The following is a 72,089-nucleotide window of genomic DNA, read 5'->3' as shown; positions in this document are numbered from 1 at the left end:
ATATAGCCTTGATCACCGTCACAAATGTCGCCATTGAAGGATGCGGGGTTGGGAAACGTGTATTAAGCTCCCTGTTAAACCTCTCCAGGGGATTATTCGTTCGTGCGACCAACTCGTTGTTCATGCCGAATACGTTCCAGACATCGAGGGTATACTGCTCCAGCCAAGTGCGGTTGAAATACCCCCAAAAATCGGCCCATTTTTCAGTAGAGTAGGTCACGCCAGCTTGAGCATAGCGCAACTTGATCTCACGCTTTACCCACTTAATACCTCGCTCGATGTGAGCAGGATCAATCACCGTCAGGGTGTCTAGGACACCACGTGTCATTGCAATCAGACACTCTTCCTCCGGAATAGCATAGCGCTTCATAGCCCGTCGGAGTGCTTGTTTCAGATGAAACAAGCACCCCAACACAATTGCGTTCGGAAACTGTGTTTGTAGTGCGTCCAACAGTGGTGCTTCGAAGTCACAAACAATTTCGGCCGGTTCGAGTTGCTGGTCCGTTGATTGTACGATCAAATGAATCATATCCCCGTAGGCGTCGTTAGTACGCGAGGTGCTCAGAATGTAGAACACCGGCACGAACACTCCAGAGGCTCGGTCGTGGACCATGAACACAACGCACTGTGCGTAACCCTGTGGGACACACCGAAAAGTGCCATCCACAAACAACGTGGTACCATGATAGCGTAGTAGCGCGACCAGAGATGGATGCGCCCACCCAAGCAAGCGGGAAGGCTTGTTCAAATCGTTGCGGTTAATGGTGACGTAGTGAAACTGGAAAAAGGAAAGCTCCTCGTCTAGTGCCAATGAAAGCGGTGGAATTTCAATAGAGCCGTGAACATTGCTAGAGTAATGCGCGCTTCTTGCTCGGTGTACTCGTCGGACAACTTGTTGCTCTGACAACCCACGAACAACGTTGGGATTGTCAGCTGAGTAGAACTGGCGTCGCAGTTCTTCCCACACTTGGCGCACAGGCCAAGCGACGTGCTCAATCGCAAGAAGGTCGGCTTGAGCTTTCATCTGGTCCTCAACGTTGATGACGACGTTGGCAATGGCTTCAGTGCGGCATGTGTGCAGCTTTACAGCAGCATACGCCATCGATGCAATAGTAAACTCCAGCTTTCCTCTGCAACCTTGGTAGAGCATCTGTACACAATTTTCCTTGAGGACGACCATGCCTTTCAGTACTTATAGCCCTTGTAGAAGCATGTCGTCCGCTCACCACGTCGTGGCACAGACCCCACATCATTTGCGAGTTGCTGTCGAGCTTGCTCGAACAGCAACTCAGTGCTAACGACGTCCTCGACCGGCTCAGCTGGCTCCACTTTGCCATCCTCCGGCGCGCCCGCAGCCGGCTCAGCAGGCTCCACCTCGGCATCCACCGACGCGCCCTCGTTTGCCTCTCGATTCATCTTCTCCACTGACCAACGCACGAGCAGCCTCGAGGCTGAAGAAGTGCGTGAACTTACCAATCATTTTCAGATCCCATGTCAGATCTCCAGTAAGATAAATATCTGATCTAGAATCTGATCAGTTCCGTATACGTACCTTTTCGGAGCTAACCGTATGGTTTCGGTTACTGCTCCGTAGAGATGTTTGCAGCCCACCGCCGTTTATCATATAATAAATGCACGAGGGAGATATCCCTAGTCCTGCCGCAACAGCTTTTGCTTACGCAAGCAAAGTGATATTAACCATTTAAATCTTGGCGTCATGGAGTACGAGCATATTTATCCTGGTAGTGCTACATGAGTAGTACGTAAGGGATGAAAAATATCAAAACTTATTGGGCTGTACGTACTACTGATTAGTATTATTAATCCTTATTGGGCTGGACGTACTACTCATGTAGCACTAGGGTCCACAGAGAAGCAGGTACTGGCAATTCAAGTTTAAAATGAAGTGCTCTCATATTCTCCAGTTTCTCGTAAGTAAAAAAGTTTTTTACGGCCTTGCGCCGTACACTCAACACGTGAAATAAAGTGAAAGTTTTTTTTTCCTTAACAGCTTAGAAAGGTATATGAAGCAAATCCAAGCTGTTTTGTTTTAAGTAATAGCGACGAAGTTTTCAAATTGTTGCAGGTTTCGCATTATTCCCAGCTACAAGTGCTGCTGCGAGTAAGACGCCATAGCAAAGGGGTATGACTGAGCTTGTTGGTATTGCTGCCGGTGTCTATGTGTTGCTGAGCGTAAATTAGGAAGTGTGGACCAAGCCAAACAGGCCGTTGGTGATGATAGAGCTTCAGATAAAGTTGGCACTGTACAGTACTTCGAAGAATTTCAACCTGGTTCGTAACCAGATTGGCACACAGGGAATATCAAATTCAAGGATGACCTAAAAACTAAAAAACGTTTTGCGTCAAAATCAAAAATCAAATCTACGCCATTTTATGCCTTTATTTATGCGCAATAATGCGAAGTACTCTGTAACGTGCAGAGGCTGTATGAACGCCTTATCGCTGCAGAAGCATTGATTTTAAAGGATAACCTGACATGAATAAGTGCTCGGCTTCGAACCTCAGTGCGATGTACTGTAGTGGCTGGCCAGGGCTTTTTCGACTTTTAGACTCATTTACATTAAATGCTGGATCGTAATCGAAGCCCTACAACAAATTCAGGACCTCAGGGCCCGGTTTTTGAATACGAACCAGTGATTTGAAAATGTTTCGGATTACAAAGCCCCATACAGTACTGCACCCCGTTTTTGCCGGGGGGGGGGGTCCATATAGGATTTGAAAATAAATCATATCTTGGCGTACAAACAACAGATCATTTGGATTCAGGATCATTACATCCGAAAGCTTATCAAAGGTTCAAGGGCGCGAAAACGGGGAGCAGTACTGTACTTGCCAACTCCTCCACATACACTGGCGAACCCTGCTCTGTTGGCTTAAGTCTGGAGCCTCCAGACTCTGGACCAGACTCTGGACCTGGTCAAGAGGTGGTGGGTTTCGGATTTGCAAAATGAAATGGTACTCGGGTTGCACATCTCAAGTCGTTGATTTTGAAACCCCAACCATTATATTGTTATGAAGGCTGTGCCAAATTTCACATTACACAATTCGCATTACTATTTCCTTTAATAAGATGTACCGTACTAGCCGGCCGCCGCCGCTACGCGGCGGAGTGGCATGGTGTATTGGAGATGAGGTGACCGCAAATTTAAGTGCTTCTTGGTGTCGCGGTTTTCTGCGCATCGTCCACCCAGATCTTGGCTTCGTGTACTTAATTACTTACATTTCCGTAGTCTCATGTGGACCCGTATAATATCGTGGTTTGGAACGTTTTCGTTGCCCCGTCCTACAGGTTGGATGTTGTGTTCTTCAATGGTCCGTGCTCTTCCGTGCTCTTCCTGGCTTCGTGGCTCCCTGCTCATCCGTGGCCCACCCTGCTTAGTGGCTAAGCGCTCTCTCTTTTGGATTTATGCTCTTGCGTACACCCTTGTTTCGCAGCTTCTAGCTTTTTCTTGTTCTCAAACGATTTCTTAGGCTGCACCGGGTTCGTTGTACATAGTCTTTTGTGGCCGTTGACCTCCCATCGCAGGTACTCTAGCTAAAGGGCGCTATCCCGTGGTTTGGAGCCTTTACGCAGTCGTCTCACTACGTCGCCCGTGTATCGTGCTCTCCTGGTGAGGTTCCATCGACCGCATTATCATGCTATCGTGCAATCCCGGTGTGGTAATGCAGTCTGAGGTATTGTGCTCGCGCAGTGCATCTGCGTTGCCCGTGCTATCATGATCTCCAATGGATTTGTGCTCCACAGTGTGCAATCGTGGTCACCACAAGCGCTTCCCCAATGTACGTCGTGGCTGGCCCGCCGTCCGTGCAATCCAGTTCTAATGTACTACTGTCCTATATGGCTCGATAACCTCAGGTTCTACAATGGAATCGTTCTCTGCGACGCAATGATTTCCCGTCTATAGCTACGCGGCTGCGTTCTCCCATGTTTAGTGACATATTCTATGCTGTCGTGCTAACTTGTGGTGTTGTGGTTGGTCTGTCGACAGTACGATCGCTAGCTACCGTAGTATCGTGCTGTCGGACTCGGTGAGCTCCGGTTCTAATCTAATATCGTACTCCAATACTCGGTGATCTTCCGTTTGTGGTCTACCGCGGTTTCATGTTTGGTCGGTCGACTGTGCTCCGTGTTCTACCGTGGTGCTGCGAAGAATTGGTGTCCGTGCACTCTCATCGCTACGTGCTCTACCGTGGCTTCGAACGTGCGTGCTCTTCCGTAGCTGTGCTTTTCTGCACGCTGGGGTGTCTATTTAGTTAAAGCATTACCGTGGTCCGTACGCTCCCGTCATATTCCTGTCCTTCTGGCCTTTTTATGGCTGCGTGCTCTTCTAGCTTTCACGCTACGCATAAACATTCGTGGCTTGCATCGGCTAAGTCTTCAACCATCGTCCATGGCCTTCCGTGCTTCGTGTTGCTCTTCTATACCACCGTCTACGTAGTGTGGGTCGGTGTTTCTTCGTGTTTCGTGTTCTTGCTTAGTCACGTGCCTCCGCGTTAGCTTAATCACAAACGCTGTTCCGATTTTTTTGTACGCTACAAATCTTAAGGTCTCGCACTACGCGCGCAAATACAAAAGAAGAATATACTTTTTCCCGGAAGCAGTGTGGGGTGCAGGGGTGTGTGGAGTGGGAAGCCATAATACTCATATCTTAAAGTTTTCACATTATTCTGATATAATAACTATGCGCACTACTACTACAATAGTGGTGGTCAGACTTGCACACAGACGTCGAATTCAAAAGCATATTTCTACCAATAAAATAAACGGATCTTTGACACCCTTTGCCGACTCGAGCTCAGACGACGACGTGCCATTTGAAAGAAGGATCTCGCTGACAAGATGCCAAGAAAAGGCAAGAGAAGCAGTGTCCTCGTCGCAGTCGAGCCTTTGCTGCAATGTGCATTTGAAGCCCCCCTGGACAGTGATGGAGACTCCAGCGATGACGAGGAGGTGATGGAAGTATTGACTTTATATCGGGACCTGCACTCCAGGCGATATATTACGCCACGAACCCGTGTTCCCCGGCCGCCCTCACGCATCAGCTACTACTTAACCGGCATGAATGAAGCTGAGTTCCGCTTACACTTTCGAATGGCACCACAATTTTCTTTGCTGTCCGCGATTTCATACAAGATCGTGCTGAAATTCAATGTGTCCCAGGTAAGCAGAAAAAAATGAGTGTTGGGCTGCATTTACTTAGCTTGCTCGGAGTACTTGGGTCAACAGGCGGTCAAAGTCGATCTGCGAATTTCTTGATGGTCGGTAGCCACACCCCAGAAACCCTACTCGCTAAACGAACGATAGAAGTACTGAGCAGCTACGGATCCAGGGTAATAGCTGGGCGAGCGCTGAAGAGAGACGAGAACTTTCAGCTCGACTGGAACGCGTATCGAGCTTTCCAGGCTGTGTTGGTCTAATAGATGTAACGCTCTTTCCTTTGCTAACGCGTCCACAGCTACATGGTGAAGACTACTACTCTCGTAAGGGCTCTTATGCTACCAACGGCTTGGTAATATGTGACGACCTGAGACGAATCCGCTATGAAAATGTCGGGTGGCCTGGGTCTAGCCTCGTCAACCGCGTCTGGCGGAACTGCAGGGTGAATTTGGAGAAGCCTAGTTTTTTTTGAGTGGATGAGTACTTGCTGGACGACTCGGCGTATCAAAGCTCGAATATTATGGTCCCGGCGTACAAGGCGTCTAGTGGTGGGCTGCTTGATAAAAAATATGAGTATTTTAACAAGCGCCTTGTCCGTATTCACATACGTGTTGAGCACTGTATCGGAATGCAAAAGGGTCGATTCCCATTGCTCAAACGACTTCGATCATCACTTCGAAACACAAAGGAATTGACAACTACTATTCGACTTATACGTGCGAGTATGATATTGCACAACTTAGCAATTCATGACCCAATTCCAGAAGAATGGATCAATACCGAAACATACTGCAACACCGACGAAAATGAATTACCTGCTAGCGAACAGAGCGGTAGTGATCGCAGAGATTATATATGAGACTACATTTTTGACCTAAGCGTTTAATAAGTTAAGCAGAACGAGGTGCCGTTTGCGTGTGAGTTGGCAGAGGTAGCAATAAGTCGATCTCAGCATCTGGAATGCTGTTATCAGCTAGCCTTTTACGAGCCAGTAGTAGCTGCACAATTGAATCTCGCATCGCAGCTTCCAGTTGAACTTGCTGAATTACAAGAGCTATGCTGGCTTGTTCGGCTTCGCGCTTGTTTTTTCTCCTCCTTCAGCTCAACCTCACGCTTTTTAAGGCGGAGCTCCTTCTTCTTCGCATCCTCCAGCGCTTGTCTCTTTTCCATGCGCTGACGAGTTCAGCTGAGTAATGCCTCGACAGCATCGAGCTTTTGGCGTTTACCTTGGCCGTTCAGAGTGCCCTCGGCAAGTACAAACGGCCGTTTTTCCCAATTTTGAACGATTCTCGGAGAGTCTGTCCCCCTACTACATCTAGCGTGTCCGATGTCACACTGCGGCGGACAGAGGGTCTGTCAGTCATGACATCTTGGAGGCGGTAGAAATAAGGACAACGCTTCCCTATTTCACCTTGTATCGTAGCTTGGTCGACAATACCCGCTCCTGTTCGAGTCAGGCAATCCTGGGCCGCACGGTATTTTTCTTTCAGCTTACTCACTTTTTCACGAACTTGTCCCGGCGTCCTGTGCGAGACGTTGGTGGTCTTACGTGCCGCTATGATCTCTTGCACTAAGGACTCCTTAGTGTTGCCACTGGTCCTATCCGCGATTGTAGTGTCTCAACCGTCATTCAGTCCAGCCGCACGCCTAGAGAGGACTTTCCTCCGTCTACGCCGTCTTTGTCCTAGTACACGTTGGATTGTTTCCGCTGCTCTTCGCAGTCGCCATGATGGCTCGAGGCGAAGCAGATTCTGTTTAAGGATGTATGCCACACTGTCTGCATTTCAGAACCTCTTCTGGAAGGAGAAAGCTCCCCCAAGTTTGTCTGAATTGCAGACGAGTATAAACCATAGGTCAATTTTTTCTTCTGAATTCGCCGTCTGTCTGCAAGTCTGACTACCCCTAGTAACTGCAAGAAAAATTATGAAATGTATTTTGAAGAATACTTCGCAAAACATGATACGAAGTTACATTAATACAAATTACAACGAAGCCTAAAACAGCATTCTTAAACCAATATGTACTAAAGATTCGATTGAGGACAAAATATGAGTCACCAAAGACTACATTTTTTTTCAAAAATTGACAGCTCCTACGACCATATAGTACGTGTGTGCTCATCAGCGCCTTATACTAATGCTAACTAACGCGCAGACAGACAGCGCCCTTCGCGTGAGGTGGCGATCCACAGTTGAAAATGGGGCAAACTTTAATTTGAATGGTGCAGTTAAGTACGATGTGTAGACCACATCCAGTTTGTACATACATAATGTCAATTTTAGCGAATCGACGCCGCCTACGTTGCGCTCGGATGCGTAATTTCAACCAATATTAACGAATAGTCGCTTCAGTGTCCTGACTTCCCCTATAAATAAGAACACCCCCTAAAAGGCAAATTGACTTTAAAATTTGCAATACGTTCATTTTTTAAGAGATGCTTAACGCTAGCTATTAGGCACTAAGCAAGTGTTTCTTGGACCGAGCGGCACAATGTAGCTCCTCGTATTGTGAGAACAGCTTGAAAAAATCTAGTGTCCCTATAATTAATAGCAGCACTGTATTGGCGTGAGTTTTATTAGCACTAGCCGCGGACGGACTGACAGACAACACACTCCAGAAGAGGGGGTAGATAAACAATGCGTAATCCCAAATCTTTTACGCCATACGTTATAATATTTGTGATACTATCATGTAAAACATAATCAATAATAATAAGTATTTTTTTATCAATCAATGATTAGTTCTTGAGAGATGCAATGATGGACTCTTGAAAATAAGGAGATTCGTCGGCTGCAGCAACGAGAATTAAAACGGAAGTCTAAGTACGGGCTAAGCGAAGTGGTCTAGCTTCTCGCAGATACGGCGGACAGATCGCCCGAAGTCATCAGAACGAGGGAGAAAAGTGCAATGATCAAGAAAAAAAGAAAATTGTTCATCGACGACCACAAATCGCTCTTTTTTTAAGGGTGAACTCGTGATCGGTTGGATTTGGTGATTAGTTGTGAGCCTTAAAAGGTTCCTTTAACCAGTAACTGAGACTCTTTTTCCAGAAACCTTATGAAGCGTACCAGTAGATCAAAAAAAAATCTACTATCGTTGATTCGTTGGCGGACTAAAATTTGAGTAAAACGATACAGGCAATCGGGGGGGGCACAGGTAATAAAGAATATTTTACTGAAAAGAGTTAGGGGGAATCAAAAATTAGATTTGCGAACTACCAAGTTGAGAGTAATTTTTAATACTTAAGTAGGACATTTAAGGCCTTGTTTAGGACTCTATACTACTCACAAACCGTCTATCTTCGTTTTTTACTAGTTTGGAAAATTCATCGATAGCTACAAACTATTCCTTCATTGACTTTTGTTTTAATCTTTTCATGTGCACCACGTCTCCGAAATACCAGAGCTTCTTCGGGCGAAACACGACTTCGTTTGTTAGATATACTGTTAGTGAGATCAACACGTTTTCTTAGAAAACGGTACCGGTAAATATGAATATAAAGCGGTCATGCCTTAACCCTCCCGACTCAAGCATAGAGCGCAGATAATACTGTCAAGTATGTGTGCACATAACTTTGACGATCGTTTTGTCCTTAGAGTTTCTCACCTATCTATCTCAAGTTTTTCTAGCCACGCAGCGTGTGCACCCACTTCCTTGGCAGTCTTTTGTATCTTTTCAGCTTGTTACTTGGCCTCCTTCGCTGCGTATATATGATTCAACTTTTTTCAGCATCATTCAGGGAATCTCAAAAGGCGCGATATTATCTTCATCATAATCGATAAAATCACTATTCTCAACCGTTGCCTTCGCACCCGTGGCCAGTTATACCGCGTTGTTGGTGTGAAATACAGTCAGAAGCACCACCGCAGAAATGTTGTTAAAACGCATGTGTGTTGGAAGGCTTGATGTACGACGTTTTGGCTGCTTAATTTTTTTCGGAATAAATGAAACTCCGTAACCGTACACGTACGATACGAAGCTGTGCAGATGGGTTCGTGTACATGCACGCAGGTGCTGTGCCATTATTTGAAAGCGTCCTTATATGTTGTGAGTCGGAATTGCCTACGATTGGTTGTGAAAGCTGCAAGTACGGTGTCAGCGAAAGCCACAAAAATGCATTGTTGTACGGATAGAAAACTGATTCGAATCTGGTGAAGGGAGCAGTACTACTGGTGAGTCTTTGCATCTGTTGTTGTACCCGATGAATATTTGTAAGACTCTACTTTAGAGTAGGTATTTTACAAATGCTAACGACTGTTTCCACACAGCACTGTCAAATTGATGAAGTGGAGAGACAACGTTGCCGTTCTACAATTAGTGTAAGTACTCCTAATATGCGATTCGTACTACTTTCCTGGTCTATCATGAGAATCTTTGTCTATGGACACGTACCGGAATGTCAAACATCTCATTAGCCCTATCAAAATGTTGGTGCCTTTGTTTCACCTCTGACATCAGTATCGACACTTTGAGGATGAAGGTTCGTGATATACTGTCTACACGTATCATAATTCACCCAGGTATCATGTTAAGGATAAAAACAAAGGCACATGTTTGTCGGTCATTAAAAGAGGAGGTGACTTTTTGTTTGTAGTAACGAGGTAATTTACGAAGACCGGCTCGAATGAAGTGTCCAGGGCCGATTAGAAGCTTATATATTTTGGTGCTTCTGAAAGCTTTATTGAGATCACGCGTGCATCCATTGTTGTCGAGCAATACGATAAAAGTATATCCATTGAGGACTACAAGAAGCGCTATATGGACAGCCTCAATTTGCTCGCAAAAAAGGTTGCTTGGTGAAATGCACAGCAGCATACGCCGTGTAGAGGCTACGCGAAACTTCAATGGCACCTTCTAGAGCGATTTCTAGTAGCAGGAAAATTTGGCATTGAAACGCCGTGAGTTTAGTTTCCTGGCTTATCTAGAGCTAATAAGCTACCGGACGAAAAAGATCGACTACACTGCTCCGCATGACCTTTTTTTGGCCTTCCAAATTATTTGAAGTTTTTTTTCTTCTTCTGGGAATTCAAATGATATAGCGTTCTTTTTATTCTTAAAGGTCTTTAACGAATCAAAGCAATGTAAACAATCATAGGAAACAAACTAAAACCACCTAGGAACCATTTTCAATGTAGTCGCTAGGTGATTACAAAAGGGCGGGGGGGGGAGGATCGATAGACCATGTTTTTTTAAATACGATTATAATTATATGGCAGGGCAGGGCGTCTACGAGACATATACGAAGAAATGCTCTGAAAAGTCAGGAGCTAAATGATAGTGTTTTCAGATCTGATAGCTATTTAAACATGTCAATTCTGCTTGTCCGGAGTTTCAACCGTCCCGACCTTCCAATAGCGCTGACCCCTCTCGAGTAACAGACTATTTTCCACTTGAGCTGGCACATCTCTTGTTTCAGAGAACAAAATAATTATAACCCGGGAAAAAACACTCACTTTTTGAGGCTGGAGAGTTTCAATTTACATCCGAAAAATAATGAATTATTAAGAACATCGACATCCCCTATTATTGTTCCTTGCCTACCAAGCATATCCAGAAATTCGTATCTGCTGAAGAGTCCCCTGTTAGACGGGAACATTAAATGCTCCGATAGCAGAACGCATCTTTTTGTGTTTTCCCTTAAGTTTTGTAGTCAGAACAACCATCAATCATTCTTCATATAGCCCAAAACCCTTGAGAAAAATGAAATATTTCGTTATAGGTTTAAGTGGCTACTACTAATACATTTTGGTGTTGGCAGAACTGATCATATCTAAAATTTGAAGGCAGAAAACGATCGTTATAACTTAGGTCTACGCGGCAGTTATTACTGTAAAATGCTCTGTGATGAATTGATAAAATCAGACATCAATCGTATTTATTGTACAAGGTGACTCGGATCAGTGTGCGTGTAGGTTTCATTCCTCCTACTTGGTTTGATACTGAAGAAGCGGCTACAGCGCTATAACAGTCTGATAAGTCTCAGAGAGTACAATACCTACTAGTTTACCGACCGGCAAACAAGGCTGTTCTGCGTGGAGATCCACCTTGTTCTGGAAGTTTTCTCACTCTTAGACCATACTAAAAATAGGCAAACCCACATCATTTCGCCAGAAATATCATTTACTATTCTCCTCTTCACTTAAGTTCAAATATGACCAAAATATGGGGGTCTGTCAAGCCAAAAAACCATGCTCGACCAGAAGTGGCGGATTTGCGGTTGACCCTCAAAGTGCATTTACTTGTCATTTTGTGCTGTATATTTCTTACAAGAATATAAGTTTCCATGTGTGAGATGGCAGTCCCTCATTTTGTGCTGTATAATTCCTACCATGAAATTAGTTTCCATGTGTGAGCTGGCAGTCCCTGTGTGAAGAGGCCAGCCCCAGCGGGGCATGCTAGTGGTCTGTCAGAGCCCGGTATTAACACTGACACTCGATCGTGAATCCAATATTACGGCTGCGCACTTGCCGACGTGCGGACACGCGCGGTTATACCAAGCTTACTATGATCGCTGGCCAAGAGCGACCGTGTCGTCGTGCTTCTCACGACGACATCGACTTAGGTAAAGTATGCTTTGGATTATCTTATGTATCGAATAGAACTTGCGGAGATGCGTACTGACTTGCGTGCGGCTTTCTCTCTCTCTCACTCACAACTCAATTTATGGCTCAGCGAACCTAAGAGAAGAGCAAGCCCTGCAGTCCTGTCGTGGCATTTTCCCCGACACTCATGTGTTTACGTACCGCTTTTTATTGCTCGATTTGCTAGTGCTTCTTAAGTGTAAGTTTAATATAATGGCACCTACTCTAAGAAGCGACCTACGTTTGGTGAGCAGTCCGGTGACGGGCCCTGCGTATCCGGTTATGAGCCCAATAGGGGTATATGGCTCGATAGCGGACGCGCAGTGTGTAGAAACCCCAAGTCATAATGGAATCGAGGGGCGCGTCGATTGGATGATAATGTGGCTGACATTGCGACAGGTCGTGATGATGATGTGCTGTCACACGAAGAAGCCAAGCATCTTATCCGGGTTGTTATCCGGAACACAGGGTAGCCGCCTGCTCCGTGTGTATTCTGCGAGCTCTGCGTCATCATAGCGCCCGTCTGGGTTCTGGTTTTCCAGCATGCTTGGTAGGGGACTCTGGGATTTGCCGTGCCCTGCTTTGGAGTCGCCGCCGTCGCTGGCGGCGGGGCTGGCTAATTTCTAACTGGAAAGCTGCGAGCGAAGTCGCTGCGCGACACGGCCGGCATTAGGATGCCCCCGTTGGCGAAGAAGGAAGGGTACACGACGTGGTGCCGTTGCACTTCGAGAGCCGCCTGTTTGGCAATATTATATACGGTGTGGAGCGATATGTCTACGTCGAGGGCTACACGAGGCCCAAGTATGCTGAGTGGTATAATGCATGAAAGGTGAAGGCTTTCCCAGCCTTTGCATTGTCGCTCTCGGTAGATCTACGTACGACATTCAAGAGCAACTATATCCGTGATGCGACGGATGCCCCATGATTACTTTGGCGACGAATTACTGAGTATTTTGACGCGGGTAGCGGCGTCAACCCTGATTACCTACGTCGTGATCTGATGATCCGTCAGTCACAGCCCAAGGAAGCTGTGACGAAGTACGTGCAAGACATTGTCACTATGGTACGCCGACTGCGACCGGCGAGGGATGGGTTTGAAGAGTGGGAACATGCAAGTCGACTCATTTCGAACACGCTATTAGTGTTTCCTGATCCGGCATGAGAACACTCACTTTGGATTAGCAACATGACTATCGGACCTTGACACTTGCTGATGCGTTGCAGTGCTTGCGCACTGCGGAACATTCAACCAACCGGTTGCAGCAGCAGATGTGGCTGGCAGCACCAAGCACGACGTAGTCGAGTGCGAACCAAGTGAACAACGTGAGTCAACATGCAATACAAGGACATGCAGGCAAGCGCCAGAGGCAACGCAGGGGCAACAGCGCCGACATTTACCAGCGCTATACCCGTGCTAGCTGTGCCAAGCATGAGCATTGGTACGCCGTGTGTACTGCGAACGCTGGTGTGGGCCGGAAGCCTGAGTCGGTGCTGCGCCGGAAGCAGAAGAAGGCCAAGAAACAGGCAGTGTCGCCGATTAATTCAGTCCATCGCGTGCATACGCCGCCGACGACTGGCGAGTCGCGTCACCTGTTCATGACCTTGGTTCTGCGCCCGTCGCATACAAGTGAAGGTGCGACTGAAGCAAGCTGTGAGAGACGTTCAGCGTCGCCCAAATACTCTCCGACGTCAGCTGCGAGTGAAGCCGAGGGGACGGAAGAACGCATGGTGAGACCCGTGGATGATGGGATCGTGCCGATGAAGCCGCAACAATTGCTGCTACGACCGAGGCGGAGTGTGCGATCTACGCAAGTTGTGCAAGATATTTAAAGCAGCTGGAGTATGCAATCCGCTCTAGTTGTGCAAACTACTCAATCTGTGCATGGCATTCAACCCAAACAGAGCATGCAACCTGCTAAAAACATGCAAGCCATGTAACCGACGCAACTAGTACTACCTACGGTGTGTACTCAACGTGAAGTTGAAGTGCCGTATGGATGGCAAACACCTGGTACGGGCGTTGTGCAGCGCCAGTGGGAGGGCGGACATGTGCAAAGACCACCTCCTGCTTGGAATTCGGTGCTCTACTATTTGGGTCAATACCTTTCGAGTGGATCGCAGAATCCTATGTTCGAGTCAGGCCATAAAGGTGCACCACAAGTGGGTTCATCTGTGCCAAAGGATAACTACCAAGGTCGCTACACCAAATCACGAAGATAGCAAGGATGTTAAGGACGGCGGTACGCCGGAGGATCATATGGTGGATAGAGAGGACCTGACATACCATTCGACGGAGGGAAGTATCGAGAAGAGTGGTCAGGCATACGTGGTAGCCAATCTGTAGACAATAGGCGTGGCTTTACATCTCCCTTTGGAGGCGGCGACCGGAGACTGCCATCTCGGGAGAGTGCTGGGTCCTCAAGGCCGCCATTGCATGGTTACTCACCGCCAAGAGATCCGCCGGGTCCTCGTTTGCAAGAAGATTTTCCAAATCGTGGAAGCTCGCCGCCTCGCGGATGTTCGTCACGTCGTGGATCGGCTGTCCCACCATAGTCGCCACCTCGCGAGCGCTAGCCGCCTCGAGGGCGTGCTGGACCGCGTTACTCGCCACCAAGAGAACGATCGCCACTGCGTGGCCCTCAGAGTCGAGGAAGATCGTCTCCTCGTGGACAATAAAGATGTGGCGGACCGGCGCAACGCAGGTGTGAAGAACGCAGCCGGTCGCCACGTCAGAATCAGACGATTCACTTTGGACTTCAGCCTGAAGAAGAACGCCGAGGAGGTGGAGATGCCCGAAATAGTGAATACGGCCCCAGTGGTGGATAGACGCAGGGTGTTGCTCAGGGCACTGCGACTGGTCAGAATGGTGGTACCGCTTGCAGCGAGACTGGTCAAGGGCAAGACGCTGCAAATAAAGGTTATACGCTGTCGCAAATGCAGTCGGATGTGATGAGAGCATGCAACCTGTTAAGGGAAACATTACTGAGTGGACGCCCGACTCGCGTGACAACATCTACCGCCTACGAAGTGAAAAGGCAACCGGCGTGATGGTCATGATTATGATTAAGTAAGTTGTTGAAGACAAGAAGAATATGGAGCGATTTGATCAGCCCTTTGGCTACTTGCAGATGACTTTGCTCCAGATGATGGCAGATAATATGGATTTGGGGGTAAAGCTCGACACGGAAGATCTGAACACATACGAAAGAATTGCCTGTGGTGTGAGCAATGCGAAATCAATGATTCATAAACGACTCCCTGCTCGCTAGTCTAAAGCACTTAAGACGCTGGCTATGGATATAGGTACGATTAATGTGGAGATAGCACTATGCTGTTCATTGTGGATGCTGTTACGAGCAATAAGTGACGCTATCTACTCGAAAAGAAGCGTCAAGCTACTTCGTTTATTCTGAGGTTACTAAAGCGATTGGAGGCGCACCACAAAGACTACAAGGTGTTGCATCGTCGGTCGGTCCAAGGCGGTGACTTCGCTGGGACCGACCTGCATGCGTACTGCGTTGAACATGGAATCGTACAGCAGTTCACAAACGCGTATTCCCCCCAAGAGAACGGGATTGCAGAAAGGGCGAGCGGCATTGTGTTGTCTTGCGTGCGAGGGCTTAGTATCCTGCGGACCTGGGGTTGCATTGCTCACGTCCGAGTACCATATGAGCCAAGCCAAAGCAAGGCAAAGCTTAAGCCACGGGCACAAATGTGTATAATGCTCGGTTACAGCGACTTTACGAAGGTCTACAAGGTTCAAGGCCTAAAGACCTGTAAGGTCAAGACTGCATAGAGCGAGAATTGCCGCTTTCACGAGAAGTTCACAGTGGATAGAGTCTACGTGAAGCAACTACCGGAGAACGCATACCCGGACACGCTGCACGTGTCGCGCCAGCTGTGGTAATTAAGACGAGCATAGATACCGACACTGCAGAGAGCAACGGCCCCGTGCCGATTAGCAAAGACAAATGAACTTCTGGAAGTTGAATGAGCTATGGAGGAAGAGCAAAAATTCGGAGGGGGTGTAGACGATTAGGACTTGTCTAGCGTCGAGCAGCAGGACGTGAAGAAGTCCGCTGACGCTCATGTTGCACCGGAGGAGGGGCCGGAGACGATGCTTGGGTGTACTTTCGTGCGCTTGTATGGTTATTGACGTAATTTCTATCAGGAGACCGTGGGGAGTTCAGTTTGTGGGCGACATCTCGAGTAGCTACAGCCACGACCAGGTCTTGATGACGATACCCATGCAGCAAATTGTCGAGCCAACCTGGATCGAGCACCTTGTTCTGTCGGGGATCGGCTGGTGTTTCGTCGCGCCATAGTGCGATCGTGGCAGCGAGCGACAAAGACGTTTTCTCCACTAACGTGGAGAGGGAACTGCATAATTCTTCGTCGATGGCATAGGCAGGTTGGGTTGGGCCAGTTGTGGACAGAATGAACTTCGGTGGTCGGATACCGGCCTGAATAAAGGCTGAAGCCAGACGATTGCAGCGGGTGAGATCATGCTCGTGCAGTCGGTGGTGAAGAGTATACTGTAACTGGCGGACAGTCCCCGGTGTGACACGAAGCGGGAAGCCACTCGGTCGGGGGCTACGGATCAGCTTCTTTGACGCCTATAGGGTTTTCGGCGACCTAGAAAACCTCGAATAGGAGCTGAGCATGGACTTGTTGAACATTGACGACACTGAACGAACAGGAAACCGTGACGACGGACAAGACGCTTGGACAAATAATCGATGGACGGGATGTGCTGGCCATCATTGGCGCAGCTCTTCGCGCAGTCCTCCCATCTGCGCTGAGATTTACTTGCGAGCCACAGGTGGTAGGTCGTCCGGAATGAAGTGGGCGTGGTTTGGAAGTGCACATCGGTCATCACGCTTGGACGTGCAGCCTCGTGACGATAGATACTTCATGCAGACTGAGAGACGACCTTGTTTCGGTAACGCATCGAGGACGTCTTGGGGTGTTTTCCTGGCTGTATGGGTTATTTCCGTTCGACGTGCTCCAATCGAAAGGGAAGACGATACCGTTCTCGGCGCCGCTATAGTATAGACAGCTGACAATGATGCTAACGTTCTGTCTGTATAACGCACAGCACACTTGGTAAGTCCGGGTCTTGGAATGAGAGCCTCCTGCGAATCTCCGTTCTTGAATTCGTTCCATGACGGGCGTCCGTCTCGGTGGCAGCTCTGTAGTCTTCGAACAAGCGGTTGAACCAAAAGGTTAGTGTGTCCACATCCTCTGAGCTCCACTGGCAGAGCCTCCGCAGTTCTTCGACAAACTTCCTTGAGCCACTGATTTTCCGGCAGGTGTGATGGTCGAGGAATTCCTCCGCAAAGACTATTAGGACCATTAGTGCATTTGGGATATCGCCATAGGACTCGGCTTTTCGTACTGTCGGCATGGCCACTGAGGTAGAAAAATTGCTGAGGCTTACAAATCCATCTGCATACCACGCCCTTCGAGCAGAGAAATTGAATCGCCAGAAATGCATGATTGAGATACCTCGGGCTCCAAACTGGACGTCGTACACACGGGTGATGATGGCCGGATGTGGCTTGAGCTTTGTGGACCGGGATAAAATAATCATGGAATCAACAACATCTCAGGGATCCTTACCTGCGTAGTCCGGTCCCGTGATGGTACCGTTTATCAATTGCTGTGTCCGGGTCGGATTGAAATCGTATTTTATCGTCGTTCGCTGGGTTTTGAGACATCGAGCATGGAAGGAGAGGATAAAATTCGTTGTCGTCCAGATTCCCAATGATCTGATGGCGGTGCAGATCGTTTTTGTTTTCTTGTTGACTAAGTCCCAGACAGAAGCGAAGGAGGTTGGGGTCATCTGCAATGGCAGATAGGATTTTGGTGTGACAATCCTGCGGGACACGTGTCTCCGTGGTTGTCAGCACTGGAGCGGCTGGATACGTCGCATTTGGAGTCGGGGTGGTTTCGGGCGCTTCGGTAGCACCTTCTATCGACTGTAGCAGTGTCTCGAGATCGTCCCGCTCGGTTTCTTCGTCGCTAGGCAACTCCATCATCTCGTTTGCATGGCGGGGATCAGCATCAAATACGTCGCCAATGTTGGCACGTGCACTGGCGGGTATACGACGGTTTCCGTCAACGAAGAAGGCATAGTCAACGGCATGACGTACGCTCACCGTAGACTCGACCCCGGTCAAGTTGCTGGTCCACCGGAGCGTATCCATCACTTGAGGCGGTTCATGAACCGTTTGGAACCCCGCGAGCAGGTGCGAAATTGAGCGCGTTCCTCGTTGGTTGGTACCGAGAATCCTGTCCAAAATCTCAGCGTTCCGTTCGGCTAACTCCTCCGCGGTGACGTCCTCAGCTTTTGGCCGGGATTTACTGGTCAGGAAGCGTAATACCGGTGCGACCTTTTCTAAGTCCACGGGACGAGGGTTAAACTCGCCAAGTAAGTCCGGATGGTGACACAGTTTCTGTTGTAGCTCACAACCTGGCCGGTCACGTAGTTTCCGTTGGAGATACCGACAACTGCTTTACGAAGCCATTCACCTGGAGCCCCCGTGTCGTATTCATTGTGACCAACCTGGCGACGACGGGCTATTGAGGCTGAATGCGGAGGTGTGGATAGCCGGACAGTAGCGTAACCGCCAACGATGACCTCAAATGTTCCGTACGTAGGAACCGACACTCCGGCTTGGTCCTGGACGTCTTCAGGCATCAGAAGTACGGAGTGGGGTGGCGTGGCCATTGCGACAAGTGGGCCGAAGTAGTCTGAGGCGGTAGAAAGGCTTGTTTTCGATGAAGTAGAATAGGAAATGACTACTTTGCTTAGCTACAGTAGGTCCGGAGAAGCCCGCGTCGACTTCGGTAACGAGGACGTCTGTCCGTTGCGGTTGGTTGGTGGCAGAGCTCCCTTTCCTCTGGATAGTGTACATCTGAATGAAGCCCCACTCCTCGTGCTCCGAAAACCAGCTCTTCGGCTGTAGCCGACAGATGCCCATGTTTGCACCGCCAGTATTGAGCCACGACATTCGCTACTAAGTACCAAATGGGACACACTGAAGCATTTATAGCCCGAAAACCCCAAACGGAAAGTCCTTAAGGTGAAATATAATTACTGGATTGGGTTGGAACAGGAGAAGACAACGGTTTCAGCAAAAAGGGAAGGGACCTTACCTCGATGTTCTGGAGCGGTGATTCCTTCGTGAGATGCGACCTGAGCAAACGTCAGGATTAGCGCGTACTTAACCGTTTGGCGAGCTGACCCGACGTCGGGGATTTGTACCATAGATCGCCCAGTAGTGATGGATTGAGTAAACCGCGCGAGTAAGTCCAGCTGGCGTGGGAGTAGCTTCAATACGAGCGTCGACGGATGGGATATCTTGGTAGCCACAGCAGCCATCAGCCACCGTCGCCGCTGGCAAACCGGTGCCAAGCTTGGGCTCGAGTGGGGATGGGCGGAAGATAGTTGGGGGGGGTCGTGTTGAGAGCTCAGATACCAACTGGCACCCATCGGGTTGGTCATTGCGGTTCTGCTGGAACAAACAGCGAAAATTTGATGTTAGCCTGTGCTAATGAGGATGTTCCAGGAGAAGGTGACGGCTCACGTTCTTGTGGGCGTTCTGCCGTCGCATCTAAGCAGGGAGCCATGGCAAAACGATGGCTTGACCGACAGACGAAGCGTAGGTAGCGCAGGTTGCCGTCGAAGTTGAGCCGGTAGCTTACAGTAGGTTAAAGCCAAAGTGTGCACTTAATGCCGATGCGGGGTCGGACCCATGTTTGTCTTGACGGACCCTCAGGCATCTGCGACGGCTCCGCCAACCCGGTCGAAATGGCCGAAATGACATTGGTGGCTGGTGGCTGGTGGCTTGTGGCCCCTATCCGCCGTTTAAAACTCAAGTAAGAATTGCTGTTTTCATGTCCATAAGTGCGTCACGAGTCTTGGCAAGAGGAAGAGGTGGGCTTAGAGAAGCAGAAGCACCACAACTGAGGCTAGTGGTGATCCAGAAGGCTCGACAAAAATTACTCGGTCTTCTAGCTGAGCCTCGCTTCTGTTTTGACACATTATCGTTATAGCAATACCACTAGTAGCGGGGTCGTCGAGATCGAGCGGGCGAATGGTCGCGGTGTCTAGGCGGTGACCTTCTCGTAGAACCGGTAATTCGTAATTCAGTCGACATGTTCAGGGAGATCGAACGCATAGCGGTTTGGTTGGAGTGATGCGCGGCGAAACATGATAAAGGGTAGACAGATAATCGTTGCAAAGCTGTTCTAGACTGGTGGAGCCGAAAGAAAATTGAAGAGTGATGGAGTTGCTCGGATAACCGCGCTCGATGCCTTACACTCTCTGGCAGCCAGCCGATCGAACAAATGTTTCTGTTACGAAGGATGGCATTAGTCAACAGAGGTTAAACTCTTTCTTAACGCCGTAAATTGTTACTTTGACCGGACTATTCCCGTAAAGGTTCAAATTATGCCTGCAGCGACTGAGCACTCTACTTGCTGAAACTGGCAAATTAATGTTAGGCTAACACGCTTCATTTTTTATCCTACTTCTCTCATTAGACTATAAATATTCATATTTATTAAAATTATGGAAATCATCCGATTGTGTTATTCCAGACGTGTTTCAGGGAGAAAAGGAGTTTTATTGGTAATATCGTCAACACTTATGAGAACAAGAGTATCTTGTCCCATAACCAAAGATATCGAACCAGTGTTCGCTGCAAGATGATACTGGTTTAGAGCCGTAAAGTTGCTGGCAAAACGGAAAAAGCGTATCTACCAAATATTTGCGATAATTGCGTTTGATTAACACTTTTAGGTAAACCAAAGATTTTAGCAGCTCCAAAGAGAGTTGCGGGGCTTGACTTCCGATACATACCCTCGTGGCACTTTTTTAAGGTATACATTAAGACAAGTTCCTCGATTCAAATTAAGGTTAAAAGGAAGACAACTATAGAAGCTTCGACAAACATGGAATAAGAACTAGATTATTTCAGTTATCGCCCATGAACTTAATACAGTATTCAGTCTCCTGCAGCATTTGGTTCTGGAATGTGAGTGTCCACCTCGCACTATCATGAAGAAAAAAATGTTTTGCACAGCTTCATATGCTTTTTGACCACGTTCTGCATCAACTGAAAGTGTAATAGTTAAGCAGTCGATTCAGCTAGCCTGGTATTTTTTCTTGTTCGTTGTACATTCGGCAAATACGGAAAAATGTGACGTGTGTCGAGAGCAATACTACACAGGGGAAAGGTGAAAGTGTGCTACAAGAAATAACCTCCTCTATAAAATGGTGTGCTGAAATCCTGTTTTCTTAAATGTACTTATGTTGAGTATTATATTAATATGGAAATTGTTTTGTTTGATTTTTTTAAATTGAGAAATGCTGTGACCATCATCAACGATATAATTGGCCAGAACATCTCTTTTCAGCGATTTGATTGGCCAGAATAACACATCGTTCGATAAATTGCATGACTTCTACAAGTACAAGTATATCGGTACAGGAAGGTTGGCAATACCTTTAACCATTGCCAGCCCGGAACCTCCGGGTTGATTTTTATATAGTTACTGACCGGTACCCGAATGGTCCATGTGGTATCGTGCCGCTTTGTACGACTGGGCTGTAGCGTTGGCCACCCGCGGGAGAACACAGCGACCTCCAGGTACTGTAAGGCAGAAGAGACTTCCACGTACAGACCAAGCAAAGCTTGCTTATCGAGATGTTATTACAGTAGCAGCCAGGTTCCACCAGACCCACGGAGCCAATGCGGCCGCGGGATTCACGTATTTGTGACGTTCTCGGAGGACGTTAGCGCGGCCCCTCTGGACGATCTGGTGCTGTGCACCCGCTTCGAGTCAGCTTTCGATACGTGTAATGAGCAGCAAGTGGACGCACGACTAGCAGAGGACAAAGGGGGACACGTATTTCACACCGGCGATATCGTTATCCTCCCCGATAATGTACTGGAGGGTGGGGATGGAGACGCTGTCTGGTCACGAGCCAGAAGAGTCAGCGATGCGAATATGCAGCACCTTTCAATGGTAAGAATAATGCGGAGTGATAGCTCGAAGTGACGTGTCACTAGAAATTTTTAACCACGTCGCTCATCATTACCACTCTGGTGTATCCCTGCAGTCGGCACAGAGGAAAACTGTATTGTTTATGGTTGACATGGACAAGAACTTCAGTGAGTCGTTGAGGGCTAACAGCTGCGTCACACGCCTACAACAAGGTCGCCTCGTCGCCACCATCTTCTTACTTCGAGGTGTTCCGCACAACCACACCAACAAAACTTGGCAAACACACGCAGATATTTTGGGTCGCACGGCAGAATTGCTGTGGCGGCAAGTGTCCCCCAACTTCTCGCTCGATTGTTGCATTGAGCATTGCAACAACAGTGGAACAAAATCCGTTACTCCGCTTTCACACATTCGACCCCAAGAGGCTGGTACTCGACGTATTCCACGCCGTTCTGAAGACGTACAGTGTCCTACCAATGCCTTTGCCGTTGCTGATGCTGATTCTTCGTATGATAAGATTTCGACCGGTGCAGGAGCGTGGCAGCAAACGACGTTCGCGAACAGGATGGAATTCCGTGTTAAAAGTCAGCATCTGCTCATTCTATGGAAGTTTTTCACGGGTATCAAACTGAGGGACGTGATCTTCAGTGCAAACACTATCAGTATGTATCTGAGTGCACGCTTACAGCAAGCTGAAAGTGCCTCGAGAAGCCAATCAAGTTCACAGGTGGAGGACATAGCAGCTCTCTTCTTCCAAGACATTTTTGGTCACACATTTAACCCTCCACCCTGTGCAACGTCATCGTTTTACATGGGCCACGCTTTCCAGAGTACGACAATCCGAGTGACGGTCCATTTGTTCCTGCGCGTAATGTCGTCTCGAGCCGTTGTCAAACTCCTCCATGCTGCGCTTCAAGCGGGCAGAGATGCGACCAGTAAGCAGAAGCTCCAGGAGCTGTTTATCTCGCTAGTGGTGGATGTGTACGATGCGCTTAGCGTCATATTTAGCGAAGTGGTACCGACGTCTGATTTGGATGTTGAAGCAGGTCCGTCGATGTCATTGGCCACATTAGTAGATGACGCTATCTCGCTTCTTTACGGCCACAAACGCTTCGCTGGTTTGCAGCCAGAAATCTTGGGGCTGTTCAAGTGCCAACAAGATCCGCAACTTTTGACCGACGCTGTGAATGAAGTTTTCCATTTTTTTACAGCTCAAGTGCGAGAGACAATAATAGCGTCCGAGACAAAACAGTCCTGTATCGTACAGAGCCTACGTCCTGTTGGCTGTAATACAACACGCAGTAGTCAAAATCTACTGCAAAGTGGACATAAACTCCGTTGGCTGCTCGAGCCTGGGTCCGTACAAGTCCGTGATGTCTCTGGCCGAGACGTGCTCGGCGACATTAGAATTGCTGAAGTCGCTCAATTTGTCCGCGAGTTTGGGTGTTTTGACGCGGAAATTGGACAGAGTAACGAGACTTTGTCGATGGTTTCTGTGTTTTCTTTCTCGAACGATACACTTGTATCACCCATGAAGCTGGTGCTGGATGGACGCCTTCGGGTCTTCCGTGTCCTCCCCACTGGAGTGTCGTCTATGATCGCGACAGTGGGAGGATGGTCAATCGGCGACTACATGGGATCGTTGGAACACGATAAACAGGAAGTGGACGTCGACTTCTTCGCGTACAGAGAAGTGAGCACTAGGCCCCGAGTGCGTGGACAGTTGGCTGGTGATGGAGAAACAATGTTGCGGCGAATAAGTTTGGAGTTTTCTTTCGAAAATATTCAAGACAGCAGTACTACGTTCCTTGATGAAGCTTACTACCCGAGCAACGTTTGTGCGCACGTCAATGTAATGGTGTTCGGGTCGACGTACATGCAACCGGGGGCCCAGAAACTTTGTGAAGCTACAAGCGCTGAGCGTGGGAACATATGGCGCAGCATTGAGTGGAAACCGCTGATGAAGATACGAGCTGATATTTCGGGCTTCGATTGCTGATCAAACTTCACAGAAAAGACACTCGTTATTATGCGGCAACGTTCCTTCGAACTGTAGTGATGTGAGTCTAGGTGATAGTGCTCGTTGCCCACTCTTGGTTTTACGTACTTGTCAATATGTCAATATTATGCTATTCTACAATTCTTTAGGTGGACAATCTTTTTTTATCCATAATGCGTGGCGCTAGAAGGTTTTACATAACAAGCCAGTGTCTTATCGCTAGAGCAGATCGCTTCTATATTTCAAGTGCTACATTCGAACTGCTACCAATAGATTCATCGCAAAGATCACCGGTACGGATGTCTTACTAGTCCCTTTTTGCAGGAAATGTCATCTTTGCACTACCGGACAAATATAAAAAGAAGTTTAAGTTTCGCAGGATATTTGAGAGGGTTTTAAAGTTTTTTTGCAGCTTGTACGTAAAATTCTGCACACGACATACCTTCTCGGGCTGCTCTGCTACAGTTGCATCCCAACAAATGGAGAAACGCCTGTTTCGGCAAGTGAAATGGCTTGTAAATTGCAGGCCATTTATATTTTTTGCTTGGACATCATCTGTGATCGAAGGAAATCCCGATACATTCTCAGTCGCGGAGCACCGGAAAGAGATATGAAATGTGAGCAAGAGTCCCCATCTTTTCTTAGTTGTTATAAAATTAAGGTGGTGCGTAAAACATAGCGTAACTTAGGTTGATATGTTTCTTTTTGAGCACTTGCACCTTCTGAATTGCGTAGCACTTTTTAGCTCTGCCATTGAGTTTTTACGAGCATTTTTCAGCTACGGGCGGGCAAGTTGTAGAGCGTAAGTGACCTAAGTGACACCTATATTTGTAAGAGTAGGCCACCAACGAGTGTATTCGTGCTGTATCGGCTCGCGCCTCTGTATTAACAGAAAAAAAACCATTTGGGCGTATCTCGTGGCAATATTGTCGATCACATCATCTCAAAAGTGATTCCATTTGAAAGTATATGTACTGAAGGACAGATACCACCTCGCGGCTCACTAATCATCCTTGGAAACACCTTCACATATCCATTTCGTTAGGATCCAATGGATCTGAACTCGTCAAATGGAAATAAATTTGACAAAATGATGAGGTGGACAATAATCCATGGGCCAGCAAGAACTGAGCAAAAAAATAAAAATATTTCTGAGCCGTTCAGCCGCGTAATTCTGATTTTACATGTAGTCAATACTGTCAAGACATGTGTAAAATTTTGTTATGGAATGTGTTTCAAATTTTGCATATGATACCTCTTTTCTATTTCAAAGTATTAATGCAAATAAAATACCCGACTGATGAGGGCGGCAGGTGATTTATAGTAGATTACCTGCAGCCCTTGACACTAAATAATTTTAGATTCGCTACCGCCTTTTGTATACAACAAATCACTCGGAGGTCCAGTCAAGGAGCGGTTTAGTCGGAAGGCACTAAGCTTTACTCAAAATAAAGGACAGCTTAGATAATTCTAGTTGCTAAATTCGACATCGATGCTCTAGGATTGATGACCTGTGCCAACACAACAGCGACGGGAACTTCTTTATCGATTGCTCTTCATGCCACACCATAAAGCACTCGCACCTTTTGAATTACGCAGCTCTTTTAACACTACCATTGAGTTTTTACGAGCACTGTCCAGATATGGATAGGAAATATCATATACGCTTGTAGAGCTTTAGTGATCTAAGTAGCACCTATCCTCGGAAGAGTAGGCCGTCAACGAGTCTATTCGTGACTGCATTGGTTCGTGCCACTGAAAAAAAAATTAAAATAAAATTGTTGCTGCCGATTTCACATGTGACAATTTGGTCGCAGTATTGTCGACATACCCTGCTCAGTTTTAGGACTACTAAGAAAAGTGAGAGGGTTACTTCGGAGATAACAGCGACTTAATGATGATTGCCGGATTGTATGTCTGTGGAGAATGCTCGTAAGATCAAATTAAAGAGTAAAAAACTGCATGTAAATAACGGAGTCAGATATCAGCAATCACCCTTCCTATGTTGCTATACAGAGAAATGATCTTGGACGCAGGTTTAAAAATTTACTTTTGCTGGGATCGAGTGAGTCTATTCCTTTAGGATTCTTCAAATGGTCATAAATCGAGGTGGACAATAGCACAATGGAAGCAAGAATTGAACAAGGAACATAAATTACCTGAGACGTGTCCAATGGACAAAATTCCAAATAAAGTCAGAATAAATTGCTCAGCTACGCTTTTTGTTTTTATCTGCAAGCTCTCAATCGAGTTAATCTTTAATCTTTTTCGCAATTTATCTTTTGGCAGAATAAGAGCCTCAAGGGGACGAAAAGAATTATGATAGTAAACAGACCAGGGTGAGTGATTAAGAAACGTTAAGACGAAGTCGATTTGGCGACACCCTTGTCAGCAATAACGGATAATGCTCCGCAATAAACGTGTACGTGTGAGACATTCGAGTCCTAAACAAGCTTAAAACGCAAGAGCGCAGACTTCAGGAGGCTTGTAAACCAAAGTGTCTCCCTCGACCACCGGTTTCTTCCTATTTATTTTGCGGACTGCAATACTTAATTCCGCTGGTAGAATTTACCTTGTTTCTCTTGTCACAGTAAAACTAAGCATCAAACTTCATTCGAAAAGCCAGCAATTACGCTACTACAACCGTCTTCCAAATAATTATATTCAGTCGAAGAGGCAGCAAATAAACCTCACTTAAAAAAAACGAGGGATCGAGTACTATTTTTCTTTCAAAATCTGCTTCTACTTGCTCATTCGCTGGATGCTGATACTTTTTTTTCACATTTATCGCGCAATGAGTGAGAGTCATAAGGTCATCGCCCCACATTGTCGCTCGAAGTGTGGCACCTGTCTGCACTCTACGAAGCCTCCTATTAAAAATGTCACGTAGCACTGAAGCAAGACTGTAGTACAGCCACGGTGCACAGCCTCTCTTCCACACTAATTAGCATCTACTTCAAGTATTAATTAGACTTTAAGAACTTGGATTTCCACTTTGATTCCTCTGCGTAAATGCCGCGTGGTTCAGCACCTGCTCGATAGTCAGTCGTTTAGTCGGGTCGCACTGCAGCATCCCATGAAGCAGTTGCATGGCGCTGCCCTCCAGTAGATCGTCCATACGCCACGCCTCCATCACATCTCGCACGCCGACCTTCCGGAACGCCCTGAAGGCTGCGTCTTCCTCCGTCGCCAGAGACACCAGCGGGGACCCCGTCACGAGGATGAATAAAATTATACCAAGTGACCACACGTCGGCCGCCTTAGGGTCGTACACGGCTCGAGACGCCACCACCTCGGGTGCCATATAATACGCCTTGCCCACCCGTCCAAAGCACTGCTGATCTGTCCTCGTGGACAACCCAAAGTCTCCGATTTTGCACACGTCGCGACTGAGCATCACGTTCTCGAGACTCAAGTCTCTGTGGGCGATACTGCGGCTGTGTAGATGAGCGAGGCCTGTGGCTATTTGCTTGACTCGTGCCAACGCATCAGCACAAGCGAGTCGTCGATTCTGCCCACGGTTCACAGCGGACACGAGGTCCCCACCGGCGCAGTATTCGAGCACAAAGTAGAGGGTGTGGCCCTCAATGAAATCGTCCAGGTACTGCACAATGTTTGAATGCGGAGCTGCCTCACTGCGCTGCAGATTCGCAAAGGCTTTTTCTTGTCGTGGGTCGTCGGGCGCCTGCAGCTCATCGCTGTGCTGGTCCAACATGTTGATTGCATGCACAAGAGACACGCTCTTAAGCACCACGCGACGAGGAAGTAGGAGCTCGTCGTTGCAGAGATAAACACCACCGTACGTTGTCTGGGCAAGCTGCCGTACGGGACGGTAGCGGTCGCGGATGAGCGTCATGGCCCAATTGTTTCGTGTCGGTTCGAAGCGACTTGAACACTTTGAAGCAGATTCCCAACTGAAAGACGAGGCAAACTGCTGGATAAAACTCGACGTGGACCACATCATTTGAGGATAAGACGTACATAGTACATGTCTAAACGGATGACTCGAGAAGCTTCGCAGGCAGCTTCCTGGAAAAGTGCGTCCACCAGGTGTGGACCTCTGAGTGGGAGTGAAATAATAATGCTAGCGTAGAGGGCATGTATGTACACTACCTGCGGGTCCAATCATAGCTGTGCGGTTTGTAAGGTGTCTAATGCAGAGCAGCCAAGTATTTTCTGTGCATACATATATAACACTAAGAGCGGACTCGTTATAGGCCTACCTGCACACTAAATAGTATCGAACAGTTGCGTGATGTTCTTAGCGCAACGGCATCGTTATTAACGATGTGCCTACGATTAACGAATCGTTAATCGTAGGCACAAAATGTTCTAATTTTTCTCAATTATGTAGTATCCAATCAGAAGCGATTCTACTGATATATTACTAATTGAGTGTCTTTGAAGTAATACCCTTGCTGGAATCCTAGACAGAATATTTCGTTGAAAACGATTTATTTCATGAATCGTGCTCAAAACGAAGACGTTTGTGGACAGCTCCTAGCACCTCTTAAACCATACAAGTATAAGTGTAGAAGTACAGTGTTGTATCAGTACCACTTCTCTCTTTTATCAATATTAAGTGTGCATATTCTTGCATGTTCTTAAATGCCCAAAACGTGTGCATTAAGGCAGTCATGACTATTTTAATAAACTCGAAATGTATTAGAACTTGGACAATATACATTTAAAATAATATGTAGTCCAAGTTACATTTTGAATTATGATCCAGGTATTTGTTTACCTTAGCTAGAAGCTTATTTGCTGGTACATGTACTGACGCCGAAGACTGACTAGTGTAGGATTTGCGATCGATTTTTGTAAGACCTGTTTTATATTGAAGTGTTTACAGCCGGTAAAGAACACGAAGAAATATCAGACTTTCTGGGTCGAAAGAAGGGTTTCGTCATAATTAAATACTGCCGCCCAATATTCTTTATCGGTGATGCACATGCTCCAGTTGAACACCAAGGCAGCAGCAACAATCCGTGGGGAGTGAAGTAACCGAAGTATCATTCAAATTTAAGGAATATAATTTACAAATTTAGTATTAAGAGCAATTCGTTCAGCTAATATTCGCGTTCCGCAAATACAAGTAACGCGGGTGCGCTGCGGACTGGGATACACAACACACAAGAACTTGGGGAGACGCGGGAGCTGTGGATTGGTACAAAAAGCGAGGGTGCGGGTGCGCGTTGTGGACAATAGTGACCTCTCAGTCTGTATAAGCAACGATGGAGACAGAAGTCAGCAACCAGAATAAACAAGAGTGCAGCAATAATGAGAGCTTTGGGCTACGCTGGTCCTCCAGCCGAGTAGGGTAGCGGTGTACTCGCGTCTCAAGAACGGCGCTCAGCGATTGGCCTGTCATGAAATGTACATGCTGGGGCCGCTTGCGTGGATATCACGGTGGGGAATGTCATTAAGCTACGTCATGCCGCATGAGCTTCCCATACCCGATGGAGCCTCCGTCCGCTTCTAACGGCATCTGCGAGAAGACTACTGCTGTAGTACATGTGCAGTATTTAAACTGAAGAATACAATAATAAAACACTCTTATCAAGGCGTGTTTTGTTTTGGTATGTCTAGCTTTTGAAGAGAATAAGATAGTCCCTATATACGGGACACTTCCTTTTGGTTAAGGTCGCGTCAAAATGTGATACTTCTAGGGTAATGACTACTTCGAAGTAAGCTCTTGCGGACTGGAGTACTGAATCAGCCGCTAAAATTGTTTTTACTAATGATGCGACGGACCTAAGCCGTTAATTGCGTAAATATAATTTGCTACTTCGTATTTATGTCGATACTACACCTCTTTCTCATCTCTTTAGGTGTATTGCGTCGGGAAATTGGGGACGCCTATCCTGTGGCAATGTAATATCAGGAGTTATTTGTTAGTTTTGAGGTTTTGCGCAGCTTTGGCTTCGGATTATACAGTCGAATCGTTCTAACCCAGAAATACTTAAAATTTTGTGATGTAAAATTTGCAAGAGCTGCTACATGTAAAATTCACTACGAACTCAGCCTTTGACGACCGCGCACACAAGCTGTGCAACATAGTTTGGCAGCTTTTCAAAAGACTATAAAACCTTGCGAAACCACGCCGCTATTTTGAAGCTGAGTACGACGAAAAGCTCCCATTATTGTGCATAAAAGTTAGGAGCAACAGTTTTTGTGTACTACTAGCGTATCTCTGATACTTTTCCTTTCAAAATGGCACCTACACTGACACGACTTACATATATCATACTTGTACTGAATTTTCGGAACGTGAAACAACCTAATTTTGAGGAAGTGATTTTGAATTTCTTTCCTTGGACGCTCTCTCATATAGAATCTTCCTCATTGGCGCCGAAGACGAAGCTGAAAGCTCGTTTCTTAAGAAGTCTAGCTCGGTTTCTGTGTAATTTGTGATACGTTATTTTTTTATAAATGCCTTACTTTCTTGTCACTTTGCGCATTCACGCAACATTGTTCACCGCACAATCCAATTTATATTGCCCTTTTGTCGTTTTTACAATAGGTAAAAGAGCGCAAAAGATTTCAGACTTGCTGAATCAAGATAAACTAATTCTAGAGGACACATGATGTGCTCAGAAAGTATCTGAAGCTGTACCTATCCTTTACAATAAAAAATGTGCAAGCAGTGCTAAATTGACGCTCATATTCCAGATAGCAAGATCATAGCGATCATAGTTTGTTTGCTTGTATCATCGTGCAACGAACTCGGTTCCAAGTATCTTTTGTCATGGGATCTCGTTCTGAGCGACGATACTGCAAAATAAAGTCTAAATCTGTGTCTGCAACTTAGCAGCAATATCAAAAGCTTTTTTTAATTGCTTTTTATTGAAAAGAGAAGCAAGGTATGGTATGAACAGTACTAATTCGCGTCATACTTAAATCCAAGTAAGGCCGTGTGCCTTCCGAGTTATCATTGTTTAGACGTGACCTCAAAGTAGCCCGAGTATTATAGGCACAGAGCTTAACCCCTTGGACGCGGAGGGGCAAATCTTCTCTGGAACCCACTAACTCTCGCGTAATCGATAAAGAAGCTCCCGTCGCTGTTGTGTTGGCACGCTCATCAATCCTAGAGCATCGTTGTAGAATTTAGCAACTAGAATGACCAAAGTTGTCCGTAATTTTGAGTAAAGTTTGATGCCTTCCGACTTTGACTGGACCTCCGAGTGATTTGAGTGAACATGTCGTATACATAAGGCAGTAGCGAATCTAAAATTATTTACCGTCAAGGGCTGCATATGATAAATTATAAACCACCTGCCGCCCTCGCTGGTGATCGTCTATCAGTGGAGTATGTTATCTGCATTAATACTTTGAAATAGAAGGGGGTATCATATGCAAAATTTGGAACACATTCCATAACAAAACTTTTACACACGTCTTGACAGTATTGACTAGATGTAGAATCAGAATTACGGCTCAGAAATAATTTATGTTTCTTGCTCAGCTCTTGCTGGCCTGGAATATTGTCCACCTCATCATTTTGTCAAATTTATTACCATGTGACGAGCTCAAAAAAATGCAGACTCATTGTATCATAGCAAACAAAGACAAAATGGATTTGTGAAGACGTTTTCAAATATAATTAGTGAGCGGCGAGGTGGTATCTATCCTACAGTACATATACTTTCAAGTGTAATCACTTTTGAGAGAATTCGATCGATAATATCGCCACAAGATACGCCCATATTGTCATGGAACTTGTGAAATCAACAACACCGAACATTCTTTTTCTTTTACAGAGGCACGAGGCGATACAGCACGAAGACACTCGTTGGCGGCCTACTCTTACGAATATAGGTGTTACTTAGTTCACTTAAGCTCTACAAGCTGCCCGCCCGTAGCTGAAAAATGCTCGTAAAAACTCATTGGCAGTGCTAAAAGTGCTACGAAATCCAGAAGGTGCAAGTGCTCTAAAAGAAACATATCAACCTAAGTTACGCTATGTTTTACGCACCACCTTAATTTATAATAACTAAGAAAAAGATGGGGACTCTTGCTCACATTTCATATTTCTTTCCGGTGCCCCGCGACTGAGAATGTATCTCGATCACAGATGATGTCCAAGCAAAAAATATAAATGGCCGTGCAAGTTACAAGCCATTTCACTTGCCGAAACAGGCGTTTCTCCATTTGTTGGGATGCAACTGTAGCAGAGCAGCCCGAGAAGGTATGTCGTGTGCAGAATTTTACGTACAAGCTGCAAAAAAAACTTAAAACCCTCTCAAATATCCTGCGAAACTAAAACTTCTTTTCATATTTGTCCGGTAGTGCAAAGATGACATTTCCTGCAAAAAGGGACTAGTAAGACATCCGTACCGGTGATCTTTGCGATGAATCTATTGGTAGCAGTTCGAATGTAGCACTTGAAATATAGAAGCGATCTGCTCTAGCGAGAAGACACTGGCTTGTTATGTAAAACCTTCTAGCGCCACGCATTATGGATAAAAAAAGATTGTCCACCTAAAGAATTGTAGAATAGCATAATATTGACATATTGACAAGTACGTAAAACCAAGAGTGGGCAACGAGCACTATCACCTAGACTCACATCACTACAGTTCGAAGGAACGTTGCCGCATAATAACGAGTGTCTTTTCTGTGAAGTTTGATCAGCAATCGAAGCCCGAAATATCAGCTCGTATCTTCATCAGCGGTTTCCACTCAATGCTGCGCCATATGTTCCCACGCTCAGCGCTTGTAGCTTCACAAAGTTTCTGGGCCCCCGGTTGCATGTACGTCGACCCGAACACCATTACATTGACGTGCGCACAAACGTTGCTCGGGTAGTAAGCTTCATCAAGGAACGTAGTACTGCTGTCTTGAATATTTTCGAAAGAAAACTCCAAACTTATTCGCCGCAACATTGTTTCTCCATCACCAGCCAACTGTCCACGCACTCGGGGCCTAGTGCTCACTTCTCTGTACGCGAAGAAGTCGACGTCCACTTCCTGTTTATCGTGTTCCAACGATCCCATGTAGTCGCCGATTGACCATCCTCCCACTGTCGCGATCATAGACGACACTCCAGTGGGGAGGACACGGAAGACCCGAAGGCGTCCATCCAGCACCAGCTTCATGGGTGATACAAGTGTATCGTTCGAGAAAGAAAACACAGAAACCATCGACAAAGTCTCGTTACTCTGTCCAATTTCCGCGTCAAAACACCCAAACTCGCGGACAAATTGAGCGACTTCAGCAATTCTAATGTCGCCGAGCACGTCTCGGCCAGAGACATCACGGACTTGTACGGACCCAGGCTCGAGCAGCCAACGGAGTTTATGTCCACTTTGCAGTAGATTTTGACTACTGCGTGTTGTATTACAGCCAACAGGACGTAGGCTCTGTACGATACAGGACTGTTTTGTCTCGGACGCTATTATTGTCTCTCGCACTTGAGCTGTAAAAAAATGGAAAACTTCATTCACAGCGTCGGTCAAAAGTTGCGGATCTTGTTGGCACTTGAACAGCCCCAAGATTTCTGGCTGCAAACCAGCGAAGCGTTTGTGGCCGTAAAGAAGCGAGATAGCGTCATCTACTAGTGTGGCCAATGACATCGACGGACCTGCTTCAACATCCAAATCAGACGTCGGTACCACTTCGCTAAATATGACGCTAAGCGCATCGTACACATCCACCACTAGCGAGATAAACAGCTCCTGGAGCTTCTGCTTACTGGTCGCATCTCTGCCCGCTTGAAGCGCAGCATGGAGGAGTTTGACAACGGCTCGAGACGACATTACGCGCAGGAACAAATGGACCGTCACTCGGATTGTCGTACTCTGGAAAGCGTGGCCCATGTAAAACGATGACGTTGCACAGGGTGGAGGGTTAAATGTGTGACCAAAAATGTCTTGGAAGAAGAGAGCTGCTATGTCCTCCACCTGTGAACTTGATTGGCTTCTCGAGGCACTTTCAGCTTGCTGTAAGCGTGCACTCAGATACATACTGATAGTGTTTGCACTGAAGATCACGTCCCTCAGTTTGATACCCGTGAAAAACTTCCATAGAATGAGCAGATGCTGACTTTTAACACGGAATTCCATCCTGTTCGCGAACGTCGTTTGCTGCCACGCTCCTGCACCGGTCGAAATCTTATCATACGAAGAATCAGCATCAGCAACGGCAAAGGCATTGGTAGGACACTGTACGTCTTCAGAACGGCGTGGAATACGTCGAGTACCAGCCTCTTGGGGTCGAATGTGTGAAAGCGGAGTAACGGATTTTGTTCCACTGTTGTTGCAATGCTCAATGCAACAATCGAGCGAGAAGTTGGGGGACACTTGCCGCCACAGCAATTCTGCCGTGCGACCCAAAATATCTGCGTGTGTTTGCCAAGTTTTGTTGGTGTGGTTGTGCGGAACACCTCGAAGTAAGAAGATGGTGGCGACGAGGCGACCTTGTTGTAGGCGTGTGACGCAGTTGTTAGCCCTCAACGACTCACTGAAGTTCTTGTCCATGTCAGCCATAAACAATACAGTTTTCCTCTGTGCCGACTGCAGGGATACACCAGAGTGGTAATGATGAGCGACGTGGTTAAAAATTTCTAGTGACACGTCACTTCGAGCTATCACTCCGCATAATTCTTACCATTGAAAGGTGCTGCATATTCGCATCACTGACTCTTCTGGCTCGTGACCAGGCAGCGTCTCCACCCCCACCCTCCAGCACATTATCGGGGAGGATAACGATCTCGCCGGTGCGAAATACGTGTCCCCCTTTGTCCTCTGCTAGTCGTGCGTCCACTTGCTGCTCATTACATGTATCGATAGCTGACTCGAAGCGGGTGCACAGCACCAGATCGTCCAGAGGGGCCGCGCTAACGTCCTCCGAGAACGTCACAAATACGTGAATCCCGCGGCCGCATTGCCTCCGTGGATCTAATGGAACCTGGCTGCTACTGTAATAACATCTCGATAAGCAAGCTTTGCCGGGGACTCTTCACGTGGAAGTCTCTTCTGCCTTACCTGACGGTCGCTGTGTTCTCCCGCGGGTGGGCATCGCTGCAGCCCAGCCGATAAAAGCGGCACGCTACCACATGGACCATTCGAGTGCTCAAACAATAAAAAAATAAAGTCGGGGAATCGTCTGACGAGTGATCAAGAACTGAGGAATTGGGGAGGCGGGCCCGACATACAGTAGTCACGAGCATTCCTGGCGAAACCCAATACTTGTACTGTATTACCATCGAACGAAGTCCTGGCCCACTGCAAAGCATAAGTTGTGGCCCGACCAATCACATCGCTGATGATGGTGTTATAAAAACAGAACCTGCTCCAATCGACTTGATTTTCGCTGTTCTAATCCCAAACTGACCTAAAAGAAAGAAAGGGAAAGTGCACGTAAAAAAAAACTTGCTCCCGAAGCGCTCTAAAAAAGAAAATGAAAAAAAACACACAGCATAAGTCAAAATTGAGATTGGTATTGCGTGCTATTAGTCGTTTGATTCACTGATGTGCGGTGATGTACGATATAGTATATTCTACATTTACTTCGAAGTAATAAATAAGCTTACAAGCTCTCGAAACACACTCGTTACTTGTTCGAAAGGCCAGTATGTTTTGCTGCTGCTTTAGACTAATTCGTCGAATGGCTGGAAATCACTACAGTATTACAAGGTCGTTAGAACGTGGAATGGACAGCCAAGTGATACACCCTTCATGCTATTTAGTCGTGCTGTGCGATCAGTCATGCACTGAATGCCTTTCAAAGCCTACATAAAACGGTTTGTTTAAATAGTTTCAGGTCCTTGGTTCTGTAAATTACGAGATAACAAAAATAATGCAGCCTACGACATAGTTTGTGCTTAACTGGAGAAAGGGCTCGAGAGTACTTTCGAAATCGTTAAATTCAATAGGCATTGCGGAAATATCAAAAATAAGACAGCTCGCAAACCAGCGGGATTGGACCTTCCCGGAACCAGATATTGTCGCAGACGTTGCCGACAGCTCATTCCTGATTTTGCCGGATGGCTCAAGCACCCGAAGGAAAAGCGAAGTAGTCACTGCTGTTGTCAGCGATATCGATTTCGAACATTTCTGGGGAATTGAAGGCGGTGGGCTGGATGTCGAAGTCTCCTTGCGGTTAAGATAGGTGATGGAGATACAGTGGTCCTGATCAATCTAATGCTCTTATAGATGATGATACAGTTGTCGTTTACACTTAGAGTCCGGTTGGCTTGAAGAGAGTGAGGGTGCGAAAGATGAGGTCACTACGGACGAGCGCGAGATGACCGATACATCATTGTGGAAGAGAGTGGTGTATCGATAGCGAGCAAAGAGGGCAAGGGCGAGTTTGCCCAGCCAGGGGTACGTGATGAAGACGACATATGAGTGTCGCAAATTGCCACTTACGCCTAGCTCTCACAAAACCATTTAACCGCGCTGTTCGGGCTGTTGGACGACGAGCTCTCGCAAACAGCAGCTGCTAGAATGCTTAACATTCTGTCGAGTGATCGACAAGTCGATGCGTCGCAGCACGATGCGGCTAGCAGTCTGCAGAAGCTGTCTGCTGCGTCTGGAGTTGACAGCGATGCCGAGCAAGCGTCTCGTGCTGGATCGAGGGACCGTGAGCAACGCCCACGATCCATAGCTAAGAAGGACGTCAATGTCATTCCCGACGCCGAGAACGTGAATCACTGGAAACTTCAGCACCTGAGAAAGTGACGGCGGTGGTCTCGTCGAAGAGGGCAAGGATAATAACGGCAGGGATTGTGGGTGACCGTGGTGAAAATGAGGATGTCCTCGACGATGAAGGGCAGGTGTATCAAGCTTTTGTCGCTTCGCTTCAAGTCGGCGAAGATGCACTGGGTAAGGATGCGGTGAAGCAGCGAGAGAATACATTGCGTGCTAAGGAGGGAGCGGCCGCTACCTCTGTCCTAAATAAATGTGGGTCATGATCATCGAAGAGACGAACCGATACACTCTCCAGCAAGCTGGCCCACTCGCGCAGGCGATCCAAGCAAAGCATTCGGACTGTCGGCGGGAGACGCTGATGCACATTCATAAACGATGGAAATCGAAACCGGTATATCAAACACACGAGAACTTGCACGTCATCGGCCTTCCACACTAGTCAATTGTTGAAGACGGCGCCGTTCAAGCAGGAATGTTTGAGGCGCAATCGGTGTCAAGATAGTACGCACTATTTGCACTTCGTCAACAACCAGTCCAGAGCGCGCACGATAATCTCTGGAAGCTCCGATCTGTCGTGAAAATGATAAAATCGCGATTTCTTGCTGGGTGTAGTGTTTTCTTCGATAAAGGAGATAACTTACGCCTGTGAAGCCCATGTCTATCATTTTATGTCGTCAGTTTTAAGATTTGAAATGTATGCTGGCAAACGGGATGGTCGTGAGGAGCGTGAATCAGCAGTTGATCATAAGAACGGAGCTGCATCAGTCATCAGAATGTTAAACATCGGGTTTGGTGCTAGTGTCGACCTGTGGGGCACGCAGGCGTAGTGGACCGCTTCTACTTGTCGGTTGTGCTTGCCATTGAGCTACTTGGTATGAGCGTGTACGTGATAGGAACCATCATGACAAACAAGCTTGGGTCTTGACAAAAAACATTATTGAAAAACGCCAGATGATTTCTACTCGAATCCCTCGAGGACCCTTCACGTTCACTTGCTCCGTCGCCATGCCCAGTATGAATCCTTCTCACTGGTGGGATCACAAACCCATGCACCACCTGTCCACTGGGGCTGCGATGGCAGAATCGACATCTGGGTAAGAAGGTCATGCAAGTAGGTTCGGTAATAGCGTCATGCCCAGCAGCAGTGAGCGACTATCAGCGGTGGATGGGCGGAGTTGATGTGCAGGATCACCTCCGCCTTCAAAAGTAATCGTTATAGACTTCAACTAAGCTCGCCAAGTACTACAAAAGCATGCTCTTAGGCTTTATTGACAAATAGGCGCTGTGAAATGCCGATATTCTCCCAAGAAGGCAGAGTCAATTACGGTTGTGACGACGATGACACGTGGGGAGTGATAAGGCGGCCTCCAGAATCAACTTCTCTAGCTCAAGGCTCCGGTCTGTGCTGGCATCGTTGCAACACCACCGCCCTTCGGCCAGACTCGCAGAAGGGTGCCTGTCCAAATTACTCACACTGTTGAGCACATCGAAGGCTGGTTACTGTTAGTGATGCACCAGCGCGACGGCACAGGTCACACAAGGTGTGTGCTCTCTTAGGCACAGACAAAAAGCGAAGTCGTTCGAGGCTACCTACATTTGTGAGCGCTGCTTCGTCGATGACGCCAAGTGTCGGCTCTGCAACAAGATCCGTCGTCAGTAAAAGGGCGTCGTAAATAATTTCTTTGATATTTGGCACGACACCTTCGAATGTGGGCGAGTGATCATATGTACATTCGGAAAAAGGATCGTGTTGCTCCGACCTGACGAAGCAGGTGGTGCTAGAAAGGAGACGCGACGATAGCGGCGCCTTTCCTGCGCAGGTGAAGACGGCGACGACAAAAGAAAAAGTAGACATGAGCAGGTACTAGCTGGGTATCAGGTGGGAAGTGTAAGCTCTCGTTAAATCGTAATGCAAATTTTCTTAAATTGATGCACCTTTGGCCCCACTACTTTCCATCTGATTGGGTTCAAGAGGCAATTTGAAATCAGTTCTCGCCAATTTTGATTTAAATGGTAGGAAGTTACGACACGGAGATCATGAACACGACTGCAACGGTGTCAAACTTACCCTATTGATTAAACAAAAACTGCTCACAACTAATACTCCTATTCGCATGTGGGAAGGCTACTACATCCAAATATATAGTAACACGTCAAGGTCGTAAGATACGACAAAGAGAAGCGCGCTCAGGGTACATGTTTCTGGGGGACGGGGTTACTGACTACTTTGAGGGCTTAAGTTCCATTATAAAAATAAGGTTCCTTTTGGCCTCGTAAAACAACTACCGAAACCGTGACAAAACTTAAGCTGTGGCCGGATGTATCTGTCCCTTCAGACACCTTCATGTTTTTTTATCTATGCACATTGACGTGCGACTATTGTCTACTAGCCGAGCGCCGCCGCTACGCGGCGGGTAAGAATGAATGTCGTTCCTTGTGTTTTGCCTCCGTTCCGCTCGCCACGGGCTTGCTTCACTACTCGCATGGTAGGCTGGCAGATTGTGGCTCAGGCGGGCCCATAGGTTGCAGAAGGTGCCGATTTGGGCCGCCCGCTGCGCTCGGCAGCTGTTAGGCCAATCGGGACCACCTTCGCAGCCAGTAGAAATATTAAAGTTATTTTACCCAATGATTTGTCCGAAAAAGCATGACAGACACGACACTTTAGTGTGGCGGACAGGCAGGTTGCTGCATTTGATGCTTAAGATATTGCTGTTGCTACAACAGGTAGCACTATAACCCACATAGTAGCCGGTTGGGTTCCAACTTTAATGATTCTAGACTAGCCCATCTTAGCTGATATTGCACTTCATAAACTTCAATATCCTTTCTTGATTTTCCTCATTCGCCACAGGTTAACAGCCGCACGTGTTTGCGATGAGCAGTTCCCCAAGCCATGTCTTCAACGAACAGGGTTGATGCAGGATGCAGATAGGTGAAGATCGAACCGAACTCGAACCTAGGCGAACAAGCTGGAGGTATGGTCCGGAGATCTGACAGCGGAACGGTTGCGGTAGGCTCAAAACGTCAAAAGCTTTGATGGTTCGAGCAGAAATGACTACCGTCTTACCCCGCATATAAGGCATATGTGTTCTAAATAAAATACGGGATTCGCTCGACATCTAGCTTAAACCTCAATTTGACCACCTACCTAATTAGAACACATGTGGCTGACACCTACTTAAAACACAAGGCTGTACCAACCAATGAATATTCGTGAGAGCTCCCAACCAACCACCCTTCTGAACAAACTTGTCGGTTTTAATTCTCTAAAAAAATTATTAACACAGCCATGAGTACTGAGCGACGTAGCTATAGGTAAGTACTGTTGACAAGGACAATAAGCTGGTGTCCAAATTCTCGTACACGGTTGAAAATCCTCTGAAAACGCTGTGCTTGGTTCGCTCCGGATCATATTTCGCAGTGAAAGTAGATGGATACATAATATAATACACGTGATTACATGTAATGCAAACAATTCTTATTAAAAGAAAAAAAACAATAATAGAATTCATAATATTACAGTAGCAAGCAAAACCTCCGTATACAGTACAACGCAGCCACAACAGAAAGAAAAACCCGTTACCAATCACAACATCATGTGAACTGCACGCAGGCGGGTTTGAACCCTACCCGATCGCGTAGGAGGGTCAAGCAAGCCAGATTCCAGGACCCACAAACTTGATTCTTCAAAGTCAAACAATTTGTTCGTTGTACAACACATAGGCTTTCTAAACGAATATAACACACAAGCAGTGTTGTATTCATTTACAGCACATATGCCTTATATGCGGGGTAAGACGGTAGGCGCGTACGGCTGGTTGGAACGCCTCAAAGTACGGATCAATCTCACCGAGACACTGAGAGAGTGCAAATGGCCTGAGACGGTGAAGTGTGGTGTTCTTGCTTATCGGCTTACGGGTGCAGCCGACACTTAGTACTATAGCAATAGTGTAGCGCTACCTCAGGCAACGTTCCGGGATCTCGCCAACGCATTTCTCAACTATTTTCGCTATAAGCTGCCTGTGCAGACAATTGGTGTCAAACTTGCAGAAACACACTAGTTTCCTACCGAGTCGTATGATGAATACGCGCATCGGCTGTCCCAGATTGCGACTGGGCTAAACTAATACAAAGCTAGCAAATTAACCGAGCAACAAGCACTGAGCACGTTCGTTAACTACGCAAACCCACGCTTTAGAAAGGGCTTGGAAGCTAGGGTCGATCACGAGACGGAAGATGCAACATCCGAACTGGGCGGTGCCGTTATGCTACTCATACGTTTGGCAAAGACTGACGGAAGAATGAGCACAAAACGCGGCATTATGATGAGGATGAGATGTAATTGACGAGTGGAAAGAAACCTTGACGTGGTGCTACACTATCGGCCACTAAAAGAAACCAAAGAAGCCGATGGGACTTCTCAGATGCCCTCTTAAAGTCTGCAATGAAAGCGGTCATACTACCAATTACCATGATCGCCATGTTCCTCTTAACGGCAGAACGCAGATGTGGGAGCTATGCAAGAACACCAGGATGAATGAATGAAGGAGCAGGGTGAGCCCCGCGACCTTTCCGTTTGATCCAGGAGCTAGTGCCTCTGCATACTTCATATTCTCCGGAGCCTCAAACTACATGAATGGGGACCCTATTGGAGGAATTAACTTTAGCAAGTAGGTTGGATCCAAAATGGAATCAGTAAGTAGATTGACTAACCTACTTGTAAGTAGGTATAATCAGGAATAAGAAGTTAAGGGTTAGATCAGATATTAAGACGTTTTACAAGACAATGCAGCAACACAACAAAAAGTTATCGATGTAAGTAGGTTTATTAATCTATCTACGATGTCCGAGCGAGTCGCTTGCCCTGTTTGCGGTCGAGTTTTGTCAGCACATAGCCTCAGAAAGCATGTCGGTCGCCAAGTCTGCCTGGAGCAGCATGACCCGACTCTCAAGGCCCGCCGACTTCAGGAAGCTCGAGTAGCAAAGCTTGCTTACGACCGTCGATTTTCAAGAGCTCGGCGTGGGGCTCTCGAGCAGCTTGCGCTGCGGTTGGTCCAGCGTCAAGATCCTAGTCCTTTTCCACCCATCCAGGGCTCTACGAGCTCAGTTCCAGCAGCAGCAGCAGCAGTACCAATTACTGTCGTAGAATTAAGAGGGTCGACACCAACAGAGCCCCCCCCCCTCCACCATTTGAAGAACCCCCAGCAACAAGAAGATCGCGGCGTGTGCAGCCTGCGGCTCCTGTCATCATCGAAATATCTGATGACGATGATGACATGCCCCGCAGAGACGAGGATACTGCCACCTCCAACAACTGCCCCATTTGCTTGGGTGTCCTTGAGAATCCGGTAGCCCCGCCAAATTGCCTACACGCTGCATGCAGAGAATGGATGTCAGCACTTGTCGCCCATGCACTCAGCGAGCAGAACACACCTCTGTGCCCGCAATGCCGTGGGGTTATTCAGATGTGAATTTCCTAACCTTTTTTTTATAGAATAGCAGATTTCAATTTTTCATTTTATAAGAAATTATACATGTACCAATACAAATTAATTTGAAATTTAATCTGAAAGCACCACATATATTAACTGAATAGACATACATAGATTCTGAAAATTAATCGAACAGGTTTATATTTTTTGGGTTTCTAAAAAAATCTAGGTCGTACGCGGTTATTGATCGTACGATTTCGACCAAAAGTCTCAGTCGTACGAGTCGCACACTTTAACTTTAGTCTCTCTTTGGGTACGGCGCTCGAGACCTACTGTGTCATTGCAACTGTAGGTGTTACTGCGGATCCCGGTCTGTGTGATTTGCGTTTGTGCTTCGACCGAGGCCCCGGTTTTCATCCTCGCTTGCCCAGTTCCTCTGGTGTATCGTCTCAACTCCTTCAGTTAGATGGCATTAGCTGGTCTCTTTCAGAAAATGGTGACACGTTTGCAGTTTCCGACATTTTTGCTTGGCTAACAGTGCACGTAAGGAGTGCGCAAAATATGACGAATGAAGGGACGTGAGCACCTCGTCCTCGCAAGGCGATGGGGTTTCAAAACTGATTAGCCAGGAGAAGCTGCGAAACGGACTGGCTGTAGAGCGGTCATGTCTTCTTTTAGCTCGATCAAGTGGAGAATGTTTCCTGGGTGTGAGTTCCACTGGAAATACTAGGTAGTACTAGCAGTAGCAATAATAAGTATGATCGTACGATTGGGCCTGTGTGGCCTTGTGCGGGTCGTACGATATTACACTGTACTTGTAAGACTTTGATATATGTTCTTAAATTTTAAACGGTCATTCTAAATTTGGTTATTTGTTATGCATTACATGTAGGTATATTTTTGGTGTCAGTCTACTTATTTTTGAAAAACGCACCTACTTATTTTTTCCATTTTGGATCCAACCTACTTGCTAAAGTTAATTCCTCACCCTATTGTGCTAGCGTACATAACCACAAATGAGCCCCACGAAGTTAAATCACCTGATGGACGCATAGTTATAGAAGGCTCTTGTGTAAAAAAAAGTTATAATCTATATTTTGCTATGAGTGCTGTATGCGCATCATTACATGCGTAAAAAGATAACTAATAGGCTGAGAATATTGCATATGCGCTCTTGATTAATACTACAATCTCTTTGCACGCATTGCTTCCAAGTGGTGTGCTGGCTCCGCTTTTCGCCTGTCTCGCGATTCGGCGATCCCTGAGAACACGCGGCTCATGCCTCGGATTGCATATGCTACTAATAATTTATAAGTAAGTATGGACTAGCCAATCACAGAACGATTTCTCGGATCCTGATTCCGGTTAAGAACGGCCCTAAGGAGGATGGATATGCGTATACAAGCATGCTGATTGTGCTTGTTTATGGAGATGATATTTTTATCGGATATCAGCTCACATGTGACATGCGGGAACTAATAAGTGCGCTTCATAGCGAGCATGGGATCTAAGACCTTGATATTATGTCCTAATTTCTCGGGATGCATGTAGCCCGCGATCTCCGTAATGAAACAATAACAATCGACCAAGAGCAGTACCGAATTTTGTGAGCGATTCGGACACGTTTCGACCAGCGGAAACCCTATGGACCAGATTGTGATACTTTCTTCTAGGACAGGTAGTTAAGAGCTTACAGGCCGAGTTCAATACAACCAGTTGGAGACCTTTTGTACGTAAGCAGAACCACCAGTGCCGACATTGCTTATTCCGTGAGCTAAGTCGCTGCCTACGCTACGAAGCCAACTGTAGTTCTGTCACGAAAGTAGCGAGGAAGCGTAGGAGCGAAGACGGCGAGTACGGCGCCGTAGACAGTTGAAGGGGAGGAGAGGAGTTGCTGCTCGAAAGCAAATTGAGAAGTGATTAATCAGTTAGAGTTGGCGGCTGCAAGCTAGTAGCTGCCGCACAACCAGTAGTTCTTGACAACCGGATATTCACGCACGTATCCAGGTCCATTCTAAAACCTATCTTTCTCAAATCCTGATTTTCTCTGTAACTACCAATGAAAGCCTATGAATCCTAATTCTTATCTTGGTCGGAAATTTCGCACAGCGTCCCATAATCACAATTTCCGGCTGGAAGCTTGATTGTTGCAAATCCATGAGATTTTGGACCAATAGGATTGTAGTATGATGTAAAGACACGCAATCTTAAGTTTACGCTGATCAGAATAATCTGACCAGCTGAGCTCAAATGATTGACGTGGCTGGTCACTGCCATGCCATTGGCTAGTGACCACCACGTCACAAGTTCACTGTCACGCGGTCAAACGGATCATTCGCTACGTGCGGTCGACGAAATCAATGCCCTTGTCTATTGCTGAAATAAACAAGCGCCTTCTATACAAGTCTACATAGACTCAGACTGGGCAAGCAACATCCTCAACATGCGCTTGTTTTCGGGTGTTCTGGACTTTGTCCGTGATTGGGATGAAAACGACAAACTGTAATCGCCAAGACGTCGGCTTCTGCTGAGTGCATTGCATGCGTGATGGATGTTAAACTAATTAGCTCGGTCAAGATATTTCTGGCAGTCATCACGCTCACACGAAATTCCCGTACTAATTGACAACCATTTGACGAACCATCGGATTTTAAACTGCAAGTCTTCAGAAGATTAAATTACTGTCGACGTCATGGTCCACTCGATTAAGGATGCCCACAGAAGCGGACTATTATCGCATGAGTATTGCCCAACAACAACGATACTTGATGACGAACTGTCGAAAGCCTTACGCAAAAGCCAATTTCTAGAACATAGAGCTGTAGTTATTCTCACCACGATTCCAATGACCACCTAGTTGCGCTAATGCTACAGGCGGTAGCACTGTATCCAACTTGGTACGCAGCTAGGTTACACCATTGGTGATGCTTGATCACAGCTGAGCTAGTACTTCATTACCGTCAATACCCCTTCCCGATTTTTCTCATTCGCCACAAATAGGTCAAAACTTCAGAAGATGTAATTAAATATAAAGTTATCAGCATGCTGCTGGCACTTTTGCTGCAACAGTGAGTCCTGCTGCAAGTGCGCTATCTGCGGCAAAGACATCAATCCGACAAGCGGTAGCGTGGGGCATGGACAATGGTGGAAGATGTCCTACATTTTGTGATGCCCTCGCCTTACGGCACTATCGACAACCTCTTTAGACCACGTGCGTGCGTTAGATATTAGCGGTATCCTCACGGGCAAGCATTTCATCTTTTCAATCGAGCCCTATAATAAACAAACATGAACTATCTTTGATATATATTTATGAACCCAAATTTACAACGTCAAGGTTCACTTCTTCTGCAGTAGAGCTGCCAGTATTTTTATCATTTTCGTGGCGTTGACGTTCTTCAGCACGAACGAGAATTAAACGTTGCTCGAAGCGACGCCTTCTTCCGTTCTTTTCGTCTTCACGCTGTGCTCTCATTTCGGCCAAATTTCGCGTCGCCTTCTCTCGTTGCAGCCACTCTTCCTCACGTCAGGCAGCGTTGCCACCCTCTCGGACTCTTTCTCTGTCTCTATCCCTCTCTTCTATCTCTCTCGCCTCTCCGGTGGTCCTCCCTTCTCTGTCTGCTTTATCAGCAAGATGGCGCTCGTCGCGTTCTTCACGGCGGCGTCTGTCTATAACTTCAACTCGTTGCGCTGTGGCTTCGCTGAACAACATCATTAGCTGCATTATCGCCTTGTTAGCGCCGGCTTTGTGCTTGTCCTGTTCAGTCTCAAGATTTGCTATTCGCTTCCTGGTATTGAAACACTTCGTAGTAGCGCAAGTAGCTGCGCCGGAACTCTCCGTCAGCTTTTTATTTTATTTTCGGTGTGGTGGTACGACCTCCCATCTGCTCACAACTATGTCACAGAATGCGTAGAACCCATCTACCAAGGCGAATGATCGACGGGGCGAGCGTTTTGTTCCTCGCCAACTTCGGCGTCGGCTAAAATTCTCTGTGTATTCCTCCTGTACAGCACCGATTCATTCAGTGATGACACGGTCTGAAAGGGCGCCCGAGATAGGACCCGGGGGTCGTCCTGCAGATCTAGCCTGGAAGGAGGTTGAGCTGCAGTTGGGACATCGGTCGTGGTCGTCTGCACAGACACTTCTCCGGCTTTGTTTTATTTGGCTGGTATTTGGGTATCGGGTGCTCTTGAGACTACTGGTGGCAGATTGTTTTTTATCAGACGATACTGGAGCTAATCTAGGTTCTACATGTTTCGTCCGAAAGGCTTCACTCGATTGATGACCGTACAGAGCAGAGTTTGTTCAGAAATAGAGAAGGTTGTATAGCCACTTCTACTGCCATGCTACTAATTAAAACGAGAAAAGAATAAAGATGACTGACCGAGTTTGTTTCTGCAAAACACACGCCGCCCCCCCCCCCGACATGCTGCTCTTGGATCTTGTTAGCTTGACGGCGAGATGAAAACTGGGTATTTCCGAAATCTAAAAAACATTTTGTTTTAGCAAAAATGGAGCGAGGGTCGAATTACTTTTTAAGTTTGAACTTAGATATAAATGAACATAGGTATACACATACACCAATTCAACCAAGGTGTGCTTGGAGGCGCTAAGCTAAGGAATCTAGGTTTTCCATGTGATTCAGTAAGTATCCCGGAGGTGTCCAATTCTCGGGCAGGTGCTGATTGTCTCGGTGTGGACCCCCACCCCCACGAGCCACAACGACGAACAAGCCACAGTCTGTTGCCGCAGGAGCCTGTCACCACTTGTCCCGGGAGATGTCCGTATTTGTGACAGCCACCGCCGGTCTACACTTCGCGAAACCACGTAAGCGGATTACAAGAGTGATTCGTCAGCCGAATGAGTCCCCAAATTCGACGGCATCAAGTCCCGTGTCCGTGTCTCGAGTAGTCTTCGTGTTCAAGTCCTGTCGTGTAGAGCGACAGGTCTTGCGCGGGAGTCCAAGGTGCTTTAATTGTCCAAACTATTGTTCAGCTAACACACCAGCCGAAATGGCGTGAGCTGCAATCAGTTATCGCATTTCGGTACGCGTGTCTCGGCGGTTTGACAAATAGGGACCTATCTGTAGATTGTTGCCACCGAACACCGTAAGCGAGCTGGTCGTCGTATGCAGAGCCTATAACACGTAGTATTTATACACGCTACGGCGTCACACCGCGAGTGCAACCCGGTCATTCCGTGAATTCCAGTACTAACTTGGGAAAACTTGTTCTGACGAAGGTTGAACTTCTTGAAAAGCGTACCGTTTCAATAATAGGGCAAAGGGAATAAGTTCTTGGTCCAGTGCGACCAATTCAAAAATTAGGATTCGCTAGGAGCGATGGCAACTTCGCGCGCCATTTGCCGCCCTTGACCTTGAAGATAGGTGATGCGGGTGATGTGTCTACATGGGAGTGCGAACGTGGCATTAGACCGGTTGTTCGCTGGGACCAATTACTGTGAGAGCTGCAAGACCAGCAATGCGCCAGGTGCATTTTTTAGGGGAGATTGTCCGAATTTGGTGACAGCAACAGCACCGGCGGACAGAACAGGAAGATAGCGAGATCGTCGGAACTCACGTCGAGCAACCCATAACTCACCTGCTGATGAAAGGGGCGTGAACAGCATTCAGCGGCGTCAAAGTGCCCGCACAGCCCGTGCTAGCACTACTGCTGACTCCGGTGCTTTAGCGGCCCTTCATACTACAAATCTGACACTTCCGCACACAAGTAGAGCATGTCAAAGGCAAGCATCGTCGTGACCGTAGTCAGCTTGAAGGTGACTCGAAAGCCTTAGGTTTTGTATGCAAGGTGTCGCTCCTAGAGCGGGGTCCTAGGAAGAAACAAGAAACAGTAGGGCTTAAAAATCAAGCAAACATAAAGCATTTTCCATCAAGAACCTTTAAAAAAAAACAAATTCCATCAAGAACCTTTAGCCTCACCTAAACGTCCAACCGTCGCAAGTCAAACCGTCGACTCTACCAAAGTCGTCAGCTTGCGGGGTGCGCTTGTCAATCGGTTCCCTATCGAAATAATTTCTCCACGACAAAGCTCGCGACGTTTCATTGTAGCCTTACCGCGGTCCCGCAAAGTGTTTATCTACCCAATTCTTAAGCTTCAAATGACAAGGTTAATACTCGTCGCCCGTCGCAATAACTAGTTTTGATTGTCCCTATAGACAGGACGCAAACGTATACAAAGCCGCGTTTTAGACGGATTCGCTCTAAATTAAAAACTGTGTGTGCAGCGGTTGCTTCCTCATTGACGCTACAGTAATGTGCGGCAGTAAGTAGCCTCCGAAATGAACTGAGAATAGAGGACTTAAAGTGCCAGAATATACCAGAGAAGTGTAGTTTTTGGTAATCCGGATTACCCAAATCGATTTCCGGGTATTTTGTAACGCTCCTTTCCTTTACACCAGTGGGGTCTATTGGAGCAGCGCTGTGTAACCCTTTATTAGCACCATAACCTTGGATAGTACATTACATTATTCTCAAAGTGCCAGAAAAGTGTACGTTATGTATTAGCTTTACAAGGAAGCGTCCCTTAATTCACGCACATTACCTGCATACTAAGTACCGTCGGATGTTTGAGTAAATACGCGATCACACTGTGCGAGTGCACTGCGATCACAAGAAGGATATTAACGGCATGGTATGTCGTAGGCATCAGATGCTGATTCTGCAGACAGGACGGAGATTACACTGAACCCCGGGTCTAATAGAGACCTTGTTGTCCACAAGGTCCTTGTTGTCCACAAGGTCTCTATTAGACCCCTTTTAGAAGACTTAATGTTTGCCTTTTAGAAGACTTGAATACTGTACTATACATACGTTTGCTCATAGAAAACATACAAATACTTCATGTCTGACATGTAAAAATGAATGTATGATTGTAATGCGAGAAAAAAGTTGCTCTAACGATCCTTACTCAAAGGATGTGCATGTAAACATGGATTACGTCCTGCACGGCCTCGCCGTAATACCCAACAGCAATCCAATATCGCCACCTTTGCTATTCCGTGAGCCTCATTTTCCAACTTCCCGTGATCTACAATAGCAACCCGATCCCAGCTTCTCAACTCAACCAACCATGCTACATTTGTTTTGTTCTGCTGTGACCCTATCGATCGGCGCTGCTATTGTGCTCGCTGCTTCAATCCCCGACGGCACTTGGCCAGCTAGCCAAGGCCGTGTCAGCTTTGCTGAAGTCTACGTTGTCGAATCGGGCCAAGTTTTCGACGGCGGCATGAAGACGTACGACCGTTCTGACATCACCTGCCTCGAACAGACCGAAAGCAACGTGTCTACCGCTGTCTTCGAGGTCAAACCCGGAGCCACGCTCAGGAATGTCATCATTGGAAAGAACCAAATGGAGGGTGTCCACTGCGACATGTCAGACTGCACGTGTGGTGGGAAGATGTGTGCGAGGATGCCCTGAGTATCAAAGGTGGGAACGCCTCCAGTGTCTCGAGAGTCATCGGTGGCGGTGCTCGCTATGCGGATGACAAGGTGATCCAGCACAACGGATATGGCACTGTTGTCGTCGATGGCTTCTTCGCTCAGGACTTCGGCAAGCTTTACCGCTCGTGCGGAAACTGCAAGAGCAATCCTGCCCAGCGTTTCCTCGTCATGAGCAACATCTATGCTGATCTCAATGTTATTCAGACTAAACGTTCTGGTAAGAACACGAGCATTGTCATGATGAACGGAAATTTTGGAGACCATGCTGTGCTTCGCAACATTCATGTGAAGCCCAATCCTTTGGGCAATTTCACGGAGTGTGCCTCTTCTCGTGTAGTCAACATAAGCGGAGCGAAGCCGTTGGTGCTCAGCAACGGTCCCAACATCCCGGTGTGCGTGTACTCCAATGAGGACGTACATATCATCCAAACGCATGAGCAACAGAAGAAGCTGTGTGCGTATTAAACGGGACTTTTGCAGTTGGCCATCTATTGCTAAGATGGTGCAATGACGATCATGAAAAACACAATAGATCTTTATTTGGAGTGGGTTGCGTGCTACACACTTCGAACTTGTAGTGTCGTTGCAATATCGAGAAAAAGACAAATAAAACATTAGTGCAATCTGAAGCGGCCTTTATTGAAATTCTCTGCGGGACGAGTCACCTACTCCGTATACATTTTGCTTTTTTTAGTATTAAAATTTTGAGCTAGAAGAAATCCATCCATTACCATGGCTCTTTTGTACGAGCTCCACGAAGAGCGTTAGCTTGTCCACTCTGCACGAAAGCCCCTCAGAACTTCGACACTCGGTTTTCATGTAAAGAATTGCTATCAGCTCAGCGACTTTCTCGTGAATAGAAACTGAACTCCGCACGTGATAGAAATGGAACGATATTACTTTCGAGTGCATTTTTTAGGAAATCGAGTGCACCATTAGGTTTTTGTTCGAAAGGTGTGAAACCGAGTGTCCCTGGTTCAACTTGAGGGAATGACCGAGTGCACTGCTGAGGTTAAGGCTTGAGCACGGAAGAAGATGCGTCAAGGCTCTGCCTTCATTAGTTCAGACGTAGCTAATGTAAGCTACATGTTGCAGCAACGATAAGCAGGCGTTCGTCTACAAAGCGATCCACGAGCTAGGGCTAGTGTGCTTCCATCGCCAACTTCGCTCGCCAGCTACGCCAGTCCACAGTGTAAGAGTTCCTTTCGTTCAAGCGCTTCTCCGTCAACACGATAAGAGCAAATTCAACGCTCGCCGTACTTCACACGAATCGCTTCCCCGCAGTGTCGACCATGATGCCGACGACGATCAGGACTTGGACAGCTAAGACGATCAGGAGTGACAGTTGGCATTGAGCATGTGAGCGTAGGACTGGACTAGTTGAGCTCAGCGTACCTTGTGTAGGAAGTGAACCAGGATCCAAGGCTCATTCATGTTTTCTTCTCACAAATACATGTATTTTTCTCCTCTTACATCCTGGTGAGCTCTGCATCCGGCCCCAAGGACAGTGTAGTAAATTCAAACAAGCATGGACCGGACAAGACAAGTATAGAGCCGACGATATCGCCATGTGTTATCTGCACTCGGCATTCCGCCATGTCGTGGCAAAAATGTCTGCACTCGAAAACCCCACAACGTGCACTCGAATACCATCCGCGCCCGATAGAAATGTGCGTGCTCGCGCGGCTTTTTACTCTTAAACATGTCATCGATTGTTTCCTCCGACTCTTGTCTTGTTTTCGATAGAAAATCTCCGAAAACGACTCCATCACGACCACGTGCACGACATTTTCCCTTGGGATATGATGAATAATGCTCTCCATGTCGTCCAGTGTCAGCTGAGATTGACCTGTAAAGAGCTTGACGGTCATCTTTGAAAATAGCAGCCGGATGGTTTTCGGTTCTGTTTTCGCTATATTACCATCGTTTCCAGATTTAGCGATGACTGTACGAGATAATCAGGCCAATGTTGTCCAGGTGGAGCTAGAAATGGGACGGTAACAGAGTTTCCCGAAAGATTAATTGGGAATTCAAGTCTGGAATCTGGTGATGATGGATATCCAAGCTCGAAAAACAACGCAGACAAGAAGCTCAAAAAGCGGCTTCCAAGAGAAGCCATTCCGATGACTTGCCACAACAATTGCGCCAACCAACAGGTGTTCCAGTCGGGTATTCCCTTTTGCATGTAGGGCTGTGGAGAGCTCGACATCGGGGTTCTTTTCGGCATCTTTAAACGCTAAAATGAATGGAATAGGCATTGAGTTGAGGTCTCGAAAGGCAGCAAAAGGTTTTCCACAAGGTGCGTCGGACAGTCCTCGCTTGGGTACTCGGTTAGGACACCTCCATGGTTTAATTTCAGCTCTTCCAGCTCCCCGTTTACTTGGATGAACCCCCCCCTCCCTAAACAAGAGCTCGAAAGGTGTCGATTCACGAAGACGAAAGAAATGGTCACTAATCAGGAGATTTATCTCAGCGTTTTTTATTATGCTCACAAGACACTCGGTCGTCGTAACTTTCACCAAGAAAGAGACACAGTTGACCAAGTCGGAAGAATTCTGATTCATAGCATTGATTCCTAATAGATACTTCTGCTAGATACTCAGCCATTTCATCCATAAGCTCCACAGATTCCTTGTCGATCGGATGAGTCAAGGAGTATTTCAACGCCAGTTGAGCAAACGCTGGTCGACTATTTCGAATATTTTCCTGCAGCTCAATCGACAGTGAAGCTATCGATTGGCTCGGAAAAGAAGGTAGCGAAGGTCGAATAGTACACCAATAACTCGCACACTGTTGCTGACATCTACCAATATCATTTGTCGCGAGGTACCTCGCTGCAGCCTTTGTGGTGCTTATAATGACAGCTATGCCAAAAGCTCGGAACACGTTCAGCATGTACCGAAGCGCAATGTCGCTAGTTCTGGGTCGTGAATTGCCTACTCGTGGAAACCCATCAAGACTTCAACGGGTTTCGGACGCTCTGTCGTTCGCGGATTGACAAAAAACGACCTTCCACTTAATAAACCGCAAATGTGTGCAGCAATATCACCTGCGGCCGAATCCAGAAGATTATGGCATCATCCACGTGTGGTAAATCTTTCTCCACACATTAAAAAAGGACTCGGATCGAAGCGAAAATACTTTTTGAACATCTCCATGGCAAATATAAAACACCTCGACATCCTTTCGAGCCATCAGATTAAACGCCATCTGCGTCTTGCCAGTGCCCGAAGAGTTCTGCAGCACAACGAAAGGCGTTAAGTAAAGATTGGACGCACCAATGCAAGTAATATCTTTAATACTTTTCGCAATCTCATTTACACCCGGTGTCTCACTTAGCAAATCAGCAACATCACGGTACGGCTCTGTAATCTCAGATTCGTGTTTAAATGCTGCCTTCTTGACGAGACTCTGCAAGTCATCAACGTAACCCATCACATCGATGATCACTGGGAAATTGGGACTGTTTTTATCTGCAACGAGTTTGCACCAAAGAACGACAAATTCTGGCGATTCCACTTCTGTTTGGGTAAAAAAATACGCGTTTACGTTTCCCTTTAAAAGATGGAGGAAGATCAACTCTAACAAGCAGGTGCGCAATTCCACACTCCTCGCTGCCAAAGTACTTTGTAAGGCGGTGCAAAGTAGGCATGCTGTCGCGACAAAATCTATCTACAGTTGCTATACTCCGTTCGTCCTTGGCTTGATACAGACGCACCATCGTGAAGTCATCTCCAGCAAATAATGTGGGGTTTTCGACAACAAATTTATCCATGATAGACGACATATAGTCGCTAGGAACGAAAAGCACCGGTCTGGCATGTTCCCGCGCTCCAACCAATAGAACCATTACAGGTATCGTCGTCATCAGCTCGTCAAAATCTGAAGTGAACTCGGTTCTGACTAGAAGTAAGTGATTTATAGACTAATCGACATAGGTCCGAATTGATCCAAATAAGTAAAAAAATAGATCGATGAGCTGAAGTCACTTATTTCGGCATTCATGTGAACATAAGTCACTCTGAGTTTTACTTGTACTTAAGTGGAATCTTTTCAAGCCAAGTGTGCATTTTAATAACAGATTTGCGCATATCATCAGTCTTCACCTACTGTGGTGATACATACATTTGAGCAGGAATAGTCATAGTCTCCTCGCATAAATTGACGTAGATCGCGACCATATCGCTTTGCTGTGTTTTTCCGACAGCAAACTCGTATATCGAAATACGTTTGAACAGGGCTCCCGATTAAGTCATGGTCTTGTTAAATTTTCTTGTGAATTCATACATTTATTTGCAAAAGTACCAATCTACTATAAATCATGAAAAGATTTCTTCTTCATTATGCAAATCACAACATTTTTATTGAAAATTTACTCGCAAACACTAGTACCACGTTTCACTCTTCATTTCGGACAAAGTAGGCAAAAGGGTCTTATTTTAGGATGTGCTGTGCATTTATAAAAATTATGCTAAGTAGCTCCACATTATGCTTTTATTTACTGTTTGATCACTGTACATGCCATAATGTATATATTGGCACTAGCTGCCCAATGCCATTATTTATGGTTCCCGAAAAATAACAATGCCATAATCGGGAGCCCTGCGTATGAAGGAAGTACCTACGACTATGACAGGAACTCACTTTCCTCTTCGTGACCTTTTCACTTGAGCCAAAATGAATGAAGTAGTCGCACCGGAAAAAGTGGGGGATTATCTAAAGTAGTCTCGATCGCATACCCACTTATTGATAACACTCCGGGAGACGACTTAATAATTGTCGTAGCGTTTCTCCCGTAGGCTCGTAAGAAAGATGAACTGACAGAACTTTACCTTTCAGTCTTTTCTCCTTTCCATCCACAGCTTGTGCCAACTGGGTTTTCAGCACGTATATTTCTGAGAGCGCTTGCGAGGATGAGGAGACGAAATCTTCGATTTAGAGATGTGTAGCGAGTAGTGAATGGGAGGATTTTTTTTTTAACGCCGATAAAAGCTTTGCTACATTTCTCAAGTACAAATACAGGAAAGTATGAATAGCATTCGGTACAAGACACCATGGATTCTATTTGCATCGTCTCTGATCTTGGACTAAATTGAGCTCGTCCAATTTCGTCTTTGTTTATTAAGCTCGATAACACAGCACCAAGGTCTCGGTTCTCTTCAGTTGCGCATGGCACATTCCGCGTCTTCAAGTAGTGCACTAAGCTCCAGAGGTAGCTCGTCAACCAGCTCCACTGGGTTTAAGGTCTATGGCAGTCTATTCAAAGTGAGCTCCCGCTACCAGTTCCTCAACCCTCTTGGGAAAGGCTCGTACGGCGTCGTCTGGTACGCACTGATCCTTGTATCTTCAAGTAACGTCAGACTGATCTGATGACTGTGTAGCGCTGCAAAAGACCGCGATACAGGACAATGTGTAGCCATTAAGAAGGTGACTCCTATGGCAAAGCGTACAACCGACGCGAAGCACACACTCCGTGAAGTTTTACTATTGCAGCATCTCGGTAAACATCCAAACGTAAGAAAATGCTTGAAAAGACTATAATGCGAGTTAAATGCTCACAATCTCTCGGGCCGCTCCCAGGTTATCTCTGTTCACAATCTGTCGGCCAATATCAAGGACGATGAGCTGTATATCGTCATGGACCTCATGGACACGGACATGCATCGGGTGATCCAGAGCTCGCAGCCACTTTCCGATGCTCATGCCAAATATTTCCTTCACCAACTTTTACGTGGCGTCCAATATTTACACGAAAATGGAGTGTTACATCGCGACCTGAAGCCGGGAAATCTGCTACTGAGCAAGACGTGTCAGTTGAAAATCGCGGATTTCGGTCTCGCCCGTAAGATTCCTCGTGGTTTTAATGCTGCTACTACAACTCTGGAGCGTCCTCGCTCTGCCCCTGCTGCTAGCTCTAAAGCGAAAGTACCGGATCGAGCACCAATGACAGAACACGTGGTGACGCGCTGGTATCGAGCTCCAGAACTGATGCTACAACCCGACGGATTGTACGATCAGAGCGTCGATATGTGGTCTGTCGGGTGTATTTTCGCAGAGATTCTCGGCCGTAAAGCTCTATTTCCCGGCAAGAATTTCCTGCACCAACTCACGCTCATCTTCGATGTGATTGGAGCTCCATCTTCCGAGGACACGATGCAAATCCAGAGCTCACAAGCGCAAAGATTCTTGAAATCTATCAGTAAGAAACCCAAAATTCCATTCCGCACTCTCTTCCCGAAAGCTTCCGAGGCAGCGGTGGATTTACTGGATCGATTATTGGAGTTCGATCCGACTACAAGAATATCTGCGCAAGAGGCACTGGCTCATCCGTATATGCAAGATATCGAGCGCAAGTATCGGAATCGTGGAGGATCAGACCCTCCGCCTTGTATGCGGGCCGATTTCTCGTTCGATTTGAAAAAATTAAGCAAATTGGATCTCCGTGCTCTTATTGTCAAGGAAGTGGATAATCATCGCAAGTCGACTCTAACACGGACGAACTCTACGGGATCTTTTATTACTGACAGTGGGGAGAATAAGGAGCGGGAAGTGCAACCCGCAGTCGAGAAACCACGCGCTGTGTTGACTCCGAGTGTGATTCCTAGCGTTACTTCATCAACCAGTTCAAGCAGCTCGAGTGCTCGCATCAGTAAAATACACGCAACCTTACGCCAAGCACAACAGCAAAGTCAGGGCCAAGAGCTGCAACCCGCGAATGTTGTCACGTTCGGATCGAATCGTCAGCGGATCCGAACAACCAGTAAACCTCCAGTTCCCAAGCAGCAAGACGTGGATACCTGCGGGTCAAATCAACAAGAACACGTGCGTGTTATCCCAGCTCAAGCCACGTTTCTGTCCGATAGTTTAGCCTCAAAAGGTTCTCCGCCAGAGCAAGTAGAATCCAAGGCTGCAACTACCGGAAGTATAAAGGACGTGCCGACGCATAAGGCATATGCTCACACAAGTTTATCCGCTCGGGTGGCCCACACGAGCAAGCCAAGTCCGCTGGCAACGCTGGTGTACACTGGTGGCTCGGCTGTCGACTCGTCTGGATCCGATGCTCTTGCGACTTGTATGGCGTTAAATAGGCGTTCGAAGGCGTTAATTGCTACTTTAACGTTATCTTCCGGCGTTTCTGCACCTATTCAACACACTCAAGCTTGGCAAGCAAAGCAGAGGAGGAACCCCGAGCATTCCGCCTCTTCCTCGTCTAGTTCTGCGGCCTCCTCTCCACCTCGACACGACAGCTCAGTGTGCACGGCAATTTCACGTTCGAATCGACCAGGCTCCGCGTTTCTTACAAAGGTGATAAAGAAGAAGCCGGAGGGGACTGTGGCTGCTTGTATTGCGTTAAGAAGACCACGACGAGTGTCCTCGGCTGGCCCTACCCGATCAAAGCCTCGTGTTCTACCTGGAAATGGGTCTCGTACGGCCAGGAATGTAAATTCAACTAACACTTACGTTGGCTCGATCAACTCGCTTATTCGAGCTCAGAGATCAAACAACGGTCAGTCACTAGCGGATTCAGCTGACAACATGCTGGCTAATATGACGCCAAGTAAACAGCAGGAGCCTTTTGACTCGAGGGACGAAAACGAGTCAACTGTGTCTGGAACACGTCTGAAAACGCAGCGATCTACGTCAAAACTCCCTGGTGTGGACTTACTGGAAAAGAAAGGTTCAGCGAGGAAACTTACTGTGCCGAAAAGCCCCAAATTCTCGGTCATGTCTTGGCAAAAGAAGGGCGAAGGTAGAACAGGATATGCGTCTAGTATGATTCGCTAGCCCAACACGTATATATAAAGCTTTTCAGTCTCTAAACTATGCAATGGCTAGACACATACTTCTTTTGTCGTTGCAGGCCAAAAACAAATACACCTCTCAGAGTACTGCCACCGGTTGAGGCAAAGTTTGACAAAAAACAACCTTGCCCTCGGAGCCAAACTGAGAAAACAATGAAGATATTTTCCCACGGGTGATAATGGGGGGGGGGTCCTGGAGTTAAATTTGCCAACTGGATCCCCTCGCAGCGTATGGTAATGGTAAAAAGATAGCAATTACAAGGTTCGCACATTAGAATCAGTTCGAGATCAAGGCACATGAGCAAGCAAGCGATCTGTGGACTGCCACACCTTTTAATACCGTTGCATATCTGCTCAGTCATTCGCCCGCCAACAATGGACTGAGTAACTAAAGGCTTATCTTCCTCATCCTTCAATCCATCAACAAAGCTGTTTTTTTTTTTTTCTTTTTTCTAGGAACATGAACCCATGGCTAGGAATGTTACACATATCGACGGAAGATATGGCATATACAATGCTTAAGGCCTATTCCAATCTTCAGCAAATCATTTTTTCACAGTTCTATATTGAAAATATAGAACTGTATTTGACGAACCGGTTCGAAATCTGGCTGAAGCAAATATACGTTTTTAAATTGCTACCTGCCAATCGAGGCGATTTTCACTATTCAGTGTAGCAGACACGCAAGGAGTGTACGGGCGGTGATGTGTACGAGGCCGAACTCTCTCTCAACCAGTATGCTGTGTAAGCGACAAGGACCCCAGGTCCTTTCTACAGTTTAGTGTGACGTACCCCACACAGACGACCACCGGAATCCATCGCATGATCGGTTTTGGGCACCCTGATTTGGGTCTGATACTGCGGTATCCGAAGATTACCCTCTTCATAGACGGCACCTTTTCGGTTTCAAGTGAGGTCAACGCCATCAACCATAGCGTTACAGAATAAGCCATTTTAATCCAAACTGAAATATGCAGGATATCTAATGTTTGTTTATCGGGTCTACGCGAGTCGCTGGACGCAAGCTAACCGAAAGGTGCCGGTGTGGTGGTGTGTGTGTGTGTGCGTGAAGGGGGGGGGGGGGTAAGCGCTAATGGCATTTAAGCAATGGCATTCAAACACGGAATAATTTGCCCGGTTCCTCCTCACTAATCCGTCAGTTAGGAACTGGGCAAATTTTCCTCTACACATTGTTCAGACTGTATAAATGAAAGCCAATATGGTTGGCGCCAGCAGCTTCATCAGCCGTATCAAAAGCGGAGGGTGTTGATCTGATGGCGGTTTTGGGGAGAATCTAACGAGGGCCCTCATCCGGAGGGCCCTCGCAAAAAAAAGAGCAGTAAGAAAAACTACAGTTTACCGGTATCTGTACTTGTAAATACCAGTATAAATCGTTCCCGTTGCAGAGACCGTTCCCGTTGCAAATCGTCCCCGTCCCAACGACCGTTCCCGTTGCAAAAACAAAAACGTTTTACTTTCAGATTCTAAGCAAACCCATGAGCTCGGTCACCGGGCCCTTGCTGCCGAATGGATATCTGGCCGTGGGCCTCGTCCTACCGGATCGCGTTATACCTACACTACTAGCCGAAGCTAAGTCCCGTACGTACACTGGAGCTTTCAATCGTGTCGGAGGTGGCGACGACTCCTACCGCCAACAGTCTCGCGTGGATAGTGCTGCGTTGTCGCCAGCTCTCTTGGAGCTGCGTAAGGCGCTGGCTGTAGTCATTGGAATGCTGCACCCGGGTTGGAAGCCAGGCGTATTCTCGCTCATGCGCTCGAAGCCAGGCGGAACAGAGCAGGAGGCCCACCAGGACTACCAAGGCGACGACATAGCTCGTGCCCGCGCAGCCCATCCCGGCGGAGTTTCAGCAAGCATGGTGCTAGCTTTGCAGCCCAATACGAGGCTTCGAGTCTTCGACGGATGCTTCGCTGCCAGGGACGACAGCAAAGAGCGCATTGTGGAAATTCCCGTGGGATTTTGCCGAATCTTTAGAGGAGATCTCATTCACAGCGGTGTTGCTTTCATCAAAACTAACTACCGTGTACACTGCTATCTAAGCTACGACGACGTGCACTGGACACCTGATGTGGTCCAAAATGTTCTTCCGAGCCATAATGTGTGTGGTTTCTGCGGTGTCAAGATGCTAAAAGGGCCTGGGCTGCGCAAACATCGGTATTTGTGTGAGCAGAATCCCGATGGGGCTTCGAACCGGTTGAAGCGAAAGCGCGAGGGCAAGGAGGGTGTCTTCAAATGCGAGTTGTGCCCCAACGTCGACTAACCCGTGGCGAGTAGTTTGCGTTCGCACAAGAGCAGAGTCCACGGTAGCGGCCAGTAGGTGGAGTAAATCTCATTACATCGCATTTGAAGGTTCATATTGCAAATTTCCTTTTTTTTAATTATTGGAAGTTGAAGTAAAATTAAAAAGTTGAAGTTGCAAGAAAACATATATTTAGACGTATAGCGTCTGTCTGGTCTACTGCTTCTCGTTTGGCTGCTGGTCAGTAAAGGGGATACGGCCGGCAAAACCCCATGAGCGCGGTGGTAGGAAAGCGTCTTCGAAACTCAAAATTACGTCTCCTTCGTGGATGCCGAACTGTTGCATATCAATCGGGGGCAGACCTACCATTGTAGGTGGAGTAGCAGGATGACTCAAATCCATGCGCTCACTGAAAGTTGGCTCGCGTCCAGTTCCTCTTTTGCCTTGATTCTTTCGATGCTGGGCTTGTCGTTTTCCCTTTCGAATCGTGCGGATTGTAGCTGGTTCTTGAATTGGTATTTGTTTGTCTTGTAGGTACAGTCAGCTACCAGAACGTCGAAGTGAAACTTGAACAGCGCAGTAGTCGCTGGGTGGGCCCAAAAGAGATGAGTGACTTCGTTTGGCTCGAGGTTAAGGCGAAATTTGTAGAAGAACTTGTGCTTAACGAGTTCCTGAAACAGGGCCTCAGTTGCCGTTCTAGATGCCAAGTCGTGTCGACGGCTTGCATCCTTGGCGTTAGAAATGTCCTTGGCAACGATGAGAGAGCGTGGGTCTGCGCTTAGAGCTGTTGCATGAATCGTCGAAGGCGTGGCCCCGGCTGCTGTCTGAAGCTCAACCAAATCCAGAGTGTGTGAGGCCAGTGGTTGTGATGTTGCTTGGATGGCCCGACGCCTATGCTGCGCATGTACGCGAACATCCCGCGAAGGCTGATGGTTATGATGCGTGCTTCGAGCAGTATGAACAATCTTCCACTGGCCGGCAGTGTCATCTTTATCTACAGCCCTAATCCCTATCCGCATCGGGCAAGCCTAACGCTTCGATCCCCGTAGCGTACGCTTCCGATCATGCTCGGTCAGGTGTTGAGTGTTCTTAGGGGCCCCTGCACGGTCACACTCGTAGTTACGAGCCCAAATTTCGCGTTCGGGGCCACCCTTGTACCGAACACGTCGGCGAGAGACGTTGAAGCCCTAATCTAGCGTCCACTGGTGCAGCGCGGCTTCAGCGGCATCGTGAGAGCTGTAAGTGGTCTCTGGGGACGGCTGAATAGCGTGAAGGGGGAGGTTGTTGCCGCTCATGGCTAATCAAATTGTATTTGGTGACCTTTCGTTCATCTATAATCTTCGTCTACAGCTTACAGCCATTCGTCTACACGATAGTACCGGTTTATACCGGTAGGTACATCACAATCACACATGGACCTTTTGTGCGAGGGCCCTCCGGATGAGGGCCCTCGCTAGATTCTCCCGCGATTTTGGCTCCACGCTACTCATTTATCGGCCAATAGGCAGTCTCAAACACTACAGATGTAGGATAAATATCGTGTTCTATGTTCACATTCGCTGTGGCTTTGTTTATATTATGTCCGGTCCTTGGCCGCTTAGCGCGAAGGGCTTACATCAACATAATTCTAGCAGGTTTTGCAGTTTACTTCAACTAAGAAGTTTTCTTATTCTGTAGAGCACAGAATAAATCCCCGCTTTACAGGGGTTAAGCTGCGGTCTGTGAGAGCTAAAGTTTTCAGCCTGATAACCAGCAACTCTCAGCGAAGACAACACCATACTATATTATATGTCGATGGCTTTTTGGGATAATTGTGTTTAAAGACCATGCCACTTGCATGGAATCTCGTATACCAGAGAGGAGAGAAGCTCTACGTCCAGGTGGGTTATTGGGGCCTTTAGTAGAGCGCTGTCGCCGAGCTCCAATCGATCCAATGGCGTCTGCAGCGACGGCAGCTTGAGCTCGACGTTGAGCTGCAAATATATCCAATAGACTGGCGAACCCTGCGGTGTCTGCGAGCACGTCTAGAACTGTAAATACTGTAAGTTCGTCTGTCCAACCGGAGCTCCAGTCATCTGTAGCGTAAGGGTCAAACAGGAAGCCGATACGCAGCGGAATCGACACGAAGACGTAGAATAACTCCAACACGACCATCCCGATGAACCAGCTGCGCTTTCTTCGTCGAAAGAAGAAGAACATTCTTGCCAGGGGGCTTTTCCATTGTGTCTGCTGCCACACTTCACCCGCGGGTATGGAGGACACTGCTCGCTCTCTGACGGTCGACATCTTGGCCATATTGAGCTACGAGTTGACTATTGGGAACATTGCACGGAGGGGGGTTACCGTCTAAAAATGGGTGAAATGAAAATTTTACTTTAGCTTTTCTTTTCAAAAAAAGTGAAAGTTTGTTTTTAGCTTTTTGAGCTACCGGTTAGATGACCTATCTTCGGTTTGTGGAACCGGTAGCGTTAGCTTGAGTCGAACACACAAAATTTGTGTGCCATTTAATGCCACAGCCCTACCTTATTCCGTTATTGATTGCGACACCTTGACAGCAGCAACAGTGCCGCCAGCTACTACGCCGAGTCCGAGTAGAACTACGAGAGCTTTTGCCCACTTGGGCAGCGGCTCGTGATTCTCAACTGCATGAAGGATCTGGGACGACTGACCAGAAGGAGTGGAATGCAGAAGATTCGACATCGCAGCGAAGTTCGGCGCCATTCTTTCTTCTTCGTTCGGTTGCTGTCTTCGAAGATGGCGCCGGTTGTTGACATTGCCGACGCGATTCGTGATCGGAGAGGGAGTCACGTTGTCTGTCAGGGCTTCTGTGAAGCTCGTGCAACACCACAGGATCGAAGCGATGAAGACAATTATAAGTCGCATTCTGGACATGTGAAGCTTCGTGTAGAACGATTCTTTAAATGACGGCAAAGCACGGTGTTTACAGTAATTCTTGATTACGCATATGGATTAGTCACGGAACTAAGCACTAATTTTGAATCCACGAAAATTTAAAAGAAAAGTCCACGCCTTTAGGGAAATAAATAACTGTAAGTACTGTACAATCATACCGGTACACCAATGTTTAAATAAAAAGAGCAACGTACCAAAGTGAGCGACACGACAAGCCATAGTCACGAGCATCCAGATCATTAGTTTCCCTTGAACCAGAGGCATTTGTGTTTCCAAAACGAGCGCTAATTGATAGAGCACATTCATACCGCACTTGCGACTGCCAACACACTTGCAAAAGGCCAAAGAGAAACACTACAGTGGCGGTGTGATTAACATTCTGATGGGTCAAATTTCTCAACTCGGTGTGATATTCTGCGTTCGGAAAATTCACATATAGTTGCCGTAGAAAAGAGGAATAAAAGCCTCTAAGTAGGCCGAGAGAACCAAACACTCCAGTGTGTATAACACCTCCAGCGTCTCGTGAAGGATAGCGGAGTGCTGAGCATCACGACTGGCGCCTATTCCATGGCATCTCTCAATGTTTGCGGTTGGTAGAACTGCGCTGAGATGTCGTCGTACACAAAGTAGTCGCGCATTTTTCTTTTGGGGGACGCTATTCAAAATGCTACACATGGGCCCCTCACTAGGCCAGTGATTATTTGTATGCGAAACACTTTTTTCTAGCTTGGCGAGGAGATTATTATCTTCTGGCGACAAACGATACGTCAGACAGGACCGCACACGTACGTGCTCAATCCATTGAGTAGCAAATTTGTCTTGATTTCGGCAAAGAAAACAGAGCAACGAAAGTAAATTTTGGCTTCCAAAACTGTTCGTTACTTTGTATAGGCGTTGTAAGATCGTCGCCGAAGTTTGATCATAACCATGGCGGTTTGAGCAAAGTCAGTTCCAATGAGGATCAACATGGTATGGATACTTGAGGCACTATCCATGAACGTGGCCAAGTACAGTGCGTTGTAGAAATCCACTGTAAAAATCACAGCTTCAGGTGTCAAGTCTTCCAGACTCTTGGTTATTCGCAATACGACGTTCTTGGCTACCAGTTTAATGGCTGGTTGGAGAAGAACTACCGGTAGAGCAAAATGAGTTGAAGCCGCTTTGTGGAACAGCAGTTGATAGGCTGGATAGACCATGCCCATGGTCTTTTGCGGGAAAAACTAACGAGGGCCCTCCTAGAGAGGGCCCTCACACAAAACGGGCAGAGGTATTACCGGTACTGTTACCGGTACAGCGTTACCATACTGTAACCGGTACAGCGTTGCCAACCAGACGAAAGGTTGTTAACATATTGAAAGGTTGTAAGAGTACCATTACTGTGGATGGGGTTGCCGTACGCGAATGGCTGGCGTGTACAGGAGCTCAGTAGCGAGTACCACAAACCAAGTTACCGTACAATGGAGAAGGAGAAACCCCCGCTCTTTTTACTTCCACCTCCACCTGAAGCCAACTACTCGTCTCATGACGAAGCAGAAGCCGCAGTACATGCATGAACCTTAAGCCACGGCTTTAATGTATCTCGACGCCGTGTACGCTACAACGATGATGGAGACGTTTGGGTGCGAAATTATGAGTGTGACCGAGCCGGTGTGCCCAAGAACACACAGAATCTAACTGAATCCGACCGTCAGCGCCCTTTGCGGGGATCGAAGCGCTCAGAGTGCCCTATGAGAATTGGTATCCGTGCAGCGAGCAAACAGCACCCGACTGGGCCCTGGAAAATCGTTCACACGGCACGAAGCTCACACCACAACCACGTGCCCTCTCGTGACGCCCGGGTTCATGCAGCGCATCGTCGCCGGGCTGCAGCTTCCACAACTGTTGTTGTCGCTGACACTGCTAGTGACCTAGTTAGTCTACAAACTGCTGCTGGTATCTCTGTATCAGACATTCAAGCCACGCTTCTTGCTGTCGACCCCAACTCTCTAGTGATCGCAAAGGATATTGCAAACGCTAAGAATGCGACGCGCCGCCATGAACTGGCTAGCCACACCTCGATCGAGGCTTTGTTTGAGCTGCTCAATAAACACAAGTTCTTTCATCGATGGACAACAAACCCAGAGACTCACCAGCTCAGACACCTCTTTTGGGCTCATCCTGCAACGACCGCATTGTACCGGCAGCATTGTGGAGTATTGATAACCGATTGTACCTACAACACAAACCAGTACAAGTTGCCATTGCTCAATGTGATTACAATTACTGGGGCAAACACAGTACTGCCTGTTGCTCAATGCTGGCTGCCAGGAGAGACCGAGGAGGATTACGTCTGGGCATTCAACATGCTACAACTTTTGCTGGTGGAGAATGAGATTGACCAGCCCCGCGTGATATTAACGGATCGCGATTTAGCTTGTATGAACGCCCTCGATAGGGTGTTCCCTGACGTACCTTCAATGGTGTGTAGGTGGCATATGGTGAAGAACGTGGAAGCTAAAACAAGATTGCATCTCGGGCAGGTTGATGTCGTCAACCCCGCTCCTGGGCAACCGAGGAAAGAAAACTCCTGGGAAACCGATTCATTTATGTCGACATTCTTCGAAGCGATTGATGCAGAGACTGCAGAAGCCTTTGAAGCCAAATGCAGAGAGTTACAGTTGAAGTCGAAGGTAGTTTCGGACTACCTCGACCTACACTGGTGGAAGTATAAGACACGAATCGTAAAATACTGCACCAACAGCTACCGACACTACGGTATCCGAGATACATCCACTGTGGAAGGCACACACGCGACAGTGAAGGCGAGATTAAAGTCAAGCCACGGAGATCTGTACACGGTTTTCAAGTCTCTACTAAGTTGGTGGGTTGCTGCGGCATCACGAACAAGTTGGTTGTATGAGTACAACGCCACTAGTGCGCCATATCTTTTGCAGAAAAACCGATACGCTCGTGTTGTTCGCGTAATTACGGTGTGGGCTCTCACGGCTACACATGAGCTGTGGCGCGACGCTCAGAAGATTGTCAATTCTCGGACGAAGCAGTCTGTTTGCTCTGGTGTTTTTCGTGGTGTACATGGACGACCATGTCTCCACCAATTAATTGCAGTCATTGAGTCGAACGGTGAACGATGTCTTGTTCCGGAAGACTTCGACAAACACTGGTGGGTCCGACACGACAGCATCGAGGTATCGGAATCGCGGATTCAAGAACCTGCACCGATCCGGCAAAACCGACGCGCATCATCTACACAGCGATCACACAAGGCCAACCATGGCACTTTCGGTACAGCGCGGGAACCGACTTACAGCGAGAGGGTAGACCAAAATCATTCAGCATCCCCGCCACAACACGCTTCGACCCCTTCAAGACTTGAAATTGTTGGCACTCACTAGACCTCTGCGTTCTTAGAGCCGTATCTCCCGGCACGATCATGGGGGTATGCAGGGCGCACTCCATACGCAGCCACAGATGAAAACAGAGCTGTCAATACCTACCACTGTTTGATGGATGCACAAGGCTTCAGTTTTTAAGAAGGCTGTCACCTTCGCTAAATTTGTATATCTGTTTTTTTCTTTATTAAAATACACATCGAGATACTGAAATGCGGTGCAATTTTTGCAATGATATCAAACAAGTTGAAGTGTTCAAAACACTTCAACAAAGTCTATAGAAAATTGAATAAAAAATATTATAAAAATAACAATATAAATTGAATTGAGCTATTGGGTTAAGAGTGTTTGCGGCTAATGTGACTCCTCAAACTACTTTTCACTGCAAACGATTTTTGGCACAGATCACACGAGTAGGTTCCCTTTGCGTTCTGTAGTTGCTGCCGAATCACCCGGTGTTGTTGTCCGACTGGGTTAGATAAGCAAAAGTAGCGATGGTTACGCATTCGATTGGAAGATGCATCAGCGTAACCGCAGTATTGACAGGTAAAACTTGAGGTTAAAGCAGACATGACAATATCAGGTACCCACGAAACACCTTCAAATTGCAAGTAGCAGTGGACTCTGTAGTTGTGCTGTGAATAGCTTACTCCAGCGTGAAGAAGATCGCCCCGAAAAACAATGCAGTAACCAAAAGGGATATCCACCAACCGGGATCGCTCCTCGCGTGCCACAGTGTAACATCCGGCGTAAACTCTTAATTGTGTACCACTTTCGAGCGCGACGACGACACTAGCTGGAATGCTGCGGGGAAAACGCATCTTGACAGCTTCCACGTCGCTACTTGTGAAGTCTGCATGCGGTCCTTGCTCAGGCCCACCAGGGCGCGAGTACAAAAATGAATAAACTTGTGCTCGAAAGTTTGCATCAACTAGTGTAACCACCTCCTCAATTTTCCTGTGGAGCTTTTTCATCTGTATGAAAAAGACAATTTTGACGTGATTGGCTTCGGAATGTGTCGTCTTCTTCGCCACCCACCTCACGGAAAACACTAATATAATCAGATCGTCTTGCTTGTCGAAGCACACATGAAATAGTTGCTTGCGTGAGATTGAGGGGCAGCACTAGATAGCCGTCGGGCGGAAACTCAAGTCTTGGGTTGGAAGCCATTTGAGGACTGAAGCTGTTTTCGTTCAGATAGCACCTTGGAAGATCTATTTACGTCACAAGCTGTGAATTGCATCACTAACGATTTTTTTGCATCACTAACGGTCTTTTTGCATCACTAACGGCTGCGTCACTAACGGTCTATTTGCAGCACTAACGGTAATACCTCTGCCCGTTTTGTGTGAGGGCCCTCTCTAGGAGGGCCCTCGTTAGTTTTTCCCATTTATTATGCGAATGTTTCGCCTAAATCCATGGTAATGAAAGCGAAAGAGCCCTATCAGAAAGTCTGACATCATGATCGACCAGACTGCAGCATTTGGTCAGCAATCAGATTAGTAAGCCGAATGTTGAGGGAGATAGCAAAAAGCCGGTTACGCAGTACCCTGAAAATAATCCGGTGAGTGCTGTCCATACTTAAACGTATTCCATTATAATCTAAATTTGCTTCCATCCAAAGCCTAGTTCACGTTTTTATTACGCCTCTATTCTGTATAATACAGAATAAATATATATCTTATATAAAGTAGCGGTAGAGGATCGCAACCATTTATCTATTACAAGCCCTCCGCAGATGGATGCGATGAACCAATCTGCTCACCGGACCTTAAAACGTCTGGCCTACTATTATAAATTTAACCTTTTCTATTAGCCTCAGAAATTAACGTAGCGTCAGTCACAACTGCCGCTTGTAATTCCCCGCCAATAGCAATTAATACCACCAGCAACACGTGGCTGCCGACCACCGTTCCTTCGAGCACCAAATGTTTCCGCCAGTCTCAAGTTCTTAAAAGACAAGCCGTAGCGGGCAGACATGGTAAGTGTGAATATTGTATTCAATTACAGAGTATGCGACTAGCTGTTATCAGCTCCTTAATCGACATAGTCGACGTCGTGGACCCCACAGTCGGCCGGGTCCTCGTCGTCTGAGTCTTCGCGCTTGCGCTTTCTGTAGTAAATGCTTTTGCGCAGGTGCGCTAGAAAAAGCGTGCCGCATCCCCACGCCGTGTGCCAGATCTGGTTGCACGTAAGCGAGCTCTCGGTGGCCTCTCTGCGAGCCTTCGCGCATAGCGGCACGAAGCCTACACGTAGCTGCTCCCACGTCGACCAGTAAAAACGGCTTTCGAAACTCTTCGTGTATGGGTCAGCCATCGCGAAGCACACCCTGTTGGAGTGCTGGCGGCGGTATGCCTGTACTTCTTGTCATTGTTGAGACGCGTGTTCCTTAGCGCTCATGGTCGCCTCAAATGACGCCGTACTAGCTCCCCAGGTGCAGCCTATGCATGCACATTGCTTGTGTAGGCACTCGTGCCCTACATCCATAGAAGCGACAATGCGAGCGCAACCGCCGATCTCGGGGCATCGTACAAAGCTTCACAGCATCCTTCAACTGTAGTTCGCCAAAATCAATACAAGACAGAATGAGGTTGCGCTCAGAAAGCTTATTCTGTAGAATATTGACTTATTAGAATATGTCCAATCGTAAGCATGTCATTCCAAACCTCTCATAGCTTGATCGTCCTGCTTGAACGCGTCGCTTTCGTCTTCGACCTCCGAATCGAACTCCACATCGCTTTTGAACTTCACAGGTACTGCCGATTCATCCAAGGTTTCATCATCGGCGCCGTTATCTTTATCTTCATCCCGGATTGCCTTTTTGCAGCTGCTCACGTCGTATTCGGCTACATCTCCAAATATATGCTCTGATCTCTGAGCATCCATGCAATGTCCGGTGGCGAAGGCGTCAAAATCGCAGTGGACACCGTCGTCATGTTTGGTCCTTTCTTCGCCTTCTTCAGACCTCGCTTCCGCATTGCTATTCTCAGACAGTTGTAAACCTGTACAATACAATACTGAGTGAGTGAGTGTAGTATCATACTGATGAGTGTAGCATTTAGCATGCAGAAGGACCTCTCCAGGCTCCGGCAAGAAATGGGGCACTGATGACGCTGGCCCCAACACTGGCGCATCTGCCACTGGATCAGCCACGGACGCAGGAAGCGCAGCTGGTGATCCAACCGCAGACAACGACGCCAAGGCTGGTGAAGAAGGTGAAGTCGATCCTGTTGCTGCATCGCCATGGTGATAACTGCTGTGTGTATCTGTCTGGCGTGGTACACGAAGTGGCCGACGAAGCGATGCTTGTCGTGGCAGGGGGGGGGGGGTATGTGTAGCGCAGAAGCCCCGAACGTCTCGTAAACACCATCGACATAGGATTCACACGTATTAGCTCACTTTTCTTATAAACATATTTACAACAATGTACATATCATATAAATAGTCTTCCCCGCGCTTCGCACTGTCTAGTCGCTCCTTTACACCAGGCTTCACGTACGTGTGCTCTAACGCGATAAATTTGGGTCTCCTCGAGGCCTAGCTTTCCTTCTTCATCTCACGTCACAGAGTTTCGAACGTCTTCTCGTTGGGTGCATTTATCGTGGGTCGATCAAGGTGCTCAAGCCGAGAAAGTTCTAAGAATGGGATTAGGGGGGAAGGTCCGGAGGTACAAAAAAGAGCAAATTAAAAAAGAGCATTGGCAGCTGATCTAGGGTCGAAGGTAAAAATACCTTGTTTATTTTAATGTCAAAATCGGTATGTACCGTAAATTGAGCTCAAATTCAACGATTCGCGATGGAAGGAGGACACGGTGCTCATGGAGGCGATCCTCCCTCTCCAGAAGAAAGACTCTGCGGCTGACCCTCTTGGCAAGGCTCTTACTGAGAAGGCACCTCGCTTGGTGTGGACTGATTCTCGTCTGCATACTCTCCTCCACCTCCGTTTGATTGCGTACGGTGATCAATTTAACAAACACAAGAGCAGAGCGCAACTGACTGTACTGTGGAGCCGTGTGGTCCGTCGTTTTAACAAGCAGCATGAAACCAAGGCCGTTGTAGATCAGTTACGTAACAAATTTAATGCTATGAAGGCGTTGTTCGGCCAGATCCGCGCCGACGAGGCTACTACGGGAAACTTGGAAAAAGCGGTGAAGTATCTGAGCTACTGGTCAGTGCTCGTCGAGTTTTTTGCTGATAAAAAGGGGCTGCGTAACCAGGATTTCGGTCAATCGCAGGTGCCCAGGAAGCCCAAGCATATCTTGAAACCCTTGTATCACCTCCGCTATCTCGTCGTCCGTGGACGGTAATCGAATAGTCTCTGACGAAAACGATGTCACCACATGAACAACTTGGCGAATAAAAAGTAGTGCTTGCGTTTTGCCAGCGCCAACAATCTGTCCAGCCGCGTATGCACTGCCGCCGTGAGTGACATAATAAAAGGCCACCGCCACTCGATCTCTAATGGGAAAATGTGCGTTATGGCGAGGGGCTGGGCGTACGCTCGGCCATCTCTGCTCGATACGGAATACAATAGCCAGGAAAGCTGCACGATTGCACCGAAAATTCACTGGAAACCAGCCGTCTGCAAATATGGGGTCATCTAGAACTAGCTGCCATGTTGTGCTCCGTACGGAGAAGCGTCGGGAAGGTTTCCTGGGCCATCGACGCTTGTCACTCGCAAGAGTATCCACTGCGGCAAATACAAGGGAGAGCGCAGCCATTTTTTTTCTTCCCTTCATATGTGATCTCGTTTTTTAAAAGACCAACCTGTGGTCTTTTTTTTAAAGAGATAACCGAAAATCAGTCGGCCAATCAGGTCCAAGAAAGCTATTTAATTTTTTGCTCTTTTTGTAATTCGACCTCCCCCTTAGGGGCGGGGCCCCCTTAGGGGGCGATTAGAAGAGAGAGCTTGCCGATATGTAGCTGCAAATGGATTCTTCAAACCTCTTACTGATTTATACTCTCTTTTCTAGACATACGATGTAATACCCGTCTATCTTCCCTGCACATATCCATTACGATCAATATTTTAAATCATCTCCAATACAAAGTCTTACATGCGGTGACAGCAAGCGCTTCCAAGCTCTCAGAATATTTTTACCTGTAATATTACTTAATCTGTATAATACCGAATAGGGCGCTACAAAGGTTATATTATTTAATCCCCTGTTTAATCGCACTCTAATCTTGCAACGTCATTCTAGTTTGTCTTGATCTATGTAAACAAAGTTCCAAATGGAGAGATTCTGTTTGAATTGAGATTGAGTGATCTTCAAGGGCCAGGGGCGGTAAATGTCACGTGAAGCTGTCAGCGCTCCTAGCGAATCCTCATTTTTGAATTGGTCGTACTTCACCAAGAACTTATTCCATTTGCCCTATTAATGACACGGTACGCTTTTCAAGATGTTCAACTCTCGTCAGAACAAGTGCTTCAAAGTTAGTACTGGGATTCGTGGAGGGACCGGGTGTGGTTGTCGCTTGCGGTGTGACGCTCGTAACGTGTATGAATGCTACGTGTGGTAGGTTCTGCACACGACGACCAGCTCGCTTGCGGTGTTTTGCTGCAATAGTCTACAGAAAAGTTCCTATTTGACCAACATCCGAGATACGCGTACCGAAATGCGATAACTGATTGCAACTCACGCCATTCCGGCTGGTGTAATAGCTGAGCAAAAGCTTATACAATTAGAGCACTTTGGACTCCCGCGTAAGAAATGTCGCTCTACACGACGGATACCGCATGTACTTGAAAACGAAGACTACTCGAGACACGGACACGGGACTTGATGCCGTCGAATGTGGGGGGCTCATTCGGCTGACGAATCGCTCTTGTAATCCGTTTACGCGATTTCGCGAAGTGTAGACCGGCGGTGGCTGTCACAAATAGGGACATCTCCGGGGACAAGAGGTGACAGGCGCCTGCGGCAACAGACTGTGGTTTGTTTGTCGTTGTGGCTGGTGGGGGGGGGCACACACCGAGACAATCAGCACCTGCCCGACACCTCTGGAATGCTTCCTGAAGGACATATAAAACCGGTATTCCCTAGCTCAGCGCCTCCAAGCACACCTTGGTTGGATTGGTGTATGCGTATACCTATGTTCAAATGAGATTTGTATCTAAGTTCATACTTAACGTAAGTAATTCGACCCTCGCTCCATTTTGGTAAAAAAAAATCTTTTCAAATATCGGAAATAGCCAGTTTCATCTCGCCGTCAAGCTAACAAAATCTAAGATCAGCATGTCGAGAGGGGGGGGGCGACGGTGTGTTTTTCAGAAACACGCTCGGTCTGTCAGTTTTATTCTCCTCTCGTTTTAATTAGTAGAATGGCAGTAGAAGTGGCTATAAGAACTTCTCTATTGCTGAGCAAGTTCTGCTCTGTACGGTCATCAATCGAGTGAGGTC

The 72,089-nt window shown here is 47.1% G+C and overlaps 5 protein-coding genes across 5 annotated transcripts; 2 read left to right on the top strand and 3 right to left on the bottom strand.

Annotated features, from left to right (window-relative positions):
• Positions 1-26,750: 26,750 nt before the first annotated feature.
• PITG_15301 (protein kinase) lies at positions 26,751-27,679 on the bottom strand (the record flags this gene model as incomplete). Its single annotated transcript, XM_002898700.1, has 1 exon — positions 26,751-27,679. The coding sequence occupies one exon, from the start codon at positions 27,630-27,632 to the stop codon at positions 26,751-26,753; it is 882 nt and encodes a 293-aa protein (XP_002898746.1).
• Positions 27,680-32,035: 4,356 nt separating this feature from the next.
• On the bottom strand, positions 32,036-34,263 carry PITG_15300 (uncharacterized protein; the record flags this gene model as incomplete). The annotated part of the gene is made up of 4 exons (XM_002898699.1): positions 32,036-32,082; positions 32,114-32,183; positions 32,713-33,872; positions 34,239-34,263. The coding sequence occupies 4 exons, from the start codon at positions 34,261-34,263 to the stop codon at positions 32,036-32,038; spliced, it is 1,302 nt and encodes a 433-aa protein (XP_002898745.1).
• A 14,690-nt stretch (positions 34,264-48,953) lies between these two features.
• On the top strand, positions 48,954-49,789 carry PITG_15299 (polysaccharide lyase, putative; the record flags this gene model as incomplete). The annotated part of the gene is made up of 2 exons (XM_002898698.1): positions 48,954-49,255; positions 49,327-49,789. 2 exons carry the CDS (start codon positions 48,954-48,956, stop codon positions 49,787-49,789), a joined length of 765 nt encoding a protein of 254 aa, XP_002898744.1.
• A 4,704-nt stretch (positions 49,790-54,493) lies between these two features.
• Positions 54,494-57,109, top strand: PITG_15298 (mitogen-activated protein kinase, putative; the record flags this gene model as incomplete). The annotated part of the gene is made up of 4 exons (XM_002898697.1): positions 54,494-54,648; positions 54,706-54,838; positions 54,905-56,186; positions 56,484-57,109. The coding sequence occupies 4 exons, from the start codon at positions 54,494-54,496 to the stop codon at positions 57,107-57,109; spliced, it is 2,196 nt and encodes a 731-aa protein (XP_002898743.1).
• A 4,798-nt stretch (positions 57,110-61,907) lies between these two features.
• PITG_15297 (secreted RxLR effector peptide protein, putative) lies at positions 61,908-62,267 on the bottom strand (the record flags this gene model as incomplete). Its single annotated transcript, XM_002898696.1, has 1 exon — positions 61,908-62,267. The coding sequence occupies one exon, from the start codon at positions 62,265-62,267 to the stop codon at positions 61,908-61,910; it is 360 nt and encodes a 119-aa protein (XP_002898742.1).
• Positions 62,268-72,089: the final 9,822 nt, after the last annotated feature.

This window comes from Phytophthora infestans, genomic scaffold, assembly GCF_000142945.1.
Source record: "Phytophthora infestans T30-4 supercont1.35 genomic scaffold, whole genome shotgun sequence".
Taxonomy (NCBI): Eukaryota; Oomycota; class Peronosporomycetes; order Peronosporales; family Peronosporaceae; genus Phytophthora; species Phytophthora infestans.
Note: the sequence above shows the minus strand (reverse complement) of the source record. Positions and strands in the feature narration are given on the sequence as shown.